Source organism: Oncorhynchus tshawytscha, linkage group LG26 (assembly GCF_018296145.1).
Source record: "Oncorhynchus tshawytscha isolate Ot180627B linkage group LG26, Otsh_v2.0, whole genome shotgun sequence".
In the NCBI taxonomy this organism is placed as follows: Eukaryota; Metazoa; Chordata; class Actinopteri; order Salmoniformes; family Salmonidae; genus Oncorhynchus; species Oncorhynchus tshawytscha.
The window spans coordinates 25,704,217-25,776,305 of NC_056454.1; the positions used below are offsets into that span (position 1 = coordinate 25,704,217).

The window sequence follows — 72,089 nt, forward strand, 5'->3', positions numbered from 1 at the left end:
CATAAGGGCAAACAACATATTATTCCTATCTTCCAGGTGCCCCATAGGTTATCGCCTGTTTCAGAACTGTCACGCTAGATAAAGCTTCTGATCCCTAACTACTCTTGAGTACCCTTCCGGAAGTTACCCCAGCACCCCCAACGAGCTAGAAGGCGAGCTACTCTTCTTAATACATATAACATATAACACACATTGACATACAACAATTACCACACATTCATTGACTTATACATGCACATTTTAGGTTCCTTTGCTTTTACAATTACAAGTGGGAGGCAGCACTTTTACATACCAGCGAAACACTGAACACACACTTCTTATAAATTATGGACTTCAATATAACAGTTGACTGCTTACATTATAATTTGGTGATCAGAGAAGGGGGTTCAGGTTCCGTCCAGTGGCGTTGCACTCACTCCCTCCTGGCAAGCTCGCCAAATGTTTATTCTGTTTTTCTGTGCTCCGTTTTAATTACTTAACAAATAAGGAACACTTAATAGAAAAAGTCCCAAGTTGCTTTTATCATGCTTGCAGTCAACCCCCTGTGATGTAACTGCCTACGTCATTACCTTCTACTCATGAGACCAAGCCCATGCATCCACAGCTATACAAACATAATTGCAGTGTTATCTAAAGGCTTAGCAGTAAATGTCCACTCCTCAAGTTCATTTATAGTGGTATGTCCAAGTAACTTTTCTCCCAGACCGTTTCTTTATAAGAGGCGGAGACTAGAAAAGAACTGTGAAACAATTTTAAACCTTATAATGTGTATATACAGTGGGGAGAAGTATTTGATACACTGCCGATTTTGCAGGTTTGCCTACTTTCAAAGCATGTAGAGGTCTGTAATTTTTTATCATAGGTACACTTCAACTGTGAGAGAAGGAATCTAAAACAAAAATCCAGAAAATCACATTGTATGATTTTTAAGTAATTCATTTGCATTTTATTGCATGACATAAGTATTTGATACATCAGAAAAGCAGAACTTAATATTTGCAATTACAGAGATCATACGTTTCCTGTAGTTCTTGACCAGGTTTGCACACACTGCAGTAGGGATTTTGGCCCACTCCTCCATACAGACCTTCTCCAGATCCTTCAGGTTTTGGGGCTGTCGCTGGGCAATACAGACTTTCAGCTACCTCCAAAGATTTTCTATTGGGTTCAGGTCTGGAGACTGGCTAGGCCTCTCCAGGACCTTGAGATGCTTCTTACGGAGCCACTCCTTAGTTGCCCTGGCTGTGTGTTTAGGGTCGTTGTCATGCTGGAAGACCCAGCCACGACCCATCTTCAATGCTCTTACTGAGGGAAGGAGGTTGTTGGCCAAGATCTCGCGATACATGGCCCATCCATCCTCCCCTCAATATGGCGCAGTCGTCCTGTCCCCTTTGCAGAAAGTATCCCCAAAGAATGATGTTTCCACCTCCATGCTTCACTGTTGGGATGGTGTTCTTGGTGTTGTACTCATCCTTCTTCTTCCTCCAAACATGGCGAGTGGAGTTTAGACCAAAAAGCTCTATTTTTGTCTCATCAGACCACATGACCTTCTCCCATTCCTCCTCTGGATCATCCAGATGGTCATTGGCAAACTTCAGATGGGCCTGGACATGCGCTGGCTTGAGCAGGGGGAACTTGTGTGCAGCAGGATTTTAATCCATGACGGTGTAATGTGTTACTAATGGTTTCCTTTGAGACTGTGGTCCCAGCTCTCTTCAGGTCATTGACCAGGTCCTGCCGTGTAGTTCTGGGCTGATCCCCCACCTTCCTCAAGATCATTGATGCCCCACGAGGTGAGATCTTGCATGGAGCCCCAGACTGAGGGTGATTGACCGTCATCTTGAACTTCTACCCTTTTCTAATAATTGCGCCAACAGTTCTTGCCTTCTCACCAAGCTGCTTGCTATTGTCCTGTAGCCCATCCCAGCCTTGTGCAGGTCTACAATTTGACCCCTGATGTCCTTACACAGCTCTCTGGTCTTAGCCATTGTGGAGAGGTTGGAGTCTGTTTGATTGAGTGTGTAGACAGGTGTCTTTTATACAGGTAATGAGTTCAAACAGGTGCAGTTAATACAGGTAATGAGTGGAGTAGGGCTTCTTAAAGAAAAACTAACAGGTCTGTGAGATCCGGAATTCTTACTGGTTGGTAGGTGAAATCATACAATGTGATTTTCTGGATTTTTGTTTTAGATTCTGTCTCTCACAGTTGAAGTGTACCTATGATATAAAATTACAGACCTCTACATGCTTTGTAAGTAGGAAAACCTGCAACATTGGCAGTGTATCAAATACTTGTTCTCCCCACTGTATATATTGTTGATCTGTAGTCTATGACTCTATAAATGTGGAGGAGGAGGGTCCCATAGCCCCTCCCTTTCTATTAATACAACAAAAGCATAATCAATTATTATAATAAACCAAACATTTGGTGCAGCCCCTATCATGACCCCAATTTGACCTCATCACTTACAACAGACCTACAAGCCCTCAGTCCAGCCTCTCTCAGCCTATTGGCTGGGTAGCCTAGGCAGGGTAGCCTAGTGGTTAGAGCGTTGGACTAGTAACCGGAAGGTTGCAAGTTCAAACCCCCAAGCTGACAAGGTACATATCTGTCGTTCTGCCCCTGAACAAGGTAGTTAACCCACTGTTCCTAGGCTGTTGTTGAAAATAAGAATTTGTTCTTAACTGACTTGCCTAGTTAAATAAAGGTAAAATAAAAAAATAAAATTGTGGACAGTCTGAACACTGATGGAGGGATTGTGCGTTCCTGGTGTAACTCGGGCAGTGTGTTGTTGCCAACCTGTACCTGTCCCGCAGGTGTGATGTTTGGTAAATCTGACCACAACTCTATTCTCCTGATTCCTGCTTACAAGCAAAAATTAAAGCAGGAAGCACCAGTGACACGGTCAATAAAAAAGTGGTCAGATGAGGCAGATGCTAAATTACAGGACTGTTTTGCTATCACAGACTATGTTCCGGGATTCTTCTGATGGCATTGAGGAGTACACCACATCAGTCACTGGCTTTATCAATAAGTGCATTGAGGACGTCGTCCCCACAGTGACTGCCGCTTTCAAGGTGCAGGACTCTAACCCAGAAGCTTACAAGAAATCCTGCTGTGCCATCAAACAGGCAAAGAGTCAATACAGGGCTAAGATTGAATCATACTACACCGGCTCTGATGCTCGTCTTATGTGGCAGGGCTTGCAAACTATTGCAGACTACAAAGGGAAGCACAGCCGCGAGCTGCCCAGTGACACAAGCCTACCAGACAAGCTAAATCACTTCTATGCTCGCTTCGAGGCAAGCAACACTGGGGCATACATGAGAGCATCAGCTGTTCCGGACGACAGTGTAATCACGCTCTCTCACGCCGATGTGAGTAAGACCTTTAACTTCTTATGGTCGTGTCCCACCTCGACAACTTCCGGTGAAATTGCAGAGCGTCAAATTCAAATTAAATTACTATAAATATTTAACTTTCATGAAATCACAAGTGCAATACATCAAAATAAAGCTTCACTTGTTGTTAATCCAACTGCCGTGTCAGATTTCAAAAAGGCTTTGCGGCGATAGAAAACCATGCAATTATCTGAGGACAGCGCTCAGCACACAAAACATTACAAACAGTTAGCAGCCAAGTAGATTAGTCACAAAAGTCAGAAATAGCAATAAAATTAATAACTTACCTTTGATGATCTTCGTATGGTTGCACTCAGAAGACTCCCAGTTACACAATAAATGTTTGTTTTGTTCGATAAAGTCCCTCTTTATATCCAAAAACGCGTGGTTGGCGCGTTTTGTTCAGTAATCCAATGGCTCAAATGCGGTCACGAGGCAGACGAAAATTCCAAATAGTATCCGTAAAGTTCGTAGAAACATGTCAAACAATGTTTTTAATCAATCCTCAGATTTTTAGCCTAAATAACCGGACAATAGCGTCTTCAATATAAAAGAAGATTGCAAAGATTGCGCACCAAACAGGTTGGGGACTTTCCACTGGCCTCTCATTGAAACTGCCCAATCTCCCTCATTTTTCAGAAAATAGGCCTGATACAATGTCTAAAGACTGTTCACAGCTAGTGGAAGCCATAGGGAACTGAATCTGGGTCCTATCCCTTTAAATAGTGGATAGGCTTTCAATGGAAAAACACCCATTTCAAAATAATAGCACTTCCTGGATGGATTTCCCTCAGGTTTTCGCCTGCCATTTCAGTTTTGTTATACTCACATACAATATTTTAACAGTTTTGGAAACTTTAGTGTTTTCTATCCAAATCTACCAATTATATGCATATCCTAGCTTCTGGGCCTGAGTAGCAGGCAGTTTACTTTGGGCATGCTTTTCATCCAAAATTCCAAATGCTGCCCTCATCCCAAAAAAGTTTAAGAGGTCAACATACACAAGGCTGCGGGGCCAGACGGATTACCAGGACGTGTGCTCTGGGCATGTGCTGACCAACTGGCAGGTGTCTTCACTGATATATTCAACATGTCCCTGATTGAGACTGTAATACCAACATGTTTCAAGCAGACCACCATAGTCCCTGTGCCCAAGAACACAAAGGCAACCTGCCTAAATGACTACAGACCCGTAGCACTCACGTCCGTAGCCATTTAGTGCTTTGAAAGGTTGGTAAGTACTCACATCAACACCATTTTCCCAGAAACCCTAGACCCACTCCAATTTGCTTACCGCCCAAACTGTACCACAGACGATGCTATCTCTATTGCACTCCACACTGCCCTTTCCCACCTGGACAAAAGGAACACTTATGTGAGAATGCTATTCATTGACTACAGCTCAGCGTTCAACACCATAGTACCCACAAAGCTCATCACTAAGCTAAGGATCCTGGGACTAAACACCTCCCTCTGCAACTGGATCCTGGACTTCCTGACCGGCCGCCCCCCAGGTGGTGAGGGTGGGTAGCAACACATCTGCCACGCTGATCGTCAACACTGGAGCTCCACAGGGGTGCATGCTCAGTCCCCTGCTGTACTCCTTGTTCACCCACAACTGCATGGCCAGGCACAACTCCAACACCATCATTAAGTTTGCAGACGACACAACAGTGGTAGGCCTGATCACCAACAACGATGAGACAGCCTATAGTGTGGAGATCAGAGACCTGGCCAGGTGGGGCCAGGAAAAGGAGGACCGAGCAAGCCCCCATTCTTATCAACGGGGCTGTAGTGGAGCAGGTTGAGAGATTCAAGTTCCTTGGTGTCCACATCAACAACAAACTAGAATGGTCCAAACACACCAAGACAGTCATGAAGAGGGCACGACAAAGCCTATTCCCCCTCAGGAAACTAAAAAGATTTGGCATGGGACCTGAGATCCTCAAAAGTTTCTACACTGCCTGGTATGGCAATTGCTCAGCCTCTGACCGCAAGGCACTACAGAGGGTAGTGCGTACGGCCCAGTACATCACTGGGGCTAAGCTGCCTGCCATCCAGGACTTCTACACCAGGCGGTGTCAGAGGAAGGCTCTAAAAATTGTCAAAGATTCCAACCACCCCAGTCATAGACTGTTCTCTCTACTATCGCATGGCAAGCGGTACCGGAGCGCCAAGTCTAGGACAAAAAGGCTTCTCAACAGTTTTTACCCCCAAGCCATAAGACTCCTGAACAGGTAATCAAATGGCTACCCGGACTACTTGCATTGTCTCTTTTTCCGCTGCTGCTATTCTCTGTTTATCGTATTTGCATAGTCACTTTAACTATACATTCATGTACATTCTACCTCAATTGGGCCGACCAACCAGTGGTCCCGCACATTGGCTAACCGGACTATCTGCATTGTGTCCCGTCACCCACCACCCGCCAACCCCTCTTTTACACTACTGCTACTCTCTGTTCATCATATATGCATAGTCACTTTAACCATATCTACATGCTACCTCAATCAGCCTGACTAATCGGTGTCTGTATGGAGCCTCGCTACTTTTATAGCTTTGCTACTGTATATAGCCTGTATTTTTACTGTTGTTTTATTTCTTTAGTTACGTATTGTTCACCTAACACCTTTTTTGCACTATTGGTTAGATCCTGTAAGTTAGCATTTCACTGTTGTATTCGGCGCACGTTACAAATGAACTTTGATTTGATGTTCCGATCCTGCGAGGACGATCAGCTATCCATCCTGTCTCCCTGTAGCGCTGTCTTAGGCGTCTCACAGTACGGACATTGCTATTTCAGCCACATCGGTTGCTGAAAGGTGTTTAAAATTGAGAAAACAGCCATGCAATCTCCATAGACAAACATTGGCAGTAGGATGGCTGGTACTTAAGAGCTCAGTGACTTTCAACGTGACAAATGTCTGCCCTAATAGAGCTGCCCTGTTATTGTGAAGTGGAAACGTCTAGGAGCAACAACGACTCAGCTGTGAAGTGGTAGGCCACACAAGCTCCCAGAACGGGACCACGGAGTGCTGAAGTACGTAAAAATGGTCTGTCCTCGGGTTGCAACACAATACCGAGTTCCAAACGGGCTCTGGAAGCAATGTCATTACAAGAACTGCTCGTCGGGAGCTTCATGAAATGGGTTTCCATGGCCGAGCAGAAGCACACAAGCATAAGATCACCATGCTCAATGCCAAGCGTCGGCTGGACTGGTGTAAAGCTAGCTACCATTGGACTCTGGAGCAGTGGAAACGTGTTCTCTGGAGTGTTGAATCACGCTTCACCATCTGGCAGTCCAATGGACAAATCTGTGTTTGGCGGATGCCAGGAGAACGCTACCCAACCCAATGCATTGTGCCAACTGATAAGTTTGGTGTAGGAGGAATAATGGGCTGGAGCTGTTTTTTATGGTTCAGGCTAGGCCCTTTTGTTCCAGTGAAGGGACATTTTAACACTACAGCATACAATGACATTCTAGGTAATTCTGTGGTTCCAACTTTGTGGCAAGAGTTTGGGGAAGGCCCCTTCCTGTTTCAGACCATTTCTTTCAGCATTGCAATTCCCCTGTGCACAAAGCGAGGTCCATACAGAAATGGTTTGTTGAGATTGTTGTGGGTGAATATGACTGGCCTGCACAGAGCCCTGACACCAACCCCATCGAACACCTTTGGGATGAATTGGAACGCTGACTGCGAGCCAGGCCTAATTGCCCAACATCAGTGCCGGACCTCACAAATGCTCTTGTGGCTGAATGGAAGCAAATCTCCATAGCAATGTTCCAATATCTAGTGGAAAGTCTTCTCAGAAAAGTGGAGGCTGTTATAGCAGCAAAGGAGGGACCAACTCCATATTAATGCCCATGATTTTGGAATGAGATGTTCGACGAGCAGGTGTCCACATACTTTTGGTAATGTAGTGTGTATTTAAACGAAATCAAACAAGATCCTATAAGATACCAAGAGTATCTTAAGAAACAAAAAAAAGATACCTCAAGAGAAAATAAATTGGTGTGTTGAGAGACTGATTGGAAAGTGGTGTGTTGTGAAATATGATATTGACCCTTTACCCTGGTATTATACAAGATATTGAAAAACTATGAGTCGTGAGGGAGCCAACCGATTATTTTGGCCAATGAGAGAGGACATTGTATGGTACAGTACCAACCAGAAAATGTGCTTGGGCTTGTCTCTGAGCCTCATCCAGTGACAAAATGGCATGTGATGCTTGATGGCGACGTCTGGGAGGAAATTTGGTCTCTCGTTAAGCAATAGAGTGATCAGACCCCTTTTTGCAAATTTTTGCCTAAAATTACATACCCAAATCTAACTGCCTGTAGCTCAGGACCTGAAGCAAGGATAGATGTATGCATATTCTTCATAGAATTTGAAAGGAAAAACTTTGTTGAAGTTTGTGGAAATGTGAAATGAATGTAGGAGAATATAACACATTAGATCTGGTAAAAGATAATACAAAGAAAAAGTTTGGGCACAATTTAGATTTTGGCCACTACATGGCAGCAGTGTATGTGCAAAGTTTTAGAGTGATCCAATGAACTATTGTATTTCTGTTCAAAATGTTGTATCAAGACTGCCCAAATGTACCTAATTGGTTTATTAATACATTTTCAAGTTCATAACTGTGCACTCTCCTCAAACAATAGCATGGTATTTCACTGTAATAGCTACTGTAAATTGGACAGTGCAGTTAGATTGACAAGAATTTAAGCATTCTGCCCATATCAATTATGTCTATGTCCGGAGGGGGTTAAGGGCAAAACCTCATCTTAAGTGAGCACACACCTGTCTCATGTCTCTGAATCAATAGACTGCAGCCAGTGACCAATAATTTGTTTAATGTCAACTAGTGTTTCCAACCTTGTATTTATGCCTAATGCATTGAATCCCAAATTGTTATAAAATATTCTTTAAGTTCTTGAGGCATGTGACCTTTTAGTTTTTTGAGTTTTTTTATGGTCTGTCCCATATCTTCAATAAAATTACTGTGACAAAATATTTAATGGTATTTTTCATCAGTTGTATATGATATGTAATTTTCCCCACACTCTGTCATTACCACAATACTAAGTCAATTACAACTGATATTGATTATTTTTCCCATATGTTAACCTTGATACTGTATGCATGTTCTTAATATTTTATATTTTAGGAATAATCTTAACATTTTGATTTGGTAAATATATGTTTCTGAGTATCATCAAGGCATATGTAGACATGACAATGATGAATACATATAATTAAAACTTCAAAATAGTTTAAAAATATATATATATATATATAATGTGAAATGTTATACAAAATACCTTAGGTACAATTTCTGTAATGACCTTTTCAACTAAAATAGCATATTTTATTTCCCCTTTGGTATTCAGAAACCGATTTTTAAAAATCATTATATTCTTAAAAGTATGGTCTCAGTTACTTAGATCTTGTTTCCATACAGAGTGAAGAAAATACGTTTCAATGGGTTTTATTTTCAAAAACATTTTACGTACAAAAGTGTCCATATTTGCAAAATCAACCTTATATTGTTTGGACTGATTTTACCCTATTTTCTACTAACAGGAAATCAGGATGGCAGACATTTTAATGGTTGACTGACAGGCTACCCAGACTGCCTCTAATATTTTAAAATGTCTCAAGGTAAGGTATCTAGTATTAGTGTAACAAGTTTGATAGTTGTCATAAAATTGAACAATTATCAGCTGGACTACTAGGAGTAAACCGAAGCTACTGTATATGCCTTTGAACTTTCAATACGCAGCACTAAAGGGCAGCCTGCCCACTCCACAAGCTGTTGAGTGATAGCAGTGCCTTTTTGTCAGCACCACTATTATGTACACAAGTGCGGTAAAAGGACATGCAATTATTTGACCCGAAGCATGACCAGTGTTGGCACCATGACATAAACCTACAATTTCATGCATTACGACAAAATCGGTCTTTTCCTCTGTTGCCCAATGCCCTTTCATATAGATGGGTTAGCGGACAACGTCACGAAAACAATGTCTGTGTTTCCATGGGACAGCATGTTTCTGTGATTCTGGATGGCCAGATTACAAGCAAGATTGACAAAACTCCCATGTGGGGAATTGTAAGTAGCTCCTTTCATCTTGTTCTTGATACTATAGCTTGTTTTGACAGATGTCATGTAATTGTTCAAATGTGTTTGTTTAAAAAAATATATTGGAGACGAAATATAGTTTACATGTTGTCAACAATTTAAACCAATTTGTTTTGCCCCATAGTTGCGCAAGTAGACAATGGACCTGATCGGACAGCTCAGAGCCTCTGCTCTTTTCTGTCCATAAGAAACATAGTTGCTTGCGCACGCGTCGGTTTAGTTTTGTAACAACTAACCCGTCCATTCACTCCGTCCTGATTTGAGTAGACTCTCACAGGTAGGCGGGATTTTACCCGGACCAGCTCTAAATACACCCGTAATAGAGATTCAATGAAATACACCGACCGTGAGAGTAAAGTGTGCAATCTTGCTATCAAAGTAACGCCCGCAGACTACACCACACACAGAGGTAAACTATTAAATGTATTGTTAAATGTATTGTATAAGAGAACGTTTCAGGATGATGCAGTCAATCCAATATTGAATTTTAAAAGCTTTTATTAAATGAAGTGCACTTTAATATAGACCACACGGAGAGTCGTTTTTTTTTAATGTGAATAAGGATTCTGCATTTTGACATGTCCCTTGGTGCACCCTCTGTGACATTAGGGACGATTTTAACCACAAAATGTCTCAAGTTACCATCATTGCAAAGCTAGTTATTTTGTTGCTTTGACAAATTAATTTCTGAAGATTATTTAATGTGATTCATTTACTTTTGTCTCTCATTTTAAGGTAAACCCTGTTTTGTGAACTGAACTCATCTTAATATGGTGAAACTATTCCTTTTTTAAATATTCGTTTCAAAAGAAACATTGAAGACATAATAGTCAAATCATAGTGTAAAAGCAGGTGAGCTGGTTCTACTCTTTGTGGTCATTTGCTGGTGTTTTGTGATGGGGAAACGAATTGATTCTAGCATAACATGTCAACGATGTTATGCATAGACAGGCTAGACATGATAACCAGACTTTGCATCTGCACTGTTTTTCAAGTTTTTGTTAAGTGTCTGTAAATTGTTAAAAGTCGTCCTTGTGGATAGAGTTGCATGGTTTGTTTAACTTGAATCATTGGTGTTTGTTTGGCATACATTTTAAAGTGAAAAATCTGAGTCTCAGCATCACTCTGTTACCTTGGAATTGGCCTCGCACTTAATAGGCACATAGTGTTGTTCTTTATTTGACCTCTTGAGATGGGAACTTGTTTTTTATGAATTATTGGTCAAATCAAGTTTTTTTTTTCTCCATTTGTTTCATCTCCCTGTACCTCTGAACCCCTTCCTGCCGAATCTGATAGTGGGGGCGCAGCCCAAAGTTTTGAAAGCACTGGTCTAAGTGTTCATAGGATAACAGGTTATTTTTCACAATAACTATTTCAAAGCTGGCAAGTGGCCTAATCTTATTCAAGAAAGTGAAGCGATTGCATTTTACAACACACCCCTTTCCATTTTAGGCAAAACTCAAAACAGCCTTTGTTTTTCTTTTGAGGTGGCTTTATTCAATTGGATATTTTAAAAGCAAATGCTGGGTTCATGATCATTTGTCCTCAATGGACTCAATTGTAGCCTCGGTCTGGTAGAGCATGGCAACCATTGAATCAAAGGAAAGGCTTGTGTGTAATGGGCGTGGCTGATCCATTGATGATGGAATGATGCCCTGCACTTTGACCCCAGTCCCCCAGTCCAATGCCTCTCTACTCTGCCCAAAGCAGACTATGATGTGTGAGTCCTCCCTGATGCGATGCCTGCAGCTGTGTGTGTCCCTACTGATGGTGGTCAGACTGCATTGTGAGTGGACATAGCACACAAAATATTGACACATTTTAATTTTTATTAGGAAGTTCACATATATTGTGGCAATGCACATTTCCACCAACCAATATGTTGTATACAGTGCTAGACATTTTACATGCCACAAGTGCATGAGTTGTTTGACTGATCTGTAAACCCTGTTGTCCCCACCCCTATTCGTGTCCCAGGCAAGGTAACGGCTCCTGAGCGTGTGGAGGCCCCAGTGCAGCTCCCCTTCACTCTGTCCTGCATGGTATCCAAGGGGCGTGGGGACACCCTTAAACAGGTGCGCTGGCTGGATGTCCAGAACAAGACTCTGTTGACCTACGAGCCCAGCCAGAAGGACAGCGTGAGCGGCCAGCAGCATGTCGAGCTGGCCCCCTCCCCCAAGGACACCTCAGCCATCACCATCCGCAGGGTGGGCTTCAGAGACGAAGGCTGCTACACATGCATTTTTGACCTGTACCCGGCGGGATCGCAGGAGGGACACACATGCCTCACCGTCACATGTAAGTAGAGGAGACCATTCAGATTGACTCTGTGCCATTGCGGTGTCACTCTTTGATAGTAGTCTAAGGGTTACACCTGAGTACATGAGCATGTGCCAATCATTGTTTCATCATTTTCCCTTTCCTGTGTGCCTCTTTCCTGCCCTCCTTCCCTCCCTCCTTCTGAATTGGTGATCTTAGAGGAGTTAATATGACTGAAAGGAACAGAAAGAAAGGACTGAATGTTCTGGTCAGCAGCTTGGGCACTCTGATAAAGTTTAAGAGGAGCTTGTTATTGTTTCTGAATAAAATTTAGACTTTATTTTCTGCACATCCTTTTTTTTTTTTTTTTGGTGCCCTACGTTGTTCTCAGTGAACTCTCAGTGCATGCTACTTATCTGCAGATTACAAAAACAAATCACACGTCTTTCCCTATTCACTCCTCTTTTGATAAACCTCTGTACCAGGGTTCCCAAACTGGCTGGTGATTTTTATTTAATTGTTGGACATAAAAGACTGAAAACACCAACATGCAACATTTTCTCCAGCGTGCCAGTGGCCATCGAAGGTGAGCATTTTCCCACTGAAGTCTGTTACAACGCCAAACTGCAGTCAGGTCAAGACCCTTGCGAGGACGACGAGCACGCAGATCAGCTTCCCTGAGCCAGTTTCTGACAGTTTGTGCAGAAATGATTTGGTGTTGCACACCCACCATTTCATCAGCTATCTGGGTGGCTAGTCTCAGACAATCCCGCAGGTGTAGAAGCTGGATGTGGAGGTCCTGGCCTGGTTACATGTGGTCTGCGGTTGGGAGGCCGGTTGTATGTACTGTTAAATTCTCTAAAACAACGTTGGAGGCAGCTTATGGTAGAGAAATGAACATTCAAAGGCTCTGGTGGACATTCCTGCAGTCAGCATGCCAATTGCACGCTCCTTCAAAACTTGAGACATCTGTGGCATTCTGTTGTGTGACAAGTCTGCACATTTTAGTGGCCTTTTATTGTCCCTGGCACAAGGTGCACCTGTGTAATGACCGTGCTGTTTAATCAGCATCTTGATATGCCACACCTGTTAGGTGAATGGATTATTTTGACAGAGGAGAAATAAAATTCTATTTGTCACATGCGCCGAGTAAAACAGGTATAGACTTTACCGTGAAATCCTTACATAAGAGCCCTTAACCAAAAATGCAGTTCAAGAAATAGAGTTAAGAAAATATTTACTAAATAAAAAGTAACCAATAAAATAACAATAATGAGGCTATATAAAGGGGGTACCGGTACAGAGTCAATGTGCAGGTGTGCAGGTTAGTCGAGGTCATTTGTACATGTAGGTAGGGGTAAAGTGACTATACATGTATAATAAATGCTCACTAACAGGGGTGTAAAAAACAACATTTGAGCGAAGTAAGCTTTAGATGCGTATGGGAAATTTCTGTAATCTTTTATTTCAGCTCATGAAACATAGGATCAACACTTCAAATGTTGAATTTATATTTTTGTTCAGTGTAGTTTATGATCCCTGTTCTATACTATAGAGATGTCAAGACTCCCATCCCCATGTGTTTTGTTTTATGTTCCCATATCAGCATTTTAAGTAGAAGCTGTGGGAGCATACTCATGTGTTATTGATGGGTCCTGTGTGGTTACTGACCACTGACTGAGGAGGGGAGGGGATGCACATACTGACAATCAGAAACAGCTGTTCCAGACAGAAAGTTAGACGTACAGATAGCATACCATAGTGCGTGTGTGTGTGTACTTGTCTGTCTGCCCGTCTCTCTGTCTGTGTGTCTGCCCTTTTAATCCTGTGTTAGCATGTTCTTTCCCCCCTCCTCCAGCCCGTGTGACTGCAGAGGGTAACAAGACAGCGGTGAGTGGTAAGGCGGCAGCCCTGTCTTGCTCCTATGGCCTGCCAGAGAAGGTACAGCAAGTGCTGTGGAGACATACAGCAAAGCAGCGGGACTCAAGCGGAGTAGCCTCCTATGCCAAATACAGCGACCCCATGATCGAGCCACCCTACCAGGAGAGGGCCTGGCTGACCCCCTCCCTCTCCCACAGCCAGCTGTCCATCAGACCAGTCATCATCCAGGATGAGGGCTGCTACACCTGCGAGTACCACACCTACCCAGAGGGCACCAAGAGTGCTACCGTCTGCCTCACTGTCTTTGGTAGGGTTAAATTAAACATCCTCCTCACTGTCTATAGTAATGAGATTAAGCTATAGTAATGATACTAGATTATAATGCCAGCATACCTACCTTCAGGTGCTTGTGTTTTACACTGTGCTGTATGGGTGTAACTCAGTGTGAGCCTGAGTACTGCATGATGTTTGAATCCCCAGCATGACAGTTAATATGATTACAGACCTGACTGTGCTGAACGAACCAGACTGGTGAATGCTCTTTCACTCCATAGAGTACAGACCCTAACGTGAGGAATAATATGATATGCTGCTATTGTGTTTGGCTGATGGTGGTCAATGTATTCTGAAATATTAGATTACAGCAGTGGGATGTTTTTGTTTGCTTTTGCATAGTTTCACCTAGTGAAGAGGGGGAGATACTTTGATGTGGGTGTGAATGTATGTGCTTGTATGGGCTCTGACCTCTGTGTTCACTGACAGCATTCAGTCTTAAATGATAGAAACTATAGTAGTGAAAGAGGCAGTATAACAATATGCAGCTCCTCCTAGTTTGATTACTGCTGCTACAGTATGCTATAGCACCGAGGTGCTCCCTGAACAGCCATATATTATATATGTGGGCTGGGACTGGGTAGGTCAGGAGTACTGCACCTGCAGTCAGCTCTGAAGGGATCGAGGTAGAAAGGAGTGTCTCTAGACACTGCTTTTCCTGACATGGTTATGGCTGAGATGGAGAGGTACAGTCTGTAGGGCTGTGTAATTAATGGATGTTGCTGGTAATGACTCTTCAGTGATGAGGTTCAGATGGGATTTACATCCAGGTGGATTATTTCCCTGATTTACTGTAAAAAGCATGAGACCCATGCACATGTACGCATGCATGCACATACAGTACACACACACACACACACACATTGTTCATTTCCATGTCAAATCAGTGTTTGATTATCATTAGGTTTCTGTCTGTTTGAAGTGGTGTTTGTGTGATTAAGTGAAACAGAAACCCAGGCTGGTGGTGTGTCTGCCTGAGGGAGCACTGCCAGAGAATTTACATTAGCACTGAAGAATGGATCTATTAAAGGGAGAGGGGAGTAAATTGTGACACCCAAAGTCATGACTGTATTACTGTTTCACGCAGACAGTGATCCCTACTGTCTCATCAACTCTCCCTCTTTCGTGGCTTTCACCTTTCTATCTCTCCCTTTTTCTCTCACTCACTCTCCATCTTTCAGCCCAGTCAAACAGCAAGGCTTTTGTCTCAAATGTAACTGCCAACGATTCCAGCAGAAAAGCGTGAGAGATGCCAGAGATAACAATTGTCTTGCACTTTCTTCACCACTGCCATCTCACTTTCTCTCTCACACTCTCTACCTCTATCTCACTTTCTCTCTCTCTCTCTCTCTCTCTCTCTCTCTCTCTCTCTCTCTCTCTCTCTCTCTCTCTCTCTCTCTCTCTCTCTCTCTCTCTCTCATATTAATGTACTGTATGATATCACAGTGCAAAGTTCTGTTGTTTGAATTCCTCCAGGGTTTGCCCCACCTCTACCACAGATCTTCTCCAGGTTGTTGGTTCATATGATTAAGTGTAGAAACGCCTGTGAAGACACTGCTGCTGTCAGGGCCAAATATCTGTGGCCAATTCCATTGAATAGCATTCCTTCCACAGCTCTGAGGACACAACATTTTAAACAGAGGCGATGTGTTGCTTATGGAGCTCAAGTACACACGTACAGTGCATTTGGAAAGTATTTAGACCCCCTCGCTTTTCCACATTTTGTTACGTTACAGCCTTATTCTAAAATTGATTTTAAAAATCCCTCAAATTCCCTCAGAAATAACCTTGTTTCCATAAGTATTCAGAGCCTTTGCTATGAGACTCGAAATTGAGCTCAGGTGCATCCTGTTTCCATTGATCATCCTTGATGTTTCTACAACTTGATTGGAGTCCACCTGTGGTAAATTCTATTGATTGGAAAGGCACACACCTGTCTGTAAAAGGTCCCACTGTTGACCGTGCTTGTCAGTGCAAAAACCAAGTACATGAGGTTGAAGGAATTGTCCATAGAGCTCCTAGACAGGATTGTGTCGAGGCACAGATCTGGGAAAGCGTAACAAAACATTTCTGCAGCATTTGCATTTATTAGGGATCCCCATTAGCTACTGCTCTTCCTGGGGTCCAAACGCATTAAAGCACTTACATTACATATAAAACAAAAGATACAACAGTACATTATAACATTATTACACCACTACATATCTATACAATACAAAATGTTTAATACCACCATACAACAATTTCACAATGTGTCTCCTCACAATCCCCTTTGATCCACAAGGTGTATTTTTACCTGTTTTTTTATGATTCTACTGCTTGCATCACTTACCTGATGTGGAATAGAGTTCATTCAGCTTGTCAACAGCTCTTACAAAAACAAGTAGTGATGAAGTCAATCTCTCTTCCACTTTGAGCCATGAGAGATTGACATGCATGTCATTAATGTTCACTCTCTGTGTACTTTTAACTTCTTGACGCTACCCATCCCCGTCACGGGATCATTTTCGTCAGCAACCGCTGAATAGCATAGCGCAACAGTCAAATAATATTACTAAAAAATATTCATATTCATGAAATCAAATCAAATCAAATTTATTTATATAGCCCTTCGTACATCAGCTGATATCTCAAAGTGCTGTACAGAAACCCAGCCTAAAACCCCAAACAGCAAGCAATGCAGGTGTAGAAGCACGGTGGCTAGGAAAAACTCCCTAGAAAGGCCAAAACCTAGGAAGAAACCTAGAGAGGAACCAGGCTATGTGGGGTGGCCAGTCCTCTTCTGTCTGTGCCGGGTGGAGATTATAACAGAACATGGCCAAGATGTTCAAATGTTCATAAATGACCAGCATGGTCGAATAATAATAAGGCAGAACAGTTGAAACTGGAGCAGCAGCACGGCCAGGTGGACTGGGGACAGCAAGGAGTCATCATGTCAGGTAGTCCTGGGGCATGGTCCTCGGGCTCAGGTCCTCCGAGAGAGAGAAAGAGAGAAAGAGAGAAAGAGAGAATTAGAGAACGCACACTTAGATTCACACAGGACACCGAATAGGACAGGAGAGGTACTCCAGATATAACAAACTGACCCTAGCCCCTCGACACATAAACTACTGCAGCATAAATACTGGAGGCTGAGACAGGAGGGGTCAGGAGACACTGTGGCCCCATCCGAGGACACCCCCGGACAGTGCCAAACAGGAAGGATATAACCACACCCACTCTGCCAAAGCACAGCCCCCACACCACTAGAGGGATATCTTCAACCACCAACTTACCATCCTGAGACAAGGCCGAGTATAGCCCACAAAGATCTCCACCATGGCACAACCCAAGGGGGGGCGCCAACCCAGACAGGATGACCACATCAGTGAATCAACCCACTCAGGTGACGCACCCCTTTCAGGGACGGCATGAGAGAGCCCCAGTAAGCCAGTGACTCAGCCCCTGTAATAGGGTTAGAGGCAGAGAATCCCAGTGGAAAGAGGGGAACCGGCCAGGCAGAGACAGCAAGGGCGGTTCGTTGCTCCAGAGCCTTTCCGTTCACCTTCCCACTCCTGGGCCAGACTACACTCAATCATATGACCCACTGAAGAGATGAGTCTTCAGTAAAGACAAAGGTTGAGACCGAGTTTGCGTCTCTGACATGGGTAGGCAGACCGTTCCATAAAAATGGAGCTCTATAGGAGAAAGCCCTGCCTCCAGCTGTTTGCTTAGAAATTCTAGGGACAATTAGGAGGCCTGCGTCTTGTGACCGTAGCGTACGTGTAGGTATGTACGGCAGGACCAAATCAGAGAGATGGGTAGGAGCAAGCCCATGTAATGCTTTGTAGGTTAGCAGTAAAACCTTGAAATCAGCCCTTGCTTTGACAGGAAGCCAGTGTAGAGAGGCTAGCACTGGAGTAATATGATCAAATTTTTTGGTTCTAGTCAGGATTCTAGCAGCCGTAATTTAGCACCAACTGAAGTTTATTTAGTGCTTAATCCGGGTAGCCGGAAAGTAGAGCATTGCAGTAGTCTAACCTAGAAGTGACAAACGCATGGATTAATTTTTCTGCATAATTTTTGGACAGAAAGTTTCTGATTTTTGCAATGTTACGTAGATGGAAAAAAGCTGTCCTTGAAATGGTCTTGATATGTTCTTCAAAAGAGAGATCAGGGTCCAGAGTAACGCCGAGGTCCTTCACAGTTTTATTTGAGACGACTGTACAACCATTAAGATTAATTGTCAGATTCAACAGAGGATCTCTTTGTTTCTTGGGACCTAGAACAAGCATCTCTGTTTTGTCCGAGTTTAAAAGTAGAAAGTTTGCAGCCATCCACTTCCTTATGTCTGAAACACATGCTTCTAGCAAGGGCAATTTTGGGGCTTCACCAAATCACAAGTGCAATATTGCAAAACACAGCTTAGCCTTTTGTTAATCCACCTGTCGTCTCAGATTTTGAAATTATGCTTTACAGCGAAAGCAATCCAAGCGGTTGCGTAAGTTTATCGATAGCCTAGCATAGCATTATGTACACTTAGCATCAGGAAGCTTGGTCACGAAAATCAGAAAAGCAATCAAATTAACCGTTTACCTTTGATCTTCGGATGTTTTCACTCACGAGACTCCCAGTTACACAACAAATGTTCCTTTTGTTCCATAAAGATTATTTTTATACCCAAAGTACCGAAGTTAGTTTGTCGCGTTATGTTCAGAAATCCACAGGAAAGAGCGGTCACGACGACGCAGACGGAAATTCCAAATAGTCTTCATAATGTCCACAGAAACATGCAAAACGTTTTTTATAATCAATCCTCAGGTAGTTTTTAAAATGTATATTCGATAATATATCAATCGAGTGTGTAGGTTTTTCAATAACAGCGGGAGGAACAATGGAGGCTTTACTCTGTAGCGCAAAAACTCCCACCTATTCACTTACGCAATGTGATCTTTCACGCTCATTCTTCAAAATAAAAGCCTGAAACTATGTCTAAAGACCGTTGATACCTTAGGGAAGCCAGAGAAAAAGGAATCTGGTTGATATCCCTTTAATGGACGATAGACATGCATAGGAACAGAAGGGTTTCAAAATAAGAGGCACTTCCTGATTGGATTTTCCTCAGGGTTCGCCTGCAATATCAGTTCTGTTATACTCACAGACAATATTTTGACAGTTTTGGAAACTTTAGAGTGTTTCCTAACCTAATCTGTCAATTATATGCATATTCTAGCATCTGGTCCTGAGAAATAGGCCGTTTACTTTGGGAACGTTATTTTTCCAAACATAAAAATAGTGCTCCCTAGCTTCAAGAGGTTAAGGGCCAGCAGTGCTGCCCTGTTCTGAGCCAACTGCTTTGTGGCACCTGACCAAACTACTGAACAGTAGTCTAGGTGTGACAAAACTAGGGCTTGTAGGATTTGCCTTGTTGATAGTATTGTTAAGAAGGCAGGGCAGCGCTTTATTATGGACAGACTTCTCCCCATTTTAGCTACTGTTGTATCTATGTTATGACCATGATAGTTTACAATCCATGGTTACTCCAAGCAGTTTAGTCACCTCAACTTGCAAAATGTCTACATTATTCATTATGAGATGTAGTTGAGGTTTAGGGTTTAGTGAATGATTTGTCCCAAATACAATGCTTTTAGTTTTGGAAATATTTAGGACTAACTTATTCCTTGCTACCCATTCCGAAACTAACTGCAGCACTTTTAAGTTTTGCAGTCATTTCAGTTGCTGTAGTAGCTGACGTGTATAGTGTTGAGTCATCCGCATACATAGACATACTGGCTTTATTCAAATACAAATATACTTCTCTGTTAGCATCACATACATTATCAAGCATTTCACACACATTATCCAGATACTGACTGTTAGAACTTGGAGGTCTATAGCAGCTTCCCACAAGAATGGGCTTTAAGTGAGGCAGATGAACCTGTAGCCATATTACTTCAACAGTATTTAACATGAGATCGTCTCTCAACTTCACAGGAATGTGGTTCTGGATATAGACCGCAACACCGCCCCTGTTGGCGTTTCTGTCATTTCGGTAGATGTTATAACCATTTATTGCTACCAGTGTATCATCAAAGGTATTATCTAAGTGACAGTCAGAATATGAATGTCATCTGTTACAAGCAAGTTATTGACTTCATGGACCTTGATCTCAGGCTACATATGTTAATATGGGCTATTTTTAGCACTTCTGGGTTGCTTGATTATTTGTAATGCTTTACTGGGAAGCTTATCAGAAGTAGACTTTCTCATGTTATTTATATTGGAGCTGATAGTGCTAGGTGAGCTGCACACAGTCGCCTTCCTACTAGGGCACACCGCCTCAGTGCTATCAGTGTAACTCTTGTTCATAGGCTCATGATTACTGCATACAATAGCTGTAGGATCAACAGAGGTATCAAATCCAAATCTAATTTTATTGATCACATACAGATGTTTAGCAGATGCGACTGTAGCGAAATGCTTGTGCTTCTAGTTCCGACTATGGCGTAAAATCTAACAAATAAACTAACAAATTCACAACAACTACCTTATACACACAAATGTAAAGGAATGAATATGTACATATAAATATATAGATGAGCGATGGTGTGTGGCATAGGCAAGATTTGCGGTTGAGGGCTGTGCAATTGCCGTACCAGGCGGTGATACAGCCCGACATGTTGCTCTCGATTGTGCATCTGTAAAAGTTTTACGTGACAAGCCAAATTTCTTCAGCCTCCTGAGGTTGAAGAGGCGCTATTGCGCCTTCTTCACCACACTGTCTGTGTGGGTGGACCTTTTCAGTTGATCTGTGATGTACAGTGAGGGAAAAGAGTATTTGATCCCCTGCTGATTTTGTATGTTTGCCCACTGACAAAGAAATGATCAGTCTATAATTTTAGTGGTAGGTTTATTTGAACAGTGAGAGACAGAATAACAACAACAAAAAATCCAGAAAAATGCATGTCAAAAATGTTATAAATTGATTTGCATTTTAATGAGGGAAATAAGTATTTGACCCCTCTCAATCAGAAAGATTTCTGTTTCCCAGGTGTCTTTTATACAGGTAACGAGCTGAGATTAGGAGCACACTCTTAAAGGGAGTGCTCCTAATCTCAGTTTGTTACCTGAATAAAAGACACCTGTCCACAGAAGCAATCAATCAATCAGATTCCAAACTCTCCACCATGGCCAAGGCCAAAGAGCTCTCCAAGGATGTCAAGGACAAGATTGTAGACCTACACAAGGCTGGAATGGGCTACAAGACCATCGCCAAGCAGCTTGGTGAGAAGGTGACAACAGTTGGTGCGATTATTCGCAAATGGAAGAAACACAAAAGAACTGTCAATCTCCCTCGGCCTGGGGCTCCATGCAAGGTCTCACCTCGTGGAGTTGCAATGATCATGAGAACAGTCAGGAATCAGCCCAGACCTACACAGGAGGATCTTGTCAATGATCTCAAGCAGCAGGGACCATAGTCACCAATAAAACAATTGGTAACACACTACTCTGTGAATGACTGAAATCCTGCAGCGCCTGCAAGGTCCCCCTGCTCAAGAAAGCACATATACATGCCCATCTGAAGTTTGCCAATGAACGTCTGAATGATTCAGAGGACAACTGGGTGAAAGTGTTGTGGTCAGATGAGACCAAAATGGAGCTCTTTGGCATCAACTCAACTCGCCGTGTTTGGAAGAGGATGAATGCTGCCTATGACCCCAAGAATACCATCCCCACCGTCAAAAATGGAGGTGGAAACATTATGCTTTGGGGGTGTTTTTCTGCTAAGGGGACAGGACAACTAGACCGCATCAAAGGGATGATGGACGGGGCCATGTATCGTCAAATCTTGGGTGAGAACCTCCTTACCTCAGCCAGGGCATTGAAAATGGGTCGTGGATGGGTATTCCAGCATGACAATGACCAAAAACACACGGCTAAGGCAACAAAGGAGTGGCTCAAGAAGAAGCACATTAAGGTCCTGGAGTGGCCTAGCCAGTCTCCAGACCTTAATCCCATAGAAAATCTGTGGAGGGAGCTGAAGGTTCGAGTTGCTAAACGTCAGCCTCAAAACCTCAATGACTTGGAGAAGATCTGCAAAGAGGAGTGGGACAAAATCCCTCCTGAGATGTGTGCAAACCTGGTGGCCAACTACAAGAAACGTCTGACCTCTGTGATTGCCAACAAGGGTTTTGCCACCAAGTACTAAGTCATGTTTTGCAGAGGGGTCAAATACTTATTTCCCTCATTAAAATGCAAATCAATTTAACATTTTTGATGTGTTTTTCTGGATTGTTTTTGTTATTCTGTCTCTCACTGTTCAAGTAAACCTACCATTAAAATTATAGACTGATCATTTCTCTGTCCGTGGGCAAACGTACAAAATCAGCAGGGGATCAAATACTTTTTTCCTTCACTGTATACGCCAAGAAACTTAAAACTTTCCACCTTCTCCACTACTGTCCCGTTGATGGGGGGGTGCTCCCTCTACTGTTTCCTGAAGTCCACGATCATCTCCTTTGTTTTGTTGACATTGAGCGAGAGGTTATTTTCCTGACACTACACTCCGAGGGCCCTCACCTCTTCCCTGTAGGCTATCTCGTCGTTGTTGGTAATCAGACCTACCACTGTAGTGTCATCTGCAAACTTGATGATGGAGTTGGAAGATTGCATGACCACACAGTCATGGGTGAACAGGGAGTACAGGAGATGGCTGAGAACGCACCCTTGCAGGTCCCCCAGTATTGCGGATCAGTAGGGTGGAGATGTTGTTTCCTACCTTCACCACCTGGCGGCAGCCCGTCAGGAAGTCCTGGACCCAGTTGCACAGAAGATTATATATTTTTTTTAATGAATCACACTTTTATTTGGCATACCCCTGATGGCATTGCTCGTTCCCAAGTTTGGGAATACCTGCTGTAGAGTATCTTCTGTTTCCAGAAGTTGTCAGTTATCTTTTTAAAAGTTATTCCAGCAGAGCTACAGTAATCTTTTAGACAGATGTGTAATGCCAGTAGCCTGCTGAATCTTTCACATCAACGGCCCAATGACGGTACTGGACCTGAAATTATTGGCCGTTTTTTAAGTCTTTTAATGCAAAAATCAGTTCTTTAAAATTCATTTTCAGATGTTCCATGCTAGCCCTCCTGATGTTGTTTGAACCCACATGGACTACGACAGCGTCCGCTCCCAGCATCTGTCGTAGAACAGACGGACTGTGCTCCTGAGTAAGCACAGGGTTTTTGCATTGGGAACTGAGATGTTTCTCATCTTAGAGCTGGTGGTGATGTTGAAAGGGCCTCACGGTCTGACGAGGGTGGGAGCTCTGAGGATCTGAACCCGAGGTAGAAGCTACAGGAAAAAGAGACAGAACAGAGGACGAAGACGCAGGTACCTACAGATCCGATCTCAAATGGGAATGGAAATCAATAAACCAAGGTCTCTCGTTCAGCTTTCGTTCAGCGTTCAACAGCGTACGTTGCGCTCAGATGACGTTGTATATTAAGCAGCATTGAAGGTCCCAAAGAACACAGTCGCCTCCTTAAATGGAAGACGTTTGGAACCACATAGACTCTTCCTGGAGCTGGCCGCCAAGCTGAGCAATCGGGGGAGAAGGGCCTTGATCAGGGAGGTGACCAAGAACCCAATGGACACTCTGATGGAGCTCCAGAGTTCCTCTGTGGAGATGGTTGTCTTTCTGGAAGGTTCTCCCATCTCTGCAGCACTCCACCAATCAGGCCTTTATGGTAGACTGGCTAGACGGAGGCCACTCCTCTGTAAAAGGCACATGACAACCCACTTGCAGTTTGCTTATTTGTTTATTTTTAATACATTTTCAAAAATGTCTAAACCTGTTTTTGCTCTTTTGTCATTATGGGGTATTGTGTGTAGATTGAGGGGGGGAAACAATTTTATCCGTTTTAGAATGAGGCTGTAACGTAACAGAATGTGGAAAAGTCAAGGGGTCTAAATACTTTACGAATGCACTGTATTCACAAGCTTAATGTATTCACACATTGATATCATCTGTGACATTGATTCTCTGCCCAAATAAGTTTGGATATCCTCTTTATCTTTCTTAAGTGTACTCCGTTATTGATATCAGAATCACAAAACTAGACACATCTCAGTGGTTAACTTGGTGTAACCCAACTAAAGCTTTTAGATTTTCTTTTGTGTTCCAGGTAATCAAAAAGAGTCTCTAGCCAGGACCTAGTCATAATAACAGTAGATCACCCACCTGAAAAACATTGATTCAGTAAACCCAATATTGATTTTTGGTTGCATCTGTGTCTTCCCCAGTACTGCCCAAACCCCAGGTGAGCTACAAGAGCACATCTCCAGGGGTTATTGAGGCCAACTGTACAGCTGTGTCCCGGCCCCCGGCGGAGATAGTGTGGAACGTGGAGAGGGACAACCGAACTATGGGACCCCCTGTGACATCACAGCTCCAACAGGGGGATGGGACCACCCTGGTCATCAGCACCCTCACTGTCCAATCAGGGCTGCTGAAGGATGTGTCCGTCAAATGTCTCGTCCACCATAAGGGTCTGGAGTCACCCATCGCTGTTTCGATGAACACCAAGAGTGAGTGAGACGGAAGGAAGGATGCAAATATCTCAATTTTTATTTGCTCCGAGCTTACACTTGTTTTTAAGTTAGCTACTTTTGGAAAATGTAGCCTGACCAAACCAGACCAAAGCCAAGAATATTGATCCCTGAGGGATGGATGAACGTTGTCTGGCAAACAATAATGACTTATCGTAAACAGTGTGTAAGAGTTTAGATCTGTTCTGTTGAAGTCATTGCCAAGCAGGTTTAGTTTACACACCCAAAGGGTCTCCTCCAAAATGATTGTCTCCCTTGATAAAGATGAGCAAAAAAGACTATGAAATAAATAATACAAATACTGAGCTGTATTGCTATTTTGTTTAACAAGTCATTTTTTTCTCTCAAAAAGATAAGGGTCAAAATGATTGGCACCCCTGTTTCAGTACTTTATGCAACTTCCCTTGTGAGGATAACAGCACTGAGCCTTTTTCTACAGTTTTATGAGATTGGAGAACACATTGGGAGGGATCTTAGACCATTCCTCCATACAAAATCTTTACAAACCCTTTAAATTCTTTGGTCTGCGCTTGTGGACTGCCCTCTTCAATTCAAACCCCAGGTTTTCAATGGGATTGAAGTCTGGAAACTGATTTGGCCACTGCGAAATTTAGATTTTGTGGTGAAATTACCATTTATTTGGGGATTCTGACTTGTGTTTGGGGTCGTTGTCTTGCAAGTTTCAGCTTCCTTTCAGAGGCAACCAGCCCAATAAGATAAAAAAATCATCACCATATTTTGTTGTAGATATTAGGTTATTTTCTGCACAGGCATCCTTGTCGATGCCAAACCCACTGCTGGTGTACGTGACCAAAAACTATATTTTCGACTTATCTGACCAGTGCACCGAGTTCCCATCCTAGTGCAAGTGCCGTTTAGCAAACTCAAAGCATTTTACATTCTTGGTTGCTCCCAATTAAGCCTTTTTTGTCTGACAACCCTTCCAGAAAACCTATTGGTGTGCAGGTTGCGTCTAATTGTAGATTTGGAGACCCCAATATGCGACAAGTTCTGTAGTTCTCAAAGCTTTCCCTTCATTTGGCAAATCTGACTACAATTCTATCCTCCTGATTCCTGCTTACAATTAAAGCAGGAAGCACCAGTTACTCGGTCTATAAAAAAGTGGTCAGATGAAGATGCTAAACTACAGGACTGTTTTGCTAGCACAGACTGGAATATGTTCCGGGATTCTTCCGTTGTCATTGAGGAGTACACCACATCAGTCACTGGCTTTATCAAGAAGTTCATCGATGACTTCGTCCCCACAGTGACTGTAAATACATACCCCAACCAAAAGCCATGGATTACAGGCAACATTCTTACAGAGCTGCCGCTTTCAAGGAGTGGGACTCTAACCCGGAAGCTTATAAGAAATCCCGCTATGCCCTCCGATGAACCGTCAAACAGGCAAGCTTCAATACAGGACTAAGATCTAATCATACTACACTGGCTCCGACACTCGTCAGATGTGGCAGGGCTTGCAAACTATTACAGACTACAAAGGGAAGCACAGCCGAGAGCTGCCCAGTGACACGAGCCGACCAGACGAGCTAAATAACTTCTTTGCTCGCGTCAAGGCAAGTAACACTGAAACATGCTTGAGAGCATCAGCTGTTCCGCATGACTATGTGATCACGCTCTCCGCAGCCGATGTGAATAAGACATTCAAACAGGTCAACGTTCACAAGGCCGCTGGGCCTTATGGATTACCAGGACGTGTACGCCGAGCATGCGTTGACCAACTGGCAGGTGTCTTCACTGACATTTTCAGCCTCTCCTCGTCTGTCTGTAATACCAACATGTTTCAAGCAGACCACCATAGTCCCTGTGCCCAAGAACACTAAGGTAACCTGCCTAAATGTCTACAAACCCGTAGCACTCACGTCTGTAGCCATGAAATGCTTTGAAAGTTCTATGGTTCACATCAACACCATTATCCCAGAAAGCCTAGACCCATTCCAATTTGCATACCGCACCAACAGATCCACAGATGATGCAATCCCTATTGCTCTCCACACTGCCCTTTCCCACCTGGACAAAAGGAACACCTATATGAGAATGCTATTCATTGAATACAGCTTAGCATTCAACACCATAGTGCACTTAAAGCTCATCACTAAGCTAAGGATCCTGGGACTAAACACTTCCCTCTGCAACTGGATCCTAGACTTCCTGACGGGCCGCCCCCCAGGTGGTAAGGGTAGGTAACAACGTCTGCCACGCTGATCCTCAACACGGGGGACCCTCAGGGGTGCATGCTCAGTCCCCTCCTGTACTCCCTGTTCACGCATGACTGTCCGGCAAGGCACGACTCCAACACCCCCATTAAGTTTGCCGATGACACAACAGTGGTAGGCCTGATCACCGGCAACGACGAGACAGCCTATAGGGAGGAGGTCAGAGACCTGATCGTGTGGTGCAAGGACCACAACCTCTCACTCAATGTGATCAAGTATAAGGAGATGATTGTGGACTACAGGAAAAGGAGGACTGAGCACGCCCCCATTCTCATCGACGGGGCTTTGGCGTCCTTGGCGTCCACATCACCAACAAACTAACATGGTCCAAGCACACCAAGACAGTCGTGAAGAGGGCATGACTAAACCTATTCTTCCTAAAGACTGAAAAGATTTGGCATGGGTCCTCAAATCATCAAAATGTTTTACAGCTGCACCATCGAGAGCACTGGTTGCATCCCTGCCTGGTATGGCAACTGCTCGGCCTCTGACTGCAAGGCACAACAGAGGGTAGTGCGTACGGTCCAGTACATAACCGGGGTCAAGCTTCCTGCCATCCAGGGCCTATATATTCCAGGCGGTGTCAGAGGAAGGACCTAACAATTGTCAAGGACTCCAACCACATTTGTCATAGACTGTTCTCTCTGCTACCGGAGTGCCAAATCTGTTCTCTCTGCGGTACCGGAGCGCCAAATCTAGGTCCAAGAGGCTTCTAAATAGCTTCTACCCCCAAGCCATAAGACTCCTGAACATCTAATCTAATGGCTACATCGACAATTTACACCCCCCGACAACGCTTCTACTCTCGTATTATCTATGAATAGCCACTTTAATAATCCTACCTGCATTGTACATAATTACTTCAATTACCTCTCCACCGGTGCCCCCACATTGACTCTGTACCAGTACCCCCTGTATATAGCCCCGCTATTGTTACTTACTGCTGCTCTTTAATTATTCGTTTTTCTTTTTGGTATTTTATTAAAACTGCATTGTTGCTTAAGGGCTTGTAAGTAAGCATTTCACTATAAGATCTACACCTGTTGTATTCTGCGCATGTGACAAATACAATTTGATTTTATTTGTATCTGTGGCCCTTGGATATCCTTTGCCTCCTAAACCACCTTCCGAACTGTGTGAGGACAAGATACTGTACATATGCGTCCTTTTACAGCAAGTACCACAGTTCCAGTGGTTTTAAATTTCTTATTATTACCCTAGTAATGGTAATGGTAAGTGGTATATTTATTTATATCAAAACATTTTTTTTACCCATTGTTGGATTTATGAAGGACATGTAAACCTAGCTGTTAAGAGCGTTGAGCCAGTAATCGAAAGATTGCTGGTTAGAATCCCCAAGCCGACTACGTGAAGAATCTGTCGATATGCCTTTGAGCAGAGCACTTAACCCTAATTGCTCCTGTAAGTTGCTTTGGATAAGAGCGTCTGCAAAATGACTTAAATGTAATGTAAATGTCTACATTTGTTTGTTCTTTGCCTTTCCCCATGATAATGGATGACAAGGGTTTATACCCCAGTGAAACGGGAAGCCATGGAAGGCCACAATTCTGCTGTTTCTTAAACTGAGATTAATTTAAACTACTATGTTATTAGTGATTTTATTTTATTAATATGAATATTTAGGTGTGCTGATAATAATTACACCTATCTGTTTGAGATTAGTTGTATTACTTGTTCAACAAAATCTCTCTCAAAGTAATTGTATTAATGTAAAATAATATAATTTCCCATTCTTTTGTTGTTGCATACAATATGCCGTAGCTCAGTATTTGTTTTGTTTATTTTTGTACTTTTTGCTCCATCTTTATCAATTGTACCAATAATTTGGGAGGAGACTGTACATAATGAAATGAAAACTATGTTAATCTGAAGCTGTTTAAACCAATTAACATTCTTGATACTTTTATGAAGTTTGATTTGTTGCCAGATTTTTTTCCTCTCTCAATTCTCACTCGCTCACTGAATCTGTCTCTCGATCCTCTGTCTCTCGATCCTGTCTCTCGATCCTCTGTCTCACTTGTTTCACTCTTTCTCCCCCCTCCCTGTCTAGTTGGGACAGCTTTGACCATCCTGATCTCGGTGACCACTGTAGCTGCTCTGCTGGTCATAAGTCTCTGCTTCTGCCTCTGGAAGTGTTTCTTGCGGAAAGAAGACGGTGAGTGTGTGTATCCCCCTCCATCGACCGATCTCAATGGACAGCCATAAGAGTCCTTATCCAAGAACAATACTTTTTAACTCTGTCCCAGAGGAAAGCGGGAGAAAGGTCCTCCTCGGTTTCTGTATGAGAAATGTTCTGACCTCATTGACCTTGCTGGCTATTTTTGAGCGCTCAGGCTAATAGTTGTCACCACCATGATTCCATGCAGCTGCGATATGGTTTTTCTCCAGAAATCAATCAGGGTGTGTTTCTGTGCGTATTGTGGGAATTGTGTAACTACAGTGTGTTTGTCCTGTGTGTTTCTCTTGTGTGAGTACTACAGTATATTGTTCCGGGTCCTTCAGTTTCCTGGTATGTTCTTGCATGTGTTGGAAGTTTTCCTGACTGCCTCACCACCTTGACATTCATTTCAGAGGAAGTTCATCTTGAATGACCTGGTCGCTGCTGTTTGGATGAGAGGTTTATGATACCACGGTGTGGGTGTGGCTGGTGCCACCCTCATAGTACAATACTACTGTTTGGATGAGAGGTTTATTGTGTGTGTGTGTGTGTGTGTGTGTGTGTGTGTGTGTGTGTGTGTGTATGTGTGTGTGTGTGTGTGTGTGTGTGTGTGTGTGTGTGTGTGTGTGTGTGTGTGTGTGTGTGTGTGTGTGTGGAAACGCCCTCATAGTACAATAGAAGATGGATCTGAGGTCATTATCACCTTCATTAATTGTGTGTGTTTGAGCATGTACAGTAGGCATGGAAACACCCTGGGATTTAAGTGAACCAATTGTGTGCCAGAAGGCAAAAGGAAGTGTGATACCGGGGGACAAAAGGGTTATGGAATTATGCATCCTTGAAAATATTGAACCTGAGGTTGGCATTTGTATGATTTATGATGCTATAAAGTAAAGAGGACCATTGTTTGCTAAATATAACCAGAAACGGGGACAAAGGTGTATCCATTCCTGGCTCTTAAAATTGCCAGGCATGACTTGTGAGTTGGAGGAATTGAACTCTGTCCATGTCCCTATGCTGACAGCTGTTTCCAGTCACTAGAGTAAATACAAATATGAAACATTGCAGCTGGCCAGATATAGCTGTTTTAGATGCTATAGTTCTTCTAAATGGTACAGAGAACCAATACAAGAAGCTACCATCCTAACTCCACATGGGGGGGAATTGAGTCTGCTTGCCAGTTACCTGCACTCAACCTGAAAAGCTACCGAGGATGGTAGGAGTGTCCATAGAGTCAGCTATGTGCCATACTGTATCTTTAATCTGAGTCTAGAGGAAGGTGTTTGTCCTCAGGCCTTGAGGGAAGCCAAAGTCATTCCGCTACACAAGAGGTGTAAAGCGGCCCTTACTGATTCTAACAGCAGACCTATCAGCTCGTTGCCTGCTCTTAGCAAACTTTTGGAAAAAATGGTGTTTGACCAAATACAATGACATTACTCTGTAAAAACATTGACTACAGACTTTTGGCATGCTTATATAGAAGGGCACTCAATATGTACTGCCCTAACACAAATGACTGATGATTGGTTGAAAGAAATTGATAATAAGAAGATTGTTTTTATTTCACCTTTATTTAACCAGGTAGGCAAGTTGAGAACAAGTTCTCATTTACAATTACGACAATTGTGGGAGCTGTACTGTTAGATTTCAGTGCAGCCTTTGATATTAATGACCATTACCTGTTTTTGAGAGAACATGTTTTATGGCTTTTCAACCTCTGCTCTGAATCCACGATATGGCAATCTATCTAAGAACTCAGGTTTTCTTTCATGCAAGACTCTCTGTCAAACATGTAAGGTGTGGTGTCGCAGGGCAGCACTCAAGGCCCTTCACTCTTTTTAATATTTTTTTCAATGACCTGGCATTAAACAAAGCCTGTGTGTTCATGTATGCTGATGACTCAACCATATACCTGTCAGCAACCACACCTAATGAAGTCACTGAAACCCTTAACTTCTCTAGGGTAGGGGGCAGCATTCAGAATTTTGGATGAGAAGCATGCCCAAATTAAATGGCATCTACTCGGGCCCAGAAGATATGATATGCATATACCTGGTAGATTTGGATAGAAAACACTCTAAAGTTTCCAAAACTGTTAAAATGGTGTCTGAGTATAACAGAACTGATTTGGCAGGCGAAAACCTGAGAAAAATCCATTCAGGAAGTAGTTTAAAAAAAAGTTTTCTATTCAATGCCATTACAGTATCCATTGACTTAGGACTCAATTTGCAGTTCCTATGCCTTCAACTAGATGTCAACAGTCTTTAGAAATTGTTTCAGGCTTGTATTCTTATAAATGAGGGAGTAAGACCAGTCTGAATGAGTGGACCATACCGTGTCGCAGAGCTTTTTCATGTGCAATCTCGAGAGAGTGCATTTCTTGTTTACCTTTTATATTGACAAAGTTATTGTCCGGTTGAAATATTATAGATCATTTAGGCTATAAACAACCTGAGGATTGAATATAAACATAATTTGACATGTTTCTATGAACTTTACAGATACAATTTGGATTTTTTTTGTCTGCCTGTTTTGACTGCGTTTGAGCCTGTGGATTACTGAAGAAAACGTGTGAACAAAACGGTTTCTGGATATAAAGAGACTTTTTATCGAACAAAAGGAACATTTATTGAGTAAATGAATGTCTTCTGATTGCCACCATATGAAGATCATCAAAGGCAAGGGATTAATTTTATCTCTATTTCTGAGTTTTGTAACGCTTTTTGTCTGGTTACTGTTTGTAATAATTTGTCAACTGGGCTATGTTCTGGACTAGGTATGTTCTGGGCGAGGTATGCTTTTGCCGAAAAGCATTTTATAAATCTGACACCGTGGTTGGATTAACAAGAAATTAATCTTTAAACCTATGTAAAATATGTTTTGTTTTCTGAAATTTTGTAATGAGCATTTTTGTATTTGAATTTGGCGCTCTCCAATCTCACTGGATGTTGGCCAGATGGGACGCTAGCATCCCACATACCCTACAGAGGTTAACAAGAGGTTGCATTAAATCCTGGAATGGGTGGCCAGTAATAAACCTATCCTGGACATCTCTAAAACTAAGAATTATATTTGGTACAAATCATTCCGTAAGCTCTGGACCTCAGCTGAATCTGGTAATTAACTTCTTGGATATAGGGGGCGCTCTTTTAATTTATGGATAAAAAAAAACGTTCCCATTTTAAACAAGATATTTTGTCATGAAAAGATGCTCGACTATGCATATAATTGACAGCTTTGGAAAGAAAATACTCTGACGTTTCCAAAACTGCAAAGATATTGTCTGTGAGTGCCACAGAACTAATGCTACAGGTGAAACCAAGATGAAATTTCATACAGGAAGTGCCCCAGATTTTGAATGCGCTGTGTTCCAATGTCTCCTTATATGGCTGTGTATGGGTCACGAATGAGCTTAGACTTTCTGTCGTTTCCCCAAGGTGTCGACAGCATTGTGATGTATTTGTAGGCAAATACCGCATGGTGTCCTCTGTTGCAATTATTGCGTAATCTCCAGCTGCGTGTATTTTTCGTTTGCTTCGAGAAACACAGCTGCCACGAATGATTTATCATCGAATAGATATGTGAAAAACACCTTGAGGATTGATTCTAAACAACGTTTGCCATGTTTCTGTCGATATTATGGAGTTAATTTGGTAAAAAGTTTGGCATTGTAGAGACTGCATTTTCAGATTTTTTTCTTAGCCAAACGTGATGAACAAAACGGAGCGATTTCTCCTACACAAATAATCTTTTTGGAAAAACTGAACATTTGCTATCTAACTGAGAGACTCCTCATTGAAAACATCTGAAGTTCTTCAAAGGTAAATGATTTTATTTGAATGCTTTTCTTGTTTTTGTGAAAATGTTGCCTGCTGAATGCTAGGCTTAATGCTATGCTAGCTATCAATACTCTTACACAAATGCTTGTGTAGCTATGGTTGAAAAGCATATTTTGAAAATCTGAGATGACATTGTTGTTAACAAAAGGCTAAGCTTGTGAGTGAATATATTTAGGTTCTAAAATACCGCATAATGACAAAGCAAAACAGGTTTTTATACATTTTTGCTCATTTATAAAAAATAACAATCTGAAATCACATTTACATAAGAATTCTGACCTTTTACTCAGTACTTTGCTGAAGCACCTTTGGCAGCGATTATGGCTTTGAGTTTCATTGGGTATGATGCTACAAGCTTGGCACACCTGTGTCATGACTCTCGTATGAGGATCCAAATATCAGGTTACCATGGATCAACTTCTACCAGATCCCTCTCACCCGCAGAGGTCCCTCACACCCGGTTGTAAACTTATGCAGCAGAGGACCCTTTTTAGCTTTTAGTTTTGGAATGTTAGTTGGTGATTGGAACGTCCTTTTGTTACAAAGACTTTTTGCTGCCCAAAAACTCTAACGTCCAAAAGTGGACACCGGAACAATATTCCTAACATCCGAATGTGGGGAATGATGAGAGGTGGTCTATGGAATACAAATGTCGATTTTGTAATGTCATAAAAAATGTTATAACGAAAATATTGTAACTTGAACCGTATGCACACTGTAAATGTCAGGGTTTCATCCTTTACGCTGTGTCGGAAATTTCAAAGATTATGATAATGTTTTGTTAAGGTAGGAATGTGATTTTAGTTTTTCTAATGAAATCAGATTTTCATGATACTTTATCCCAGTAAGTAGCCATGCTCGAGGGAGGTCAGAGTGTATCAGCGTGATGGAAACTCCCCTTTTTTTACCAGAGTGTAGAAAGGATTAGTTGAGAATTAACATATGGGACCAGAAGGACTCAAGCTGCAGGTTAGGTCTCCATTAGTTGTGACCCTGAAAACCAACACGAGGTGAAGATGACAAAGTAGCATCTCTAACAATCAATGTTACGGCTGAGTACTTAGAACAGCTACTTTCTAAGAAAGTGAATAAGTAGAACCATCCTGTTCCTCTCTTCAAATCATCGTCAACTACACTGCTCTCATCAGTCCACTGGGGATCATCGACATTGCTGATTAGCTGTCTTCAGAGGGCGCCTCTTCCTGGGAGTGAAAGTGAACACCACCCTGTTAGTCTGCTTCAGACTTCAGGACAAGGACATTGTGACCTCTTGTGGACAATCAGACCCTTACACTTAAGAGCTCAGGAGAAGGACAACGGAACCATTTCCACGAAGGCCTGGGTGCAATAGAGATAAACGGCGAAGGAGGACATCCAAACACACAAATACATGAATTACTTCTTACCCAAAATGGGCGGCGTTTCGGGCAAAGTATTATGATTACTGTGAGTGTAGTTCCAAGTGTATAAAAAACTAAAAAACATACAAATAACTTCACAGATCTTCATTGTAAAGGGTTTAGACACCGTTTCCCATTCTTGTTCAATGAACCATAAACAATTAATGAACATGCACCTGTGGAACGGTCATTAAGACACTAACAGCTTAGAGACAGTAGGCAATTAAGGTCACAGTTATGAACATTTAGTAGAAAGGCCTCTTTAGTGTCCTGACTCTGAAAAACACCAAAAGAAAGATGCCACGGGTCCCTGCTGATCTGCCTGAAAATGCCTTAGGCATGCTGCAAGGAGGCATGAGGACTGCAAATGTGGCCAGGGCAATAAATTGCAATGTCTGTACTGTGAGACGCCTAAGACAGTGCTACAGGGAGACAGGACGGACAGCTGATCGTCTTCACGGTGGCAGACCACGTGTAACAACACCTGCACAGGATCGGTATATCCGAACATCACACCTGCGGGACAGGTACAGGATGGCAACAATAATTGCCCGAGTTACACCAGGTACGCACAATCCCTCCATCAGTGCTCAGACTGTCCACAATAGGCTGAGAGAGGCTGGACTGAGGGCTTGTAGGCCTGTGTAAGGCAAGTCCTCACCAGACATCACCGGTAACAACGTCGCCTATGGGCACAAACCCACTGTTGCTGGACCAGACAGAATTGGGAAAAAGTGCTCTTCACTGTCTCACATGGGGTGATGGTCGGATTTGCGTTTATCGTCGAAGGAATGAGCATTACACCGAGGCCTGTACTCTGGAGCGGGATTGATTTGGAGGTGGAGGGTCTGTCATGGTCAGGGGCAGTGTGTCACAGCAATCATTGGACTGACCTTGTTGTCATTGCAGGCAATCTCAACGCTGTGCGTTACAGGGTAGACATCCTCCTCCCTTATGTGGTACCCTTCCTGCAGGCTCATCCTGACACGACCCTCCAGCATGACAATGCCACCAGCCATACTGCTCGTTCTGTGTGTGATTTCCTGAAAGACTGGAATGTCAGTGGTCTGCCATGGCCAGCGAAGAGCCCGGATCTCAATCCCATTGAGCACGTCTGGGACCTGTTGGATTGGAGGGGGAGGGCTAGGGCCATTCCCCCCAGAAATGTCCGGCAACTTGCAGGTGCCTTGGTGGAAGAGTGGGGTAACATCTCACAGCAAGAACTGGCAAATCTCGTGCAGTACATGAGGAGGAGATGCACTCCAGTACTTAATGCAGCTGGTGGCCACACCAGATACTGACTGTTGCTTTTTGATTTTGACCCCAACTTTGTTCATGGACACATTATTCCATTTCTGTTCGTCACATGTCTGTGGAACTTGTTCAGTTTGTCTGTTGTTGAATCTTATTTTCATACAAATATTTACACAGTTGACAGTGCAAGGATGTTTTTTTGTTTGCTGAGTTTAGATTGTTGATTCGATACATAAAAGTAATCAGATTAATGTTTAGTCACATCACAACACCTGTATTTGGAGTTTTTCCCAATTCTTCTCAGCAGAGCCTTTCAAGCTCTGTCAGGTTGGATGGGGAGCGTTGCTGCACAGCTATTTTCAGGTCTCTCCAGAGATGTTCGATTGGGTTCAAATCCGGCCTCTGGCTGGGCCACTCAAGGACATTTAGAGACTTATCCCATAGCCACTCCTGTGTTGTCTTGGCTGTGTGCTTAGGGTCGTTGTACTGTTGGAAGGTGAACCTTCGCCCCAGTCTGGGTTCCTGAGCGCTCTGGAGCAGGTTTTCATCAAGGATCTCTCTTTACTTTGCTCTGTTTATCTTTCCCTCAATCCTGACTAGTCTCCCAGTCCCTGCCACTGAAAAACATCCCCACAGCATGATGCTGCCTCCACCATGCTTCACCGTAGGGATGGTGCTTAGTTTGGCTGGGTGGCCAGCTCTAGGAAGAGTGTTGGTGGTTCCAAGCTTCTTCCATTTAAGAGTGATGGAGACGACTGTTCTTGGGGACCTTCAGTGCTGCAGAAATGTTTCGGTACTCTTCCCAAGATCATTTCCCCGGCACAATCCTGTCTCGGAGCTCTACGCACAATTCCTTCGATCTCATGGCTTGGTTTTGGCTCTTACATGCACTGTCAACTGTGGGACCTTTATATAGACAGGTGTGATTCTATCCAAATCAATTGAATGTACCATAGGTGCACTCTAATCAAGTTGTGGAAACATCTCAAGGATGATTCATGGAAACAGGATGCACCTGGGCTCAATATCGAGTCTCATATTGAGGTTCTGAATACTTCTAGATATAAGGTATTTCTGTTTTAGATTTTTTTATACATTTCTGAACATTCTGTTTTTGCTTTGTCATTATGGGTTATTGTGTGTGTAGATTTGATGAGGGGGAAAAAAATCTATACATTTTAGAGTAATGCTGTAATGTAAGAAATTTTGGAAAATGTCAAGGGGTCTGAATACTTAACAAATGCACTATGTCCATAATAGAAATACTCTACCTTTTTGACACAACACTTCAAAAAGCAAGTCCTACAGGCTCTAGTTTTGACTTACCTTGATTATTGTCCTGTCGTGTGGTCAAGTGCTGCAAAGAAAGACCAAGTTAAGCTGCATCTGGCCCAGAACAGAGCAGCATGTCTTGCTCTTCATTGTAATCAGAGGGCTGATATAAATACTATGCATGCCAGTCTCTCTTGACTAAGAGTTGAGGAAATACTGACTGCATCACCTATTTTTATAAGAAACATTCATGTGTTGAAAATTCCAAACTTACACACATTTCTGACACACACACTTACCCCACCATGGGTCTTTTCACAGTCCCCAAATCCAGAATAAATTCAAGAAAGTGTTCATTATAATGTACAGGCATTATCTCATGGAACTCCCATCTCATATTGCTCAAATGAACAGCAGACCTGGTTTAAAAAAAAGATGAACCAACATCTCACGGCACAACGTCTCTCCCCTATTTCACCTTGATAGTTTGTCTCTGTTATGTTTTTTAAAATTGTATTCATGTAGGTCTGTCCTTGAGCTGTTCTTGATAATCAATGTTCTGTATTATGTCATGTTTTTTGTGGACCCCAGGAGGAGAAGCTGCTGCTTTCGCAAAATAAAGTAATAAAGTACCTGTAGTGTACTTGCTGCCCTACCTTTGGCCTCTTTCTGTGGGGTAAACTAAATGAACCTCTGTTTCATCGCTGGTTTTAGCATTGCCACTTTATGGCTCTATGGAGAATGGAGATATTATACACAAAGGATCGTATGGGGACAATAACAAATAACTGTGGGTACAAGTATAAGACAGACATTTGTGGTGGAGATCCATGGTCAGACTGCCAGCCAGGTTTAGATGGGTTTAACACTGTATAACACGTTTAATTGAGTACAATATTCTGATTTTAAAATGAGACAGAATAAGTCTCCGAAACCTTCCCAGAGTCCTCACACAGTGTCAGTAAATTAGAGGGGAGAATTTATGTGTTGATTGTCCGTGTGTTTCCTTGATACTGGTTAACACACTTTCAGAGGCAGTTATAGGCCTGAAGTGCAAACTTGATTTAAATGCTTGGTTGGTCTCACTGCGTTATGGAGCCTCTATCACACATTGTCCATCTGAACCCAATGACCCAGCACTGACTTCTATCTGACCTTGTTAATTTCATTTACAGTTATTATATCATGTTTTTTATTTTTATTTTTTATTTTACCTATATTTAACCAGGCAAGTCAGTTAAGAACAAATTCTTATTTTCAATGACGGCCTATGAACAGTGGGTTAACTGCCTGTTCAGGGGCAGAACGACAGATTTGTACCTTGTCAGCTCAGGGGTTTGGACTCACAACCTTCCGGTTACTAGTCCAACGCTCTAACCACTAGGCTACCCTGCCGCCCCAGGGTAGCCTAGTGGTAATTTTGGTCTACTTGCTTTAGTGTATCGTATCTCTCTCTTTCCTCTCTCACCCTCGCTCTCTCCTCTGCACAGATGGAGTCTAAAAGGAGGAAGTGAAACTCAGCCACTCAGCGACTGTTCCTCAACATTCTACTGCACTTTCAGAAGTGAAGCAAGGCCCACCTCAAGGCGGCACAGAATACAATCTGTCGTGACCAACATCACAGGGTCACTGAGAAACTGAATCCATCAACACAACATCTTTTGTTTAGTAACAATGGTTCGTATACACAAGCTTGAAGTGTTTCAGAATAGAAGTGCTGATATGCATTCAGATTTCCCTTTTAGATCATAATGAATTAGATAATTTTGACTGAGGAGACCTGATTCTAGATCTGCACACCCACTCAGACTATTTTGTGAATACTGGACAGTATGATCACCACAGAACAAAACAGATCTGAACCTAACCTTGTCCTCCGGCAACCCTAATTGTTATCCATATCTATCATGAAGTATTTTGTTCTTGTAACTGCCTTGGTTTCATTGTGCCATTTTTAAGTATGTTCACAAGATGAATGTGGTTTTCACGACCTAATGGACCGAGGTTGTGGGAAAACGCTGAATGAAGTGAAAATACATTTTAGTATTCAGTGATCCTAATGTCTTACGATACACTGAATGCAGATGAGGAAAGTTATTGTGTTGGATTTTACACTTTAATGTCCCACTTTAGACCACTGCAACGCAGCTCTTGTGGAAGACCTACCCTGTTTGAATCCCCCAGAATACATTATATTGATTCTACTCTTGATTCTACTCTACTTGTACTCTTAATTTATCATAGCCTCATAGGCCATCTGTAAGCTTTCAACCCCAGGGCCCAGATTCACAAAACACTTCAAACGCAAAACTTAAGAAGCTTCTTAAGAAAAAAAACAGGTTTGTTAGTACAAATCCTCAAATATTTCTTAAGATTCATGCTTTTCTTACGAACGTCTCATATCTTTTTAAGATGATTGTGGCTAAGCAACTGAACTAGCTCGCTATCTTGCCGGCAAGGGCAATCTTATTAGCATATTTCTTACTGCGATAACTGGAGAGAAAATTGGGTGTGGGGGATATAAAAACAATCAATACTGGAACTTTCAGATGAAGTTTGAGTCAAGTAAACATGTTCAATTGCTTTCATTATCTTATCTTCTCACTTCCATCCATTTAAGAGCAGGCTTTAGCTATCTCGGAATTAAGAACATTTCCAAGAAGAAATCCACTGACTTTATTTTCAAGAATCACATTTCTTAACAATTTCCTTAGGAAGAAACTTAAGAACATTTTCAATAACTTTATTGAGGAATAGTAACTTTTTGTATTTTTTTTCAGTATAAAGTGAAGACAAAATTGCACTTAAGAATACATTTCCTTTTAAAGATTGTTTTGTGAATCTGGGCCCAAATCTCAGTCCAACTGTAGACCTCTTACTCAGAACTGTAGCAGGGTTGGAGAGTGTGTGGTAGACTATGGTCAGATAAAATTATTTTATAGCCATTTGAGGATGAATAAATGTGGTTATAAGTAAGAATGTCAGCATGTGTGTGTTTTCAGATCAATCAATCAAATTTATTTATAAAGCCCTTTTCACATCAGCCGATGTCACAAAGTGCTATACAGAAACCCAGCCTAAAACCCGAAACCGCAAGCAATGTCGATGTAGAAGTACTGTAGCTTGGAAAAACTCCCTAGAAAGGCAGGAATCTACAGTTGAAGTCAGAAGTTTACATACACCTTAGCCAAATACATTTAAACTCAGTTTTTCACAATTCCTGACATTTAATCCTAGTAAAAATTCCCTGTTTTAGGTCAGTTAGGATCACCACTTTTATTTTAAGAATGTGAAATGTCAGAATAATTGTAAAGAAATTTATTTCAGCTTTTTATTTGTTTCATCACATTCCCAGTGGATCAGAAGTTTACATTCAATTAGTATTTGGTAGCATTGCCTTTAACTTGGGTCAAACATTTAGGGTAGCCTTCCACAAGCTTCCCACAATAACTAGGGAGAATTTTGACCCATTCCTCATGACCAAGCTGGTGTAACTGAGTCAGGTTTGTAGGCCTCCTTGCTCGCACATGCTTTTTCAGTTCTGCCCATGTAGCCAATGTGAAATTGCTAGCTAGTTAGCGGTGGTGCGCGCTAGTGGCATTTCAATCGGTGACGTCACTTGCTCTGAGACCTTGAAGTAGTGGTTCCCCTTGCTCTGCAAGAGCCGCAGCTTTTGTGGAGCGATGGGCAACGATGCTTCGACGGTGACTGTTGACGTGTGCAGAGCGTCCCTGGTTCGCGCCCAGGTCGGGGCTAGGGGACGGGCGTAAAGTCGATACTGTTGCACCCACACATTTTCTGTAGGATTGAGGTCAGGGCTTTGTGATGGCCACTCCAATACCTTTACTTTGTTGTCCTTAAGCCATTTTGCCACAACTTGGAAGTATGCTTGGGATCACTGTCCATTTTGAAGACCCATTTGCGACCAAGCTTTAACTTCCTGACTGATTTCTTGAGATGTTGCTTCAATATATCCACATCATTTTCTTTCCTCGTGATGCCATCTATTTTGTGAAGTACACCAGACCCTCCTGCAGCAAAGCACCCCAACAACATGATGCTGCCTCCCCCATGCTTCACGGTTGGGATGGTGTTCTCTGGGTTGCAAGCCTCCCCTTTTTCCCCCAAACATAACTATGGTCATTATGGCTAACAGTTCTATTTTTGTTTCATCAGACCAGAAGACATTTCTCTAAAATGTTTGATATTTTTCCCCATGTGCAGTTGCAATCTGTAGTCTGTTTTTTTTATGGCGGTTTTGGAGCAGTGGCTTCTTCCTTGCTGAGTAGCCTTTCAGGTTATGTTGATTTATAGGACTCGTTTTACTGTGGATATAGATGCTTTTGTACCGGTTTGCTCCAGCATTTTCACAGGGTCCTTTGCTGTTGTTCTGGGATTGATTTGCACTTTTCGCACCAAAGTACATTAATCTCTAGGAGACAGAACGCGTCTCCTTCCTGAGCGGTATGACGGCTGAGTGTTCCCATGGTGTTTATACTTGCGTACTATTGTTTGTACAGATGAACGTGGTGCCCACATGCGTTTGGAAATTGCTCCCAAAAATGAACGAGACTTGTGGAGGTCTACAGTTATTTTTCTGAGGTCTTGCCTGACTTCTTTTGATTTTCCCATGGTCAAGCAAAGAGGCACTGAGTTTGAAGGTAGGCCTTGAAATGCATCCACGTGTACACCTCTAATTGACTCAAATGATGTCAATTAGCCTATCAGAAGCTTCTAAAGCCATGACATAGTTTTCTGGAATTTTCCAAGGTGTTTAAAGGCACAGTCAACTTAGTGTATGTAAACTCCTGAACCACTGGAATTGTGATACAGTGAATTGTACGTGAAATAATCTGTAAACAATTGTTGGAAAAATGACTTGTCATGCACAAAGTAGATGTCCTAACTGACTTGCCAGAATTATAGTTTGTTAACAAGAAATGTGTGGACTGGTTGAAAAATGAGTTTTAATGACTCCAACCTAAGTGTATGTAAACTTTCGACTTCAACTGTAGGAAGAATCCAAGAGAGGAACCAGGCTCTGAGGGGTGGCCAGTCCTTTTCTGGCTGCGCCGGGTGGAGATTATAACAGTACATTGCCAAGATGTTCAAACATTCATAGATGACCAGCAGGATCAAATAATAATAATCAAAGCGGTTGTAGAATGTGCAACAGGTCAGCACCTCCAGGAGTAAATGTCAGTTGGCTTTTCATAGCCGATCATTCAGGGTTAGAGAGAGAGTTGAAAACAGAAGGTCCGGGACAAGGTAGCACGTCTGGTGAACAGGTCAGGGTTCCATAGCCGCAGGCAAAACAGTTGACCTGGGGACACCCACGGCCAGGTGGCCTGGGGACAGCAATCTGTTTTCAGATTCAATGGTCAGATGTTTTGATGTGATTTTTAGTAGAATACGCAATGGTGAGATTCTGTGGGTGCCTTCTGAGGAATTCATTATGGCTGGTTGGCTGCCAGTACTGCTAGGGGGTGTTTAAAAATAAAATGTGTGTGTGGAGGGGGGGGCTTTCCTTCTGAATCCCAGCCACCAACGCATTTTAAAGTGGCCAGGTCATCAGTATTATTAGGTCTCTGCAGATTCAAGCTTCATGATATACTGACCTTATTTTATTAACTTGTATAAACGTAGGACATGAAGCAGTCAAGGTTGATTAGCTTTTTAGGAGAAAACTGTCATGGTTTGCTATCATATTGCATCGTCTGGTATTTCTCTGAATCGTCATACACATCACTACTTGTTCGGATGTTTATTTCTACTCCATACATTGACTGCTGTGATCCGGGATGTAAGCATTGAATATGTGTGTAGAGGGCTGTCTTACCAGGTAACATGCTTTTCATAATGTCAGTCACTTCACATGCAGAAATGCAACTAACCACATTAAAGGTTAACACAGCTCCCCCCGTATGAAGGAAGATGCTGTTGCTTGGAAATGTATGATGTCAATGAAATGTAAAATAAAGAAATTAGAAATAGGCGTAGTGTGTTATTGCTTATTGAATACATTTGCAATTTACACGGAAAATGTCAAGTTGAAATATTTTCTGGAGGTTTTTGATTATGTGCCTCGAATGGAATTCTGGGTGCAGTCTCTGTACACCTGTAATAACCTTAGAGAAAGAGAAAAAGGTGGAGGTATTCTCTTGGCTGCTGTTTGTTCAGATCTGGCTTCCATATGCACTTTGCTCCAAGTCTGTTTTATCCTGAGCCAGGGGTTCGAGAGGGGTACGGAGCTTTGGAGAACACAGTCACAGCTGCAAATCGTCCAGCATCAATCTGTAAGGACAGTTCTACAGTGAAGGTGAGTTGGAGTGTTTTAGTTCTGCACCCTTTTTTTCCAATGTTTGTAATAGAGCCTCTAGCAAGGCTGGGGATATGATTGTGTGTCTTCAGAACTAAATCAAACATAATAATAACAATCAAACTAGTAATAATCAGCTGTAACAGTTTTCACAGGCTCATTGTAGACACAAGAAGATTGGATACTTTCTCCACCAGTATAAGGTTTGGAATCTGCCAAGATTCTCATGTTTTCCTCCCATTATGCTGCATTGGACTCCAGTGACGCAAACAGCTTCCCTTATACTAAGAGATTTATTCTAATGTGCTGCTTGGATTGATTATGTACGAAACCCACAGTAATATGCCTCCCACACACCTTTTCTGCTCTGTCATAAAGAATGACTTCAGTCCGGTTCCAGTCTGCCATGTCTCTCCAGCTGTCCCCATCTACCACCCCTCCCTCAATTGTGCATTCTCTCCATCCTTCTGGTGGCTGAAAGAGGGCTTTGTCCACTAAATAAAACACACACAGCCACTAGTGTGTCCAGGCCTGCAGATAAGACCAACAGGCAGATATTAGAGCATGGGCCAATTTTATGTATGTGTTCGTTCCAAGGGAGAAGGTCAGAGGCAGTGACTGACATACGCTCATATTAGGAGGATGAATTCCATTCAGCCCAACATAAAGGGAGATTCATTAACGCTTTGATGGTGGCCTTTTTAATTACACTATAATATAAACCCCCTTAATTTATAATGTATGTCCTCATGTCTCAGCAGGTCCTAATGTCCTTGTTTTTATCTAAATAAATAATGATTGTGGAGCCTTATGCTGTAATAACCAATACGTCCACATGGCGCAGGCAATGGTTTAGTCAGTGACACCGAATGAGAAACCTGTCGTTTTACGATCCCGTAACCTATTCTGTATGTTTTTTTCGTGTTATTTGTAAGTTATTTTGTACATAATGTTTCTGCCACCGTGTCTTATGACCGTAAAGACCTTCTAGATTCCAGGACAGCGATTACTCACCCCACACTGGAGGAATACTTTTCCATCAATGAGTCAGACGGTAAGGATTTACTTGAGACGCCCGACAAGGCCCTCATCCCCGTCATTCGCAGGAGAAAGAGAAGGTGGCATTTTGGACGAAGATCTGGGTGTCTTGTTAGGATCCGGTAATCTACCTTTACCATCGGTCCTATTAACCAACGTACAATCAATGGAAAATAAAATAGACGAACTACGATCACGTATATCCTACCAACATGACAATAAAAACTGTAATATCTTATGTCTCACCGAGTTGTGGCTGAACAACAACATGAATAAATCAAATCAAAGTTTATTTGTCACGCGTGCCGAATAGAACAGGTGTAGGTAGACCTTACAGTGAAATGCTTACTTACAGGCCCTAACCAAAAGTGCAATTTTTAAGTAAAAAATTGGTATTAGGTTTACAATAGATAAGTAAAGAAATAAAAACAACAGTAAAAAGACAGTGAAAAATAACAGTAGCGAGGCTATATACACTAGCGAGGCTACAACAGTAGCGAGGCTATATACAGGCATTGGTTAGTCGGGCTAATTGAGGTAGTATGTACATGTAGGTATGGTTAAAGTGACTATGCATATATGATAAACAGAGAGTAGCAGTAGTGTAAAAGAGGGGTTGGCGGGTGGTGGGTGGCGTGACACAATGTAGATAGTCTGGGTTGCCAATGTGCGGGGGCACCGGTTAGTCGGGCTAAACGAGGTAGTATCTACATGAATGTATAGTTAAAGTGACTATGCATATATGATAAACAGAGAGTAGCAGCAGTGTAAAAGAGGGTTTGGGGGACACAATACAAATAGTCCGGGTAGCCAATTGATTACCTGTTCAGGAGTCTTATGGCTTGGGGGTAGAAGCTGTTGAGAAGCCTTTTGGTCCTAGACTTGGCGCTCCGGTACCACTTGCCATGCGGTAGTAGAGAGAACAGTCTATGACTGGGGTGTCTGGGGTCTTTGACAATTTTTAGGGCCTTCATCTGACACCGCCTAGTGTAGAGGTTCTGGATAGCAGGCAGCTTAGCCCCAGTGATGTACTGGGCCGTACGCACTACCCTCTGTAGTGCCTTGTGGTCGGAGGCCGAGCAGTTACCGTACCAGGCAGTGATGCAACCAGTCAGGATGCTCTCGATGGTGCAGCTGTAGAACCTTTTGAGGATCTGAGTACCCATGCCAAATCTTTTTAGTTTCCTGAGGGGAATAGGCTTTGTCGTGCACTCTTTACAACTGTCTTGGTGTGTTTTGACCATTCTAGTTTGTTGGTGATGTGAACACGAAGGAACTTGAAGCTCTCAACCTGCTCCACTACATCCCCGTCGATGAGAAGGGGGGCATGCTTGGTCCTTCTTTTCCAGTAGTCCACAATCATCTCTTTAGTCTTGGTTACGTTGAGGGATAGGTTAATTTTCTGGCACCACCCTGCCCACCAGGCTGATTACCAGGACGTGTACTCCGAGCATGTGCTGACCAACTGGCAAGTGTCTTCACTGATATTTTCAACCTGTTCCTGACTGAGTCTGTAATACCAACATGTTTCAAACAGACCACCATAGTCTCTGTGCCCAAGAACACTAAGATAACCTGCCTAAATGACTACTGACCCGTAGCACTCACAACTGTAGCCATGAAGTGCTTTATCCCAGAAACCCTAGACCCATTCTAATTTGCATACCACCCCAACAGATCCACAGATGATGCAATCTCTTTGGGCACTCAACACTGCCCGTTCCCACCTGGACAAAAGGAACACCTATGTGAGAATGCTATTCATTGACTTCAGCTTAGCGTTCAACACCATAGTGCCCTCAAAGCTCATCACTAAGCTAAGGACCCTGGGACTAAACACCTCCCTCTGCAACTGGATCCTAGACTTCCTGATGGGCCGGGGTGCGTGCTTAGTCCCCTCCTGTACTCCTTGTTCACTCATGACTGCATGGCCAGGCACGACTCCAACACCATCATCAAGTTTGCCAATGACACAGCAGTGGTATGCCTGATAACCAACAACAATGAGACAGGCTATAGAGAGGAGGTCAAAGACCTGGCCCTGTGGTGCCAGGACAACAACCTCTCCCTGAACGTGATCAAGACATGAGTTGATTGTGGGCCATAGAAAAGGAGGACCAAGCATGCCCCCATTCTCATCGATGGGGCTGCAGTGGTGCAGGTTGAGAGCTTCAAGTTCCTTGCTGTCAACAATACCAACAAACTATCATGGTCCAAACACACTAAGACAGTCGTGAAGAGGGTACAACAAAGCCTATTCCCCCTCAGGAGACTTGGCTTGGGTCCTCAGATCCTCAAAAGGTTCTACAGCTGCACCATTGATGTCACGTTCTGACCTTAGTTCTTTTGTTATGTCTTTGTTTTAGTATGGTCAGGGTGTGAGTTGGGTGGGTTGTCTATGTTCCTTTTTCTATGATATGGGATTTCTGTGTTTGGCCTGGTATGGTTCTCAATCAGAGGCAGCTGTATATCGTTGTTCCTGATTGAGAACCATACTTAGGTAGCCTGGTTTCACTTTTGAGTTGTGGGTGATTATTTTCCGTGTCAGTGTTTTGTTCCATACGGAAGTGTTTCGGTTTTGTTTTTTCACATTGTCGTTTATTTTTTTGTTCAGTCTTCATTAAGGAAGAGGAAAGCCGTAACAATTGAGAACATCCTGACTGTTTCCATCACTACCTGGTACGGCAACTGCTCGACCTCCAGCTGCAAGGCACTACAGAGGGTAGTGCGTACGGCCCAGTACATCACTGGTGCAAGCTTCCCGCCATCCAGGACCTCTATTCCAGGAGGTGTCAGAGGAAGGCACTAAAAATTGTCAACGACTCCAGCCATAGACTGTTCTCTCTGCTACTGCATGGCTAGCGGTACCAGAGGGCCAAGTCTAGGTCCAAAAGGCATCTTAACAGCTTCTAGTCCAAGCCATAAGACTCCTGAACAGCTAATAAAAGAGCTACCCAGACCCCTTTTACGCTGCTGCTACTCTCTGTTTATGATCTATGCATGGTCACTTTAACTCTACCTACATGTACATATTACCTCAATTACCTCGACTAACCGGTGCCCCCGCATATTTACTCTGTACCGGTACCCCCTGTATATAGCCTCGCTATTGTTATTTTAATGCTGCTTTTTAATTATTTGTTACTTTTATTTTCAATTTTACTTTTCTTTTTTTTTCTTAACTTCTTTAAGCTTTGCTTGTTAAGGGCTTGTAAGTAAACAATTCACTGTTAGGTCTACACCTGTTATATTTGGCATGTGACAAATAGTGAGTAGTGAGTTGCTTTGAATACAAATTACCATCTTGTTGTGGTGGTGGTCTGTTCCCAGCACTTCCTTTAAACTAGGTCACAACACAGTACTTTACAGTAACCTCTCGCTCAGGGTTTTACCAGAACACAACAAGCAGAAGCAATGTAGAACCAAAGACATTAGACCCAAGCTTTATTTCACATTCTCAAAAACTAGCCACTCTTACTTCAAGTGGTAATAATGGTCTATGTCGCAATTTCATAATAAAATGAGGGACATTTCTCTGGCACTATTCTCTGTTGAAGGACACTGTATTGTAATTGAGTTGTTGCATAGTAATCATGTACCCTTAACTTGCAGAATTGTTTATTTTGAGGTGTTAAACGAGCATGTTTCAAATTAATTGACAATAACTGAGACTGGAATTTGTCACTGAAAAAAATGTCGTTATTACAATCATGCCACACCCACGTCATTTTGCAGTTATGCAAACTATTACCTCTGTCTTCCTATGACCATAGAGACAGTCATATGCACTCACATTACATTCATATTACATTCAAATTGAATTTCCGTACTGTCTCAAGAGGGAGAACATCTATTTACAGGGACTCACTGTTTCGGCTATATGGTCAACATATAGGGCTCAACATTTTACATAAACCATGGAAAGCCCCCAACCTGTAGCCAGCACAAGCATACTAATACGTGTATCTGTGCATATACATACACTCACTCACTCACTCACTCATACTGAGTAAGTCATATACAGACATATAGACGAAGGCACACACACTTAGTTACACACAGGGATATAAAATGTTCGGTATGAGTTATTTTTCCCTGTTATATCCCCAAATCATCACTAATAATCACCAAAGTGGCTCAGTGGTTTCTTCATTAAAATATATATTTTGATAGTCAATAACAAATGATGGTTTATCATCATTATGTGTGAGATAACCTTTGTGATACACACTGCTAACGGGTGTTATTTTTGCTCCTCTAACTCTGAGGTGTGACGTGAAGGAGGGTTCACACTCAGAAGCACATATTCTCTAGCTCTAACCCTTGCCCACCTGTCTCACCCCGATCCTCCTACCCCCCCCATCTTTAAATCACATTTTATTCTCTGAAATACTGCTGCACTGCGGTTAACACACTGCTCAACATTTCCATGACACCAGGAAGAGTGTGTGTTAGTTTTATATATGTATAAAAAAAATATGAATCTCCCCAAGGAGTGACATTTTCATCCACAAAATATGTTCAGCTTTCCTCTTTTTCAGTGAGAAGATCCAACAAAGAAGACAACTTAAACAGTAAAACAGTCAGCAGCACTGTGTCGTTATGGTCTGGATGAGGTCTCTTTCAGAGCCTATGGGCTCAGTGGACTCGGATGGCTGCATACTCTGAACATTCATCATGGGGGGGTTGGAATATGGGGGGGTTTGGGGACTCTCTAGGGGTCTGGTGGTTTGACCCTTGACCTCCAGCTGTGATATCCGAGGAAGGCAGAGTTCCGTTTGTCATCAGGAGGCTGTGTGCCGATGCCCTGTTGATGTGTTTGGCATAGGGACCATTGTTGTAGAGATTGTCAGAGTGGGCAGGGTTTGGTGTGAATGGTGATGATGCAAAGGTTCCCTTAGAGCAGGAGGAGAGGTCTGGACATGGTGCTGCCTGTGTGGACATTTCCATTAAACACAGAGAAAAACAATTAGACAAAGTCAGGACAGCAAGGCTTCCATTTTGTACAAATTTAGTGTATTGAGGACCAGTTTTGTCATGATAGTAAATGACCCAGTGGTTAATAGTAAGATGCTATAAGATTTCCTTACCTGCTCCTTTATGCCGTTATTTGTTGACCTTGTTGGTCCTGAATAATGTGTATATTTTAGAAAGTTAAAGTGACATGTTTGCTGTATTTCAACCTTGTACACAATAAAAGTTTTCAGTATTAAATGGGTCTAATATGTAACATGAGCTGGCGCACACCAAGAGAATATGATTTAGTGTAGAGGTGCTGACTAACGGTGAATAAAGTTATAAAACAAAGAGAGCCACACACTCCACATGTATAACCTTCCAGTAATGTATTGGGTAAAAAAACACCAATGTTTCACTGTACCTTCTTCACCACTTCTTCATCACTGTGCCTTCTTCACCCTGATTACTGGGAGGTTATACATATGGAGTCTGCGACTCTCTTTGTTTTTATAGTATCAAATGGGTAACAGCATTAACAAATGAACATGAAGACCTGTCATATTCAAATTGCGGTTGAGAAGTTACGCTTTGACAGTGTCCAACACCCATCTCTGACTGACTTTGGTTGATCAATAAGTACATTCAGAAAGTATTCAGACCCCTTTACTTTTTCCACATTCTGTTAAGGTACAGCCTCATTCTAAAATGGATTACATTATTTCCCCCCCATAATTCTACACACAATACCCCATCATGACAAAGCAAAAACAGATTTTCCCCCCCCAAAAAACTGAAATATCACATTCACTTAAGTATTCAGACCCTTTACTCAGTACGATGTTGAATTACCTTTGGCAGCGATTACAGCCTCGTGTCTTCTTGGATATGATGCTACATGCTTGGCACCTGTATTTGTGGAGTTTCTCCCATTCTTCTTTGCAGATGTAACGGTTCTCTTGTGGTGAAGGAGAGTCGGACCAAAATGCGGTGTGTAGGTTGCGATCCATGTTTAATAAACAAACGTAAAACACGAATCAATACAAACACTACAAAAACAAAGAACGTAATGAACGTAACGAAAACCGAAACAGCCCTATCTGGTGCAAACACAGAGACAGGAACAGTCACCCAACAAACACACAGTGAAACCCAGGCTACCTAAATATGGTTCCCAATCAGAGACAATGACTAACACCTGCCTCTGATTGAGAACCATATCAGGCCAGACATAGAAATAGACAAACTAGACAATGAAACATAGAATGCCCATTCAGCTCACACCCTGACCAACCAAAACATAGAAATATACAAAGTAAACTATGGTCAGGGTGTGACAGCAGATCTTCTCAAGCTCTGTCAGGGTGGATGGGGAGCGTCGCTGCCAGCTATTTTCAGGTCTCCCCAGATATGTTAGATTGGGTTCAAGTCCGGGCTCTGGTTGGGCCACTCAAGGACATTCAGAGACTTGTCCTGAAGCCACTCCTTCCTTGTCTTGGCTGTGTGCTTAGGGTTGTTGTCCTGTTGGAAGATGAAACTTCGCCCCCGTCTTAGTTCGTGAGTGCTTTGGAACAGGTTTTAATCAAATATCTCGGTTCTTGGCTCTGTTCATCTTTCCCTCAATCCTGACTAGTCTCCTAGTCCCTGCCGCTGAAAAACATCCCCACAGCATGATGCTGCCACCAAACTTAACCGTAGGGATGGTGCCAGGTTCCTTCAGATGTGACGCTTGGCATTAAGGACAAAGAGTTCAATATTGGTTTCATCAGACCAGAGAATCTTGTTTCTTATGGTCTGAGAGTCCTTTAGGTGCCTTTTGGCAAACCCATATCCACAGAGGAACTCTGGAGCTCTGTCAGAGTGACCATTGGGTTCTTGGTCACCCCCTGACCAAGGCCCTTCTCCCCCGATTGCTCAGTTTGATCGGGTGGCTAGCTCTAGGAAGGGTCTTGTTGGTTCCAAACGTCGACAATTTAAGAATAGTGGAGGTGACTGTCTTCTTGGGGACTTTCAATGCTGAAAACATGTTTTGGTACCCTTCCCCAGATCTGTGCCTCGACACAATCCTGTCTCGGAGCTCTACGGACAATTCCTTCGACCTCATGGCTTGTTTTTTTTCCTGACATGCACTGTCAACTGTGGGACATTATATAGACTGGTGTGTGCCTTTCCAAATCATGTCTAATCAATTTAATGTACCACAGATGGACTCCAATCAAGTTGTAGAAATATCTGAAGGATGATCAATGGAAACAGGATGCACCTGAGCTCAATTTTTGAATCTCATAGCAAAAGGGCTTAATCTTTAAATAAGGTATTTTTTTATTAATTTTATTATTTTGTGTGTAGATTGATGAGGAACATTTTTTAACTAATCAATTTTAGAATAAGGCTGTAATGTAACAAAATGTGGAAAAAGTCAAATGGGCTGAATACTTCCGAATGCACTGTACGTAGCATACTGTTGAAGGAAATGTGAAGTAAATTACCAAAATTAGCTAATATCAATCCCTTTCAAATGTAACACAAAAAGTATGTGTGACAAGATGGAAACATCTTGCCATGAGCATTGCCATTGATGCACCATGTCGGCGCCGAAATGTACTTCCGGCGCCGACAGAGATGGCCGCCTCGCTTCGCGTTCCTAGGAAACTATGCAGTTTTTTTTTTTTTTTTTTTTTTTTTACGTGTTATTTCTTACATTAGTACCCCAGGTCATCTTAGGTTTCATTACATACAGTCGAGAAGAACTACTGAATATAAGATCAGCGTCAACTCACCATCAGTACGACCAAGAATATGTTTTTCGCGACGCGGATCCTGTGTTCTGCCTTACAAACAGGACAACGGAGTGGATTCCATGCAGCGACCCAAAAAAACGACTCCGAAAAAGAGGGAAACGAGGCGGTCTTCTGGTCAGACTCCGGAGACGGGCACACCGTGCACCACTCCCTAGCATTCTTCTTGCCAATGTCAAGGCTCTTGACAACAAGGTTGATGAAATCCGAGCAAGGGTAGCATTCCAGAGGGACATCAGAGACTGTAACGTTCTATGCTTCACGGAAACATGGCTCACTGGAACAACGCTATCCGAAGCGGTGCAGCCAACGGGTTTCTCCACGCATCGCGCCGACAGAGACAAACATCTTTCTGGTAAGAAGAGGGGCGGGGGCGTATGCCTTATGACTAACGTGACATGGTGTGATGAAAGAAACATACAGGAACTCAAATCCTTCTGTTCACCTGATTTAGAATTCCTCACAATCAAATGTAGACCGCATTATCTACCAAGAGAATTCTCTTCGATTATAATCACAGCCGTATATATCCCCCAAGCAGACACATCGATGGCTCTGAACGAACTTTATTTAACTCTCTGCAAACTGGAAACGATTTATCCGGAGGCTGCATTCATTGTAGCTGGGGATTTTAACAAGGCTAATCTGAAAACAAGACTCCCTAAATTTTATCAGCATATCGATTGCGCAACCAGGGGTGGAAAGACCTTGGATCATTGTTACTCTAACTTCCGTGACGCATATAAGGCCCTGCCCCGCCCCCTTTCGGAAAAGCTGACCACGACTCCATTTTGTTGATCCCTGCCTACAGACAGAAACTAAAACAAGAAGCTCCCACGCTGAGGTCTGTCCAACGCTGGTCCGACCAAGCTGACTCCACACTCCAAGACTGCTTCCATCACGTGGACTGGGAGATGTTTCGTATTGCGTCAGACAACAACATTGACGAATACGCTGATTCGGTGTGCGAGTTCATTAGAACGTGCGTTGAAGATGTCGTTCCCATAGCAACGATTAAAACATTCCCTAACCAGAAACCGTGGATTGATGGCAGCATTCGTGTGAAACTGAAAGCGCGAACCACTGCTTTTAATCAGGGCAAGGTGTCTGGTGACATGACTGAATACAAACAGTGCAGCTATTCCCTCCGCAAGGCTATTAAACAAGCTAAGCGTCAGTACAGAGACAAAGTAGAATCTCAATTCAACGGCTCAGACACAAGAGGCATGTGGCAGGGTCTACAGTCAATCACGGACTACAGGAAGAAATCCAGCCCAGTCACGGACCAGGATGTCTTGCTCCCAGGCAGACTAAATAACTTTTTTGCCCGCTTTGAGGACAATACAGTGCCACTGACACGGCCTGCAATGAAAACATGCGGTCTCTCCTTCACTGCAGCCGAGGTGAGTAAGACATTTAAACGTGTTAACCCTCGCAAGGCTGCAGGCCCAGACGCGCCCTCAGAGCATGCGCAGACCAGCTGGCCGGTGTGTTTATGGACATATTCAATCAATCCCTATACCAGTCTGCTGTTCCCACATGCTTCAAGAGGGCCACCATTGTTCCTGTTCCCAAGAAAGCTAAGGTAACTGAGCTAAACGACTACCGCCCCGTAGCACTCACATCCGTCATCATGAAGTGCTTTGAGAGACTAGTCAAGGACCATATCACCTCCACCCTACCTGACACCCTAGACCCACTCCAATTTGCTTACCGCCCAAATAGGTCCACAGACGATGCAATCTCAACCACACTGCACACTGCCCTAACCCATCTGGACAAGAGGAATACCTATGTGAGAATGCTGTTCATCGACTACAGCTCGGCATTCAACACCATAGTACCCTCCAAGCTCGTCATCAAGCTCGAGACCCTGGGTCTCGACCCCGCCCTGTGCAACTGGGTACTGGACTTCCTGACGGGCTGCCCCCAGGTGGTGAGGGTAGGCAACAACATCTCCTCCCCGCTGATCCTCAACACTGGGGCCCCACAAGGGTGCGTTCTGAGCCCTCTCCTGTACTCCCTGTTCACCCATGACTGTGTGGCCACGCACGCCTGCAACTCAATCATCAAGTTTGCGGACGACACAACAGTGGTAGGCTTGATTACCAACAACGACGAGACGGCCTACAGGGAGGAGGTGAGGGCCCTCGGAGTGTGGTGTCAGGAAAATAACCTCACACTCAACGTCAACAAAACTAAGGAGATGATTGTGGACTTCAGGAAACAGCAGAGGGAACACCCCCCTATCCACATCGATGGAACAGTAGTGGAGAGGGTAGCAAGTTTTAAGTTCCTCTGCATACACATCACAGACAAACTGAATTGGTCCACTCACACAGACAGCATCGTGAAGAAGGCGCAGCAGCGCCTCTTCAACCTCAGGAGGCTGAAGAAATTCGGCTTGTCACCAAAAGCACTCACAAACTTCTACAGATGCACAATCGAGAGCATCCTGGCGGGCTGTATCACCGCCTGGTACGGCAACTGCTCCGCCCTCAACCGTAAGGCTCTCCAGAGGGTAGTGAGGTCTGCACAACGCATCACCGGGGGCAAACTACCTGCCCTCCAGGACACCTACACCACCCGATGTTACAGGAAGGCCATAAAGATCATCAAGGACATCAACCACCCGAGCCACTGCCTGTTCACCCCGCTATCATCCAGAAGGCGAGGTCAGTACAGGTGCATCAAAGCTGGGACCGAGAGACTGAAAAACAGCTTCTATCTCAAGGCCATCAGACTGTTAAACAGCCACCACTAACATTGAGTGGCTGCTGCCAACACACTGACACTGACACTGACTCAACTCCAGCCACTTTAATAATGGGAATTGATGGGAAATGATGTAAATATATCACTAGCCACTTTAAAAAATGCTACCCTATATAATGTTACTTACCCTACATTATTCATCTCATATGCATACGTATATACTGTACTCTATATCATCGACTGCATCCTTATGTAATACATGTATCACTAGCCACTTTAACTTTGCCACTTTGTTTACATACTCATCTCATATGTATATACTGTACTTGATACCATCTACTGTATCTTGCCTATGTTGCTCTGTACCATCACTCATTCATATATCCTTATGTACATATTCTTTATCCCCCTTACACTGTGTATAAGACAGTAGTTTTGGAATTGTTAGTTATATTACTTGTTGGTTATTACTGCATTGTCGGAACTAGAAGCACAAGCATTTCGCTACACTCGCATTAACATCTGCTAACCATGCGTATGTGACAAATAAAATTTGATTTGATTTGATGATTTTTGAACCAGGAAGAGGAGACAGAGGACCAGCAGGATGTGGTCAGACCACGGTGGGTCCATCAGGGCAAAGATGCAATGTCTTATGAGATCTCAAGACAGGTCATGCTTATGTTACTCAGTTAGAGCAAACCCTCTGTGATCACAAACGTGAGTTGAGTGGAGACACTGACCATATGTTCTGAATATTTCTCTCTCTCTCTCTCCTCTGCATCTACAGGGTTTTTCCACTTCCTGTCCTCCTACATATGAGCCTACCTACCATAGCTCTCTTGTCTATTGCTTCTACTTTAGAGGTCTGTTTCCTCTCCCTCACACATCGTAGGCCAACACGTATATGTCTTTTTAGTGGGTTACAGTATATTATTGTAGGTAATTTAATGGGCAATGATCTTTAAACTTATGCTCAGTTAAAAATGAAACTTTACACACTTTTACATGTTAGTCATTTAGCAGACACTCTTATCCCGTGCATACATTTTCAATCTTGTCTCCCCGTGGGAATTAAACAAATAACCCTGACGTTGCAAGCGACATGCTCTACCAACTGAGCTACACTTAACAATTGTATGGTAATCCACTCCTCTTTGGTTCTCTATTGCTCCTCTATTGTGCGTCAAGCAAGAGGGAACCTGACCATCAGAACAGCTCCTTGAATCCCTACTTCTTGAAGTTTACAGATGTGTCTAAAAAACACTTCTTTACCCTTTGGTGTGTGTACTTTACTATATTTATACTTGGAATGTTGCTTTTCAACAGCAAAAGTTTTAAAAAACTTTGGAGGATGTCTTTAATATAACATGGACGTGGACTAACTTAGTACAGCACCACCTGTGGTAAGAAACATTCACCTAATGACTGATGCTTTTCAGTCTTTCACTATTAGAGTTCATTAACAGTTGCAACAATTTTCTTTAGCTACTTTCACTTTCAGTGTGTTACAATACTGCCATCTTCTGATCAATAAATTACTGAAGCAGTTCTCCATTCTTCACTGTATTCATTTATGCAAGCAACCAAGTTGTGTTCAACAGCCACAGTTGATATACATTTCACATTAAACGTTCTGCCTCAATAGATATTATTCAAGGGCAGAGAAAGAGATGTTACACAGCTGATATGATTTTGTCAATTTGATCACATCATCAGGTCATATAGAGTCACAAATACTGCTTTGTTGATCTACATCAGCTTCCTGTATTCTCAGCTCACTCAGTTCCACTTCTGTACCCTGAGATGTTTCTGCAAACAGAGGCAGTCATAAGTATAAACATCCTGCAGATGACACAACACATCACAGCCGTGGGAAGTAGGTGTGCGGAGGGTGATGCAGCACCCCCTGAAAAATCACAAATTCTTAATAATAACAAAGATTTTTTACATTATTTTTTTCCGCAAAAGTAGTGCACTGGACCTTTACTAGTCCTTCCCACAATCCCCATGTTAGAATTATTGTTCCATTTTCCACTTTTGGACATTAAGAGTTTTGGGCGGGCAAAAGTGTCTGTAAACAAAGACATTCCTTTAACTAAAGAGTAAAGAGAGAGTTCTCTCCTGCTTAATTAATGACTGAGAGTGAACGGTCGACCATTCAGCAGCTCCCCCTCTCCCCTTTGTGGGAGAGAGAGAGGACTGGTTACTGTCCCCTCCCCCAGCAGTCTGATCTGACCCATTCTGATCCTCACAGGACAGTCATGACACCGTAGAGCATCTTCTGTTTCCATAAAGTGTCAAAGTTAAATATAAAGGTTATTCCAACAGAGCTACAGTAAACTTTTAGCCAGGTGTGTAACGCCATTAGCCTGCTGAATCTTTTATACCCGCGGCCCAACAAGCTAGAATCAAATCCATTTTTAGCAGTTCCAAGCTAGCCCTCCTAATGTCGTTTGACCCCACATGGACTATGACAGCGTCAGCTCCCGTTAGCTGTCGTAGAACGGTCGGAAGCAGCCTTGTAATGACCTGTACTCGTGCTCCAGGATAGCACAGGGTTCTTGCCACGGGACCAAGATGTTTCTTACCATAGAGATGCCAATGATAAAAGCTGGTGCAATGGCTGAGGTAGTCTGGCCGTTCTTTAGCCTTGAGTGGTTTCACAGACCCCTCGAGGAACAAAGGGTGGTGGGGCCCGATGGACCGGAGCCAGCTGTAGTATCCATCGTGGATGATGAATGGGCCAGAGTCTTAGACAGCCTCACTGTCCGATGATGGGGAGCTCTGAGGATCTGAACCTGAGGTAGAAGCCACCGGAAAAGGAGACAGAACAGAGGACGTAGGCTCAGGTACCTCTGGATCAGATCTCGAATTGGAAGCCCCCGGGGAAGAAGATGCCAGAACCTCTGTATTCAAGGCAGTGAAGCTGTTTCTCGTCTGTGTCTGGTCCGGGCTTACCTTTGCCAAGGAGGCCCCTATCTCCATGACTGGTTGTTAGGATCGAGAACAGGAACATCCCCCAAGACATATTCCTTCTCAATGCAATTGTAATATTCTGTGGCCCTGATTCCTCCTCTCACTACACTCCCCTCACTACACATGTGATGGTCAGGAGGATAGGAATGGTACAGAGGCCTGCAATCATCAGGATATGAGCGATGTTCATCCCCAAATTACCAGACTGCTTCTTGGTAGGAGCTATCATGGTTCTGTACTGTCTCTATGATGCTGACCAGGGGTGAAGCAGAGTTTAATGTGTTCTTTCAGGAGATGGAGGCAGATGGTTTCCCCCCTTCAGCTAAACACACAGCCACCCTCCTACTCCCCTCCAACTGCAGCCAGACAGACACACTGGGAGGGGGTGCACACTTGGGGGAAGTACGAATCAGGGCCACTGAATATTACAATTGAATTATGAAGGAATATGTCACAGAAAAGATATAAGCATAGGCACAAACAGAATAAAGCTAAAAAATACACTAAAGCTTAAAAAAAGGTATGATGAAGACCAGGGCCGGCCTTTGCCTTTCTGCCGCCTTAGGCGAGACCAAAAATTGCTGCCCCCCACAAAACTACAATAGTCCCAGTAAACAAAAGTTTGTTGAAAAGACGCATAAACTTCCAGACGTTGAAGTTAGGTTTAATGTAGGTTTTGAATGAAAGGTGAAAGGTATTTTCCGTATGTTTAAAATACATACTTTCCATGACATTGAAAAAGCATATTTTCCAGACCTTGAAAAATATGTATTTTCCGGACCTTGACATAAGGTTCATTTTTGGTTCTGAATTAAAGTTGAAAATGCTTATTTTCCTGATGTTGAAAATATGTATTTTCCGAATGTTGAAATCAGGCTCGTTTTTGGTTCTGAATGAAAGTTGAAAATAAGTCATTTATAGAAATCTATGATTGTGCAGATTTGGTCCAGACCGGGACAAAAGGCCAGTCCGGAACTGCACTAAAAAAGTTGCCCAAAAGGCGTTGGCGTCGGTCGGTGCTTACTGAGGTGTAGCCTACAGTGTTGTCTGAAATGTAATTTTATGAATGCCCATCTGTGTGGTAAGCCAACCATTTGTAAAAAATAAAATAAAACTACACCCAATAGCTGTCGGCTCTGCTTACTGGGGTGTAGCCTACCATCTCAGCCCACAATTTAATTTTATGAATGCCCATCTATGTGTTAGGCCCACCGTTTGTAAAACAGGCTGTTGCATTATTTTTTATTAGTCCTGATTCCTGTGAGTAATCAATGTGTCTATTTAAGCTCTGAATATCAGCTACCCAACTTCATCAGGAGTTATCCTGATCCTATTTACAATATTTGTACACAGCGGGAAATGCAGAAGTATTCTATTTTTCACTGTGATCATCGAGTCAAAAATTGATGGACATAAACTTGAAACTACTGATCGTAACAATGGGGTGAAGCTCCTGGACAACTTGTGATTGTCCATTCCAAATTGTCCATTTTACTTTGACCTGTCCTGTTTTTAGGACATGTTGTCTGTTAAAATGACAGCTCATTTTTTATTTGACTGAACACCATTTAGGTTAGGCTATTTGATCGGAGAAATCTGCATGATGTAAAGAGTATCTGTCTCATTACATTGTCATACAGCCTGCCATTTTAGTGGAGTCTGCCACTAGCATAGTCAGTGTAGTCAGCTCAGCTAACCCCATTGAGACCATATCTGTGCCTAAATGTAGGTTTGGCAAAGCTAATTAGCAATCTCACAGGAAAAAAAGACCTCCTCCATTCCTGTCATTATTGAAAGAGATTGTGATATCTCACATCTCAAAATAGGGCTACCTAATGTTAGATCCATCACTTACAAGATAGTTATTGTCAATGCACTAATCACTGATCATAATCTTGATGTGATTGGCCTGACTGAAACATGACTTAAGCCTGATGAATTTACTGTGTTAAATGAGGCCTCTCCTCCTGGTTACACTAGTTAACATAGCCCCCGCGCATCCCGCAAAGGCAGAAGTGTTGCTAGCATTTATGATAGCAAATTTCAATCTACCAAAAAAATGACTGCATTTTTGTATTTTGATATTGAGCTTCTAATAATGAAATATATACAGCCTACTCAAACACTTTTTATAGCTACGGTTTACAGGCCTCCTGTGCCGTATACAGCGTTGCTCACTAAGTTCCCTGAATTTCTATCAGACCTTGTAGTCATGGCAGATAATGTTCACATTTTTGGTGACTTTAATATTCACATGAAAAAGTCCACAGACCCACTCAAAAGGCTTTCGCAGCCATCATGGACTCAGTGGGATTTGTCCAACATGTCTCTGGACCTATTCACTGCCACAGTCATGCTCTGGACCTAGTTTTATCCTGTGTAATAAATATTGTGGATCTTAATGTTTTCCTCCATAATCCTGTACTATCGGACCATAATTTTATTACGACAAATAATCTGCTTTGACACCAACCAAGGAGCATCAAAGCCGTGCTATGCATTCTCGGACAACCAAAGATTCCTAGATACCCTTCCAGACTCCCTGCACCCACGCAAGGATGTCAGAGTACAAAACCCTGGATGCAGTCGCACCCCTAAAAACAAAAACATTTGTCACAAGAAACTAGATCCCTGGTATACAGAAAATACCAGAGCCCTGAAGCAAGCTTCCAGAAAATTGGAACGGAAATGGCGCTCCACCAAACTGGAAGTCTTCTGACTAGCTTGGAAAGACAGTACCGTGCAATACCGAAGAGCCCTCACTGTTGCTCGATCGTCCTATTTTTCCAACTTAATTGAGGAGAATAAGAACAATCCCAAATTAATTTTTGATACTGTTGCAAAGCTAATTAAAAAGAAGCATTCCCCAAGAGAAGGTGGCTTTCGCTTCAGCAGTGATTTAATTCATGAATTTCTTTGATGAAAAGATCATGATCATTAGAAAGCAAATGATGGACTCCCCCTCCTTCTCCAAAGCTCAGTTGTCCTGAGTCTGCACAACCCTGCCAGGACCTAGGATCAATGGAGACATTCAACTTTTTTAATCCTACAGTATATCTCTTGACACATTCATGAAAATAGTAATGGCCTCTAAACCTTCAAGCTGCAGTTGGACCCTATTCCAACTAAACTACTGAAAGAGCTGCTTCCTGTGCTTGGCCCTCCTATGTTGAACATAATAAATGGCTCTCTATCCACCGGATGTGTACCAAACTCATTAAAAGTGGCAGTAATAAAGCCTCTCTTGAAAACGTCAAACCTTGACCCAGAAAATGTAAAAATATATCGGCCTATGTCGAATCTCCCATTCCTCTCAAACATTTTTGAAAAAGCTGTTGCACAGCAACTCACTGCCTTCCTGAAGACACACAATGTATACGAAACACATCAGTCTGGTTTTAGACCCCATCCTAGCACTGAGACTGCACTTGTGAAGATGGTAAATTACCTTTAAGTGGCGTCAGACCAAGGCTCTGCATCTGTCCTCGTGCTCCTAGACCTTAGGGCTGCTTTTGACACAATTGGTCTACACGGACAAGTTCTGGCCTGGTTTAGATCTTATCTGTCTAAAACATATCAGTTTGTCTCTGTGGATGGTTTGTTCTCTGACGAATAAATTGTAAGTTTCAGTGTTCCTCAAAGTTCCATTTTAGGACCACTATTGTTTTCACTTTATATTTTACCTCTTGGTGATGTCATTTGGAAACATAATGTTAACTTTCACTGCTATGCGGACGATACACAGCTGTACATTACGATGACACATGGTGAAGCCCCAAATTTGCCCTCCCTGGAAGCCTGTTTTTCAGACTTTAGGAAGTAGATGGCGGCACATTTTTACTTTTCAAAGCGGACAAAACAGAGATGCTAGCTCTAGGTCCCAAGAAACAAAGAGATCTTCTGTTGGATATGACAATTAAAGGGAAGCAAATAAACTAAATGTGGAGGGACCTACCTGAATGTGTCTCTCGTTTTGCTCTGTTTTCTTCGATTTGGTTCTTAAAAGGTTAAAGGAGTAGTTCACTGTTCAAGTTTGTAATGACTGTTTAAAGAAAACTGAACCATGGATTACAGTTCCTCCTGAGTGGCGCAGCGGTCTAAGACACTGGAATTCAGTGCAAGAGGTGTCACTACAGTCCCTGGTTTGAATCCAGGCTGTTTCACATCCGGCCATGATTGGGAGTCCCTTAGGGCAGTGCATAATGGGCCCAGTGCTGTCCAGGTTTAGCAGTCATTGTATTTAAGAATTTGTTCTGAACTGACTTGCCTAGTTAAATGAAACTTGTTTTTGACAGTATGGACGACAATAGCACGATGGAGTTTAGAAGGCAGGAATTCAAACTTTTATTCCATAGGCTGGGATCCATAATATGCAGCTGTTCCAAGAGTACATTTTTCACTGGCTGTCCACTGGGTCGTAGGCTATTCATTACACCGATTCTGTTGCAAAACGTTCCTTAATAAGGATCCTACCCTTTTTTTCCATTTTCGCCTAAAATGAAATACCCAAAACTAACTGCCTGTAACTCAGGCCTTGAAGCAAGGATATGCATAATCTTGGTACTATTTGAAAGGAAACACTTTGAAGGTGTGTGGAAATGTGAAAGGAATGTTGGAGAATATAACACAATAGATCTGGTAAAAGATAATATAAAAATAAAAATAAATGTTATTTTGTATTTTTTGTAACATCATCTTTGAAATGCAAGAGAAAGGCCATAATGTATTATTCCAGCCCAGATACATTTTTGATTTTGGCCACTAGATGGCAGCAGTGTATATGCAAAGTTTTAGACTGATCCAATGAACCATTGCATTTCTGTTCAAAATTATGTGTCAAGACTGCCAAAATGTCTCAAATAAAACTGTGTAGGACCTCTGCATTACTCTGGACCCTGATCTCTCTTTTGACTAACATATCAATACAATTTTTGTCCAAAAATTATGCATAAAAGCTAATCCATGCTTTAGTCACTTCTAGATTAGACTACTGCAATGCTCTACTTTCCCGGCTACCCGGATAAAGCACTGAATAAAGTGCTAAACACTTCTGCTAGAATCTTGACTAGAACCAAAACAATTGATCATATTACTCCAGTGGTAGCCTCTCTCCTCTCTCTGTTAAGGCTAGGGCTGGTTTCAAGGTTTTACTAATAACCTACAAAGCGTTACATGGGCTTGCTCCTACCTATCTCTCCGATTTGGTCCACGGCGTACATACCTACACGTATGCTGCAGTCACAAGATGCAGGCCTCCTTATTGTCCCTAGAATTTCTAAACAAAAAGCTGGAGGCAGGGCTTTCTTCTATAGAGCTCCATTCTTATGGAATGGTCTGCCTATCCATGTGAGAGACGCAGACATGTTCTCGACCTTTAAGTCTTTTTTGAAGACTCATCTTTTCAGTAGGTGCTATGATTGAGTGTAGTCTGGCCCAGTGGTGCGAAGATGAATGAAAAGGCACTGGTGCGACGAACCGCCCTTGCTGTCTCTGCCTGTCCGGTTCCCCTCTCTCCACTGGGATTCTCTGCCTCTGCCTCTATTACAGGGGCTGAGTCACTGGCTTACTAGTGCTCTTCCATGCCATCCCTAGGACGGGTGCGTCACTTGAGTGGGTTGAGTCACTGACGTGATCTTCCTGTCCGGGTTGGCGCCCCCTCTTGTTCGTGCCATGGGGGAGATCTTCGTGGGCTATACTCATCCTTGTCTCAAGGTAGTAAGTTGGTGGTTTGCGGATATCCCTCTAGTGGTGTGAGGGCTGTGTTTTGGCAAAGTGGGTTGGGTCATAACCTGCCTGGTTGGCCCTGTCTGGGGGTATTGTCGGACGGGCCCACAGTGTCTCCCGACCCCTCCTGTCTCAGCCTCCTCTATGCTGCAATAGTTTATGTGTTGGGGGGCTAGGATCAGTCTGTTAAATCTGGTGTAATTCTCCTGTCTTATCCAGTGTCCTCTGTGAATTTAAGTATGCTCCCTCTATGCCTCAGGACAGCCTGGCCTGATGATCCCTTGCTGTCCCCAGGCCACCTGGTCATGCTCCTGCTCCAGTTTCAACTTTTCTGCATGTGGCTATGAAACCCTGACCTGTTTACAGGACGTGCTACCTTGTCCCGAACCTGCTGTTTCGACTCTCTCTCTCTCTACCACAGGGATGTTTAATTAATGAATGTTGCTGGAAAGGGTTCTTCAGAGACGAGGTTCAGGTAGAATTACTTCCAGGTGGATTCTTTCCCTGACTTACTGTAAAAAGCAAGAGAACCATGCACACATACGCACACACGTGCATGCACATAGTACACACACATCGTTCAATTAAAGTCCGTGTCAAATCAGTTTTGGATTATTTGTTTTGTGTTTGAAGATGTGGTGTTTGTGTGATTAAGTGAAACACAAACCCAGGCTGGTGGTGTGTCTGCCTGAGGGAGCACTGACAGAGAGTTTACATTAGCACTGAAGAATGGATCTATTAAATAAAATAAAATAAAATTGTGTTTGTCACATGCGCCGAAAATAACAGGTGTAGACCTTACAGTGAAATGCTTACTTACAAGCCCTAAACCAACAATGCTGTTTTAAGAAAATACAAAAAAAGTTACAAATAACAGTAACAAATAATTATAAAGCAGCAGTAAAATAACAATGACGAGGCTATACACAGGGCGTACCAGTAAGGAGTCAATGTGTGGGGGCACTGGTTAGTCGAGGTAATATGTACATGAAGGTAGAGTTATTAAAGTGACTATGCGTAGATAATAACAGAGAGTAGCAGCAGCTTAGAAGGGGAGGGGGCAATGAAAATAGTCTGGGAAGCCATTTGATTAGATGTTCAGGAGTCGTATGGCCTGGGGGTAGAAGCTGTTTAGAATCATCTTGGACCTAGACTTGGCGCTCCAGTATTGCTTGCCACGCAGGTAGCAGAGAGAACAGTCTATGACTGGAGTCTTTGAGGGTGGCAAAGCAAATAGCAGAGAGTACAGTCTATGACTAGGGTGGCTGAAGTTTTTGACCATTTTTAGGGCCTTCCTCTGACACCCCTGGTATAGAGGTCCTTGATGGCAGGAAGCTTGGCCCCGGTGATGTACAGGGCCATACGCAATACCCTCTGTAGTGCCTTGCAGTTGGAGGCTGAGCAGTTGCCATACCAGGCAGTGATGCAACAAGTCTGTATGGTCTCGATGGTGAGCTGTAGACCCTTTTGAGGATCTGAGGACCCATGACAAATCTTTTCAGTCTCCTGAGGAAGAATAGGTTTTGTCATGTCCTCTTCACGACTGTCTTGGTGTGCTTGGACCATATTTGTTGGTGATGTGGATGCCAAGGAACTTGAAGCTCTCAACCTGCTCCACTACAGCCCCGTCGATGAGAATGGGAGCATGCTCAGTCTTCCTTTTCCTGTAGTCAACAATCATCTCCTTTGTCTTGATCAAGTTGAGGGAGAGGTTGTTGTCCTTGCACCACATGGTCACGTCTCTGACCTCCTCCCTATAGGCTGTCTCATCGTTGTCGGTGATCAGCCTATCACTGTTGTGTCATCGGCCAACTTAATGATGGTCTTGGAATCGTGCCTGGTCGGGCAGCCATAAGTGAACAGGGAGCACAGGAGGGGACTGAGCACGCACCCCTGAGGGGCCCATGTGTTGAGTATAAGCGTGGCGGATGTGTTCTTACCTGCCCTTGGGGCACCACCTGGGGGCGGCCCTTCAGGAAATCCAGGATCCAGTTGCAAAGGGAGGTGTTTAGTCCCAGGGTCCTTAGCTTAGTGATGAGCTTTGACGGCACTATGGTGTTGAACGCTGAGCTGAAAATGTCAGTGAAGACACTTGCCAGTTGTTCAGCACATGCTCGGAGTACACGTTCTGATAATCTGTCTGGCCCTGTGGTCTTGTGAATGTTGACCTGTTGAAAGGTCTTACTCACATCGGCTGCGGAGAGCGTGATCACATAGTCCTCCTGAATGTTTCAGTGTTACTTGCCTCGAAATGAGCATAGAAGATATTTAGCTTGTCTGGTAGGTTTGTGTCGATGGGCAGCTCTCGGCTGTGCTTCCCTTAGTAGTCTGTAATAGTTTGCAAGCCCTGCCACATCCAACGAGTGTCGGAGCCGGTGTAGTATGATTCGGTCTTAGTCCTATATTGTGGCTTCGTCTATTAGATGGTTTTATCGGAGGTCATAGCGAGATTTCTTATAAGCTTCTGGGTTAGAGTTCCGCTACCTTGAAAGCTGCAGCTCTATCCATGGCTTTTGATTGGGGTATGTACGTTCAGTCACTGTGGGGGGACGTCATTGATGCACTTATTGATGAAGCCAGTGACTGATGTGGTGTACTCCTCAATGCCATTGGAAGAATCCTGGAACATATTCCAGTCTGTGCTAGCAAAACAGTCCCGCAGTTTAGCATCTGCTTTATCTGACCACTTTTTATTGAATGATTCACTGGTGCTTCCTGATTTAATTTTTGCTTGTAAGCAGGAATCAGTAGGATAGAATTGTTGTCAGATTTGCCAAATGGAGGGAGAGGGAGAGCTTTATACACGTCTCTGTGTGTGGAGTAAATGTGGTCTAGAGTTGTTTCCCTCTGGTTGCACATTTAACATGCTGATAGAAATTAGGTAAAACTGATTTAAGTTTCCCTGCATTGAAGTCCCGGCCACTAGGAGCGCTGTCTCTGGATGAACATTTTCCTGTTTGCCTAAGGCGGTATACAGCTATTTGAGTGCGGTCTTAGTGCCAGCATCGGTCTGTGGTGGTATGTAGACAGCTACGAAAGATACAGATGAAAACTCTCTAGGTAGATTTTGTTGTCTACAGTTTATCATGAGATACTCTACCTCAGAGGAGCAAAAATCTCAAGACTTCCATAGATATTGTCCACCAGCTGTTTTTTTGCAAATATATATAGACTGCCACCCCTTGTTATACCAGAGGCTGCTGTTCTATCCTGCCGATAGAGTGTATAACCCACCAGCTGTATGTTATTCATGTTGTCGTTCAGGTACGACTCGGTGAAACATAAGATATTCCATTTTTTTATGTCCCGTTTGTAGGATATACATGCTTTTTGTTCGTCCCATTTCATTTCCAGTGATTGTGCGTTGGCTAGTAGTACGGATGGCAAATGCAGATTATCCACTCGTTGCCTGATCCTCATAAGGTACCCGATCTCCTTCCGTGAAATCTCTGTCTCTTTCTCCTGCGAATGACGGGAACGAGGGCCTGTTCGGGTGTCTGGAGAAAATCCCTCTCGTCCGACTCATTAAAGAAAAATTATATGTCCAATTAAAGGTGAGTAATCTTTGTTCTGATGTCCAGAAGCTGTATTCGGTCATAAGAGACAGTAGCAGCAACATTATGTACAAACTACGTTACGAAAAACGCAACAAAAACAAACAAAATAGCACGGTTGGTTAATTAACTTCTTGGTGACAGGGGGGCAGTATTGAGTAGCTTGGATGAATAAGGTGCCCAGAGTAAACTGCCTGCTACTCTGTCCCAGATGCTAATGTATACATATTATTATTAGTATTGAATAGAAAACACTCTGATGTTTCTAAAACTGTTTGAATGATGTCTGTGAGTATAACAGAACTCATATTGCAGGCGAAAACCTGAGAAAAATCCAACCAGGAAGTGGGAAATCTGAGGTTTGTAGTTTTTCAACTCTTTGCCATTAAAATATACAGTGTAAATGGGGTCATATTGCACTTCCTACGGCTTCCACTAGATGTCAACAGTCTTTAGAACGTTGTTTGAGGCTTCTACTGTGAGGTGGGGGCGAATGAGAGGATTGAGCCAGGTGTCTGGCAGAGTGCCACAGGCTCTGACGCGTGGTCACGAGAGAGTTAGCTCTCGTTCCATTGCTTTTCTATAGACATAGGAATTTTCCGGTTGGAACATTATTGAAGATTTATTTTAAAAACATCCTAAAGATTGATTCTATACTTAGTTTGACAAGTTTCTACAGGCTGTAACGGAACTTTTTGAGCTTTTCGTCCAACGTTCGGCTGGACCTGAACGTGCGTTTGAATTTGTTTACCAAGTGCCCTAACAAAAGAAGCTTTATGGACATAAATTATGAACTTTATCGAACAAATCAAACATTTATTGTGGAACTGGGATTCCTGGGAGTGCATTCTGATGAAGATCATCAAAGGTAAGTGAATATTTATAATGCTATTTCTGACTAATGTTACCCAATATGGCAGATATCTTTTTGGCTGCTTTGTTGTCTGAACGCTGTACTCAGATTATTGCATGGTTTGCAATAAGTTTTTTTGAAATCTGACACAGCCGTTGCATTAAGAAGAAGCATATCTCTAATTCCATGTGTAACACTTGTATTTTCATCAACATTTATGATGAGTGTTTCTGTAAATTGATGTGGCTCTGCAAAATCACTGGATGTTTTAGAACTACTGAACGTAACGCGCCAATGTAAAATGAGATTTTTTTTATATAAATATGCATTTTAGCGAACAAAACATACATGTATTGTGTAACATGAAGTCCTATGAGTGTCATCTGATGAAGATCATCAAAGGTTAGTGATTAATTTCATCTCTATTTGTGCTTTTTGTGACTCCTCTCTTTGGCTGGAAAAATGGCTGGGTTTTTCTGTGACTTGGTGGTGACCTAACATATTCTTTTTTAGCGCTCTTGCTGTAAAGAATTTTTGAAATCAGACACTGTGGCTGGATTAACAATAATGTTATCTTTAGAATGGTGTAAAATACTTGTATGCTTGAGGAATTTTAATTATGAGATTTTTGTTGTTTTGAATTTGGCGCCCTGCACTTTCACTGGCTGTTGGCGAGGTGGGACGACATTGTCCCAGCCAATGAAAAGGCAGCCATCCTCTCCGGCGTTATCATACAGAGCGGGGGGTAAAGTGTGACACCCAAAGTCATGACTGTATTACTGTATTGCAGACAGTGCTCCCTACTGTCTCATCAACTCTCCCGCTCTCTCTCTTTCCCTTTTTCTCTCATTCTCACTCTCCCTCGCTCTCTCCGTCTTTTCCCTATCAGCCCAGTCAAAGAGCAAGGCTTTTGTCTCAAATGGAACTGCCAACGATTCCAGTAGAAAAGCGTGAGAGATCCCAGAGATACAAATTTTATTGCGCTTTCTTCACCACTGCCGTCTTACTCTCTCACTTTCAATCTCACACTCTCTCTACTTCTGTCGCTATCGCTGTCTCTAGTTCTATTGCTCTCTGTCTGTCTCTCTCTCTCTCACTCTCTCATTAATGTACTGTATGATATCAAAGTGCAATGTTCTGTTGTCTAAATTCCTCTGGGTCTGCCCCACTTCTACCACAAATCTTCTACAGATTGGTAGTTCATAAATGCCTGTGAAGACACACTGCTGCTGTCAGGGCCAAATATCTGTGGCCAATTCCACTGAATTGCAATCTGTCTCAATTCCAATGAATAACATTCTTTCCACAGCTCTGAGAACAGAACATTTTAAACAGAGGCGATAAGTTGGTTATGGAACTCAAGAACACAAGTAGAGTGCATTTGGAAAGTATTTAGACCCCTTCACTTTTTCCAAATGTTGTTACCTTACAGCCTTATTCGAAAATGTATAACATTTTTTTTAAATCCCTCAAAAATTCCATTAGAAATAACCTTGTTTCCATAAGTATTCAGAGCCTTTGCTATGAGACTTAAAATTGAGCTCAGGTGCATCCTGTTTGCATTGATCATCCTTGAGAGGTTTCTACAACTTGATTGGAGTCCACCTGTGGTAAATTCAATTGATTGGACATGACTTGGAAAGGCACACACCTGTGGCATAATGTCCCACAGTTAACAGAGCTTGTTAGAGCAAAAACCAAGCCGAAAGAATTGTCCGTAGACGTCCGAGACAGGATTGTGTTGAGGCACAGATCTGGGGAAGGGTACCAAAACATTTCTGCAGCATTGAAGGTCCCCAAGAACACAGTGGCCTCCATCATTCTTAAATGGAAGAAGTTGGGAACCACCAAGACTCTTCCTAGAGCTGGCTGCCCTGCCAAACTGAGCAATCAGGGGAGAAGGGCCTTGGTCAGGGAGGTGACGTAGAACCCGATGGTCACTCTGACAGAGCTTGAGAGTTCCTCTGTAGAGATGGGAGAAACTTCCAGTAGGAAAACCCTCTCTGCAGCACTCCACCAATCAGGCCTTTATGACAGAGTGGCCAGATGGAAACCACTCCTCAGTAAAAGGCACATGACAGCCCGCTTGCAGTTTGCCAAAAGGCACCTAAAAGACTCTCATACCATGAGAAACAAGATTCTCTGGTCTGATGAAACCAAGATTGAACTCTTTGACGTGAATGCCAAGCGTTACGTCTGGAGGAAACCTGGCACCATCCCTACGGTAAAGCATGCTTTTGGCAGCATCATGCTGTGGGGATGTTTTTTCAGTGGCAGGGACTGGTAGACTAGTCAGGATCGAGGGAAAGATGAACAGAGTAAAGTTCAGAGAGATCCTTGATGAAAACCTGCTCAGGACCTCAGACTGGGGCGAAGGTTCACCTTCCAACAGGACAACAACCCTAAGCACAAAGCCAAGACAAAGCAGGAGTGGCTTCGGGACAAGCCTCTGAATGTCATTGAGTGGCCCAGCAAGAGCCCGGACTTGAACCCAATCAAACATTTCTAGAGAGACCTGAAAAGAGATGTGCAGTGATGCTCCCCATCCAGCCTGACAGAGCTTGAGAGGGTCTGCAGAGGCCAATGGGAGAAACTCCCCAAATACATGTGTGCCAAGCTTGTAACATCATACCCAAGACGACTCGAGGCTGTAAGCGCTGCCAAAGATGCTTCAACAAAGTTCTGAGTAAAGGGTCCGAATACTTAAATAAATGTGATATTTCAGTTTTTTATTTTGAAATCTGTTTTTGCTTTGTCATTATGGGGTATTGTGTGGAGATTGATAAGGGGGAAAAGAATGTAATCCATTTTAGAATGAGGCTGTACCGTAACAGAATGTGGAAAAAGTCAAGGGGTCTGAATATGGAAAGTATTCAATTTACTGTATTCACAAGTTTAGTGTATTCACACATTGATGTTACCTGTGACATTGATTCTCTGTCCAAATAAGTTTGGATATCTTGTACTCCTTCTGTTCATCTTTCTTAACTACACTGAGTTATTGACGTCAGAATCACAAAACTAGACACATCTCAGTGGTTAACTTGGTGTAACCCAACTAAAGCTTTTAGATTTTCTTTTGTGTTCCAGGTAATCAAAAATAGTCTCTAGCCAGGACCTAGTCATAATAACAGTAGATCACCCACTTGAAAAACATTGATTCAGTAAACCCAATATTGATTTTTGGTTGCATCTGTCTTCCCCAGTACTGCCTAAACCCCAGGTGAGCTACAAGTACACGTCTCCAGTGGTCATCGACAGCCGTGTCCGGGCCCCCGGCGGAGATAGTGTGGAACAGGGAGAGGGACAACCGAACTATGGAACCCCTGTGACATCATAGTTACAGCAGGGGGATGGGACCACCCTGGTCATCAGCACCCTCACTGTCCAATCAGGGCTGCTGAAGGACGTGTTCATCAAATACCTGGTCCACCATAAGGGTCTGGAGTCACCCATCGATGTTTCTATGAACACCAAGATTGAGTGAGACACACACACACATTGAGAGGATGCAAATATCAAATTTTTTCTTGGCTCAGAGCTTACACTTGTTTTTAAATTAGCTGCTTTTGGAAAAGCGGCCTGACCAAACCAATCCAAAGCTAAGAATATTGATCCCTGAGGGATGGATGAACGTTGTCGGCCAAACAATAATGACTTATCGTAAACAGTGTGTAAGAGTTTAGATCTGTTCTGTTGAAGTCATTGCCAAGCAGGTTTAGTTTACACGCCCAAACGGTCACCTTTGATTGTCTCCCTTGATAAAGATGAGCAAAAAAGACTGAAATAAATTATACAAATACTGAGCTATATTGCTTTTTCGTTTAACTTCTTGATGCACCCATCCTGTAAGCGGGATAATTTTCATCAACATCCGCTGAATTGCAGAGCGCCAAATTAAAATTAAATTACTAAAAATATAACATTTTCATGAAATCACAAGTGCAATTTAGCAAAACACAGCTTAGCTTGTTGTTAATCCACCTGGCGTGTCAGATTTGAAAAAAGCTTTTAGGCGAAAGCATAACAAGCATTTATGTAAGGACATCTCTCTCAGCAGACAAAACATTACAAACAGCTAGCAGCCAAGTAGATTGGTCACGAAAGTCAGAAAAGCAATAAAATGAATCACTTACCTTTGATGATCTTCGGGTGTTTGCACTCACGAGACTCCCAGTTATACGATAAATGTTCCTTTTGTTTCATAAAGATTATTTTAATATCGCGCCAACCAAATGGAGGTATTTTGGATGTGTTCAGAAATCCACAGGCTCGAGCGGTCACTGCCGGGCAGACGAAAATTCCAAATAGTATCCGCAAAGTTCATAGAAACATGTCAAACGTTTTTTATAATCAATCCTCA

At 42.8% G+C, this 72,089-nt stretch overlaps 1 protein-coding gene across 4 annotated transcripts; it reads left to right on the forward strand.

Annotated features, from left to right (window-relative positions):
* Nucleotides 1-9,326: 9,326 nt before the first annotated feature.
* LOC112225422 (OX-2 membrane glycoprotein) lies at nucleotides 9,327-39,987 on the forward strand. 4 transcript variants are annotated; one of them, XM_024389382.2, is made up of 7 exons: nucleotides 9,327-9,519; nucleotides 11,257-11,335; nucleotides 11,527-11,847; nucleotides 13,667-13,996; nucleotides 24,304-24,588; nucleotides 28,918-29,022; nucleotides 38,281-39,987. In XM_024389382.2, exons 1-7 carry the CDS (start codon nucleotides 9,445-9,447, stop codon nucleotides 38,289-38,291), a joined length of 1,206 nt encoding a protein of 401 aa, XP_024245150.1. In that variant the 5' UTR covers nucleotides 9,327-9,444; the 3' UTR covers nucleotides 38,292-39,987. The 4 variants fall into 4 exon arrangements, with proteins under 4 accessions (XP_024245150.1, XP_024245151.1, XP_024245153.1 ...); XM_024389383.2 differs by having other exon boundaries at nucleotides 9,328-9,519; nucleotides 11,260-11,335; XM_024389385.1 differs by lacking the exon at nucleotides 9,327-9,519 and adding an exon at nucleotides 9,780-9,958.
* The last annotated feature ends 32,102 nt before the right edge of the window (nucleotides 39,988-72,089 follow it).

Bases quoted from the DNA above. Each gene is read 5' to 3' on its own strand.
- LOC112225422 (XM_024389382.2), top strand. From the start codon at position 9,445: ATGGGACAGCATGTTTCTGTGATTCTGGATGGCCAGATTACAAGCAAG. The intron at 9,520-11,256 runs GTAAGTAGCTCC...CTCTGCCCAAAG, and splicing joins AAACTCCCATGTGGGGAATT to CAGACTATGATGTGTGAGTC. The intron at 11,848-13,666 runs GTAAGTAGAGGA...CCCCTCCTCCAG, and splicing joins CACATGCCTCACCGTCACAT to CCCGTGTGACTGCAGAGGGT.